Source organism: Artibeus jamaicensis, unplaced genomic scaffold, assembly GCF_021234435.1.
Source record: "Artibeus jamaicensis isolate MK-2021 breed Jamaican fruit bat unplaced genomic scaffold, CSHL_Jam_final scaffold_584, whole genome shotgun sequence".
NCBI classification, from domain to species: domain Eukaryota; kingdom Metazoa; phylum Chordata; class Mammalia; order Chiroptera; family Phyllostomidae; genus Artibeus; species Artibeus jamaicensis.
The window spans coordinates 8698841-8760003 of NW_026522048.1; the positions used below are offsets into that span (position 1 = coordinate 8698841).

Below are 61163 nucleotides of genomic sequence, written 5' to 3' on the forward strand. Positions count from 1 at the left end.
TGAGCCAATACCAGTCAGGGCAGCATATCCTGCAATACTGGTTGGACACTGATGAGCTCCCTTAGCTCTTTCTTGTCTGTGAAGCTCTTTATCTGTCCTCTGATTCTAAATGATAGCTTTGCTGGGTAAGGTAATCTTGGTTGTAGGTCCTTGCTTTTCATCACTTTGACTATTTCTTGATAACCACTTCCACACTGCAATGTTTCTGTTAAGAAATGAGCTGAGTGTCTTATGGGTGCTCCCCATAAGTAGTAGGTAAGTAATTGCTTTTATCTTATTGCTCCTAAAATTCTGTCTTTGCCTTTAGTCTTTGGCTTTTTAATTATGATATTTCTTAGGGTGGGCCTCTTTGGGTTTACTTTGTTTGGGACTCTGCGCTTCCTGGACATGTATGTCTATTTTCTTTACCAGCTTGGGGATGTTTTCCAGTATTATTTTTTCAAAGAGGTTTTCAGCTCTGCACACTCTTTTCTCCTTCCCAGCAGCCCATGATGTGAATAGTTGTATGCTTGAAGTTGTCCCAGAGTCTTCTTAAACTGTCTTCATGTTTTTGGATTCTGTTTTCTTCTTTGCTGTAGTGATTGTGTGTTTTCTGCTATCTTCTCTTCCAAATCACTGACTCAGTTCCCTGTGAGGAACCGTATTTTGACACGCTCTGCAGGCATGGTTGGAGACAGAAGAGACTGCTTCCAGCTCAGGATCACACAGGACAGGAGGACAGGGGAGCAGTGCTTTAGATGCCAAATGGACAATAATGGCATCATCTCTAAGGAAAAAGTCTGAATCCACAAGAGTTTAATGGAGATCCTGAAATCCTGATGCCTGGCCCTCTGGACTTGTGGGATTGATCCCCAGCTTTTTCTAGAAAGGCCAGAATATGGGACCTTTCCTGCACTTGGATTCTTCCCCTACCCAACATTCTCATTAATGTTCATATCCCTCTAAGGAAATTAGGTGTGGGCAAGCTAAGTGCTTGGAGTTTGCCAGGAAGGTGGCAGGAAGTGATTTAGAACTTCAGGGCAAAGTACAGCAGTTGTCAGCTTCAGTGGCTGGTGGTCTGTCATCACCCGGAGCCCACTGAAGAGTCTCACTGGGCTTGGAGTCAGCAGGTCTGAGCCCCTCACCTGCTTTGTTTCTCTGTGCTCTCTGTGACCTCACCTGGAAGATGAGGGGTCATAGTGGCAGTCACTAACACGCCTTCCTGTCTTGTCTTGTAATGGTTTGTAACCTCACAGGTGTCAAGGGCTTTATTAAAGCTTATCAAGTTGCTGAGCCAGCATGACTACCTCTCCCAGCTAGAGGGAAACTCCGTCATCAACTACATTGCCCAGCTCAGCGAGCCTGACCCCACAGTGAGCAGGGGCTGGGCAGAGAGGGGAAGGAGGATGGGGGCAGGTCTCAGGGGAGGGAAGAAGTGAAAAGCAGGGTTGGAAGCATAAAGACAAGAAGAGGGTAGCCTAGAAACTCTGAAGGGATTTTAGCCTCTAAAACCCTGAGCAGTGAGCCAGGAGAAGCCTTGAACCCAGAGACTTAGCTATCATTAGCTCCAGGTTTAATTTTTCACTTTTCTTATTCCAGAATGAAGAGGATATTCGCATCATCTGTTTAGAAATTCTAGAAATGGTACAAACATCTAGGATCAAACTGACCTCTCCTTTTCCTCTTTCCCTGGCGCCCAGATCACTATCCTGGCCCTCAGACCACAATCTACATGATCCTCCCCACCTCTATCCAATCCCTTGTGCTGTCTCTTCCACCCTCTCCACCTCAGTTTGGTTCCACTCCAGTGCCTGGGTGCCCCTGAGAAGTAGTCACTGCAACAAAAGAGGGCCACGGGGTGGTGGAACTGGAAGCCTGAGCTTCAGTCCTGCCCAGCCAGTTTCTAGCTGTAAAATCTTGAGTATTTTGTTGTCTTAGCTCCAGTGTCTTCTTTTGTAAAAGAGGGGGTGATTATGTTCCCTGCCTGTAATGAGCAACCTCTAGGGATTCCTGGAGGCTCATATGAGCTGATTTGCTTCAGGGAAGAGTAAAGGGCTGTGGGAAGAAAAGAACATAACATTTACTCTCCCTCCCAGTAAGCTCTGCCTCCTGACCATCAGCATGTGTCTGTCCCTGGAAGGTTCCCCAGTGAAGTTGATTACAAGTCATACATTCTGAATTTCAAGAAGCCCCCATCTATCTAATCAAGTCCTGCATAGTGTAATTCTAATCCATACCTTGGCTTTATTTTTACCAGTATGGAGAGGGAAGGAGGGAGGGAAGAAGGGAGGAAGACATGAAGGGCGATGGAGAAAGAATAGAGTGAAAATATGAATGTTAATAGGTTAGGGGGGATGTGTAATAGGCTCAAATGCCCCTCCAGGAAAAAAAAGACAAGGTCATGGAGTTGGAGAACTTACAACTGGGATTGATTTGCGGCCTGGCATTGATATTCTTGCCACATCTTTTCCCAGATACCCTTGTCCAGACTGATCACTTTGGCATGTTACCCCAGTGACATCTCAGTCATCGTGCCCCTGAATAAGGCAGCCACGAGAAATGCTCTTCAGGTCCTCTCCTTGGGCGAGCTTCCCAACCTTAGCAACTTTTACCTCATGCGTAAGTACAACAGCAGTGCCACTTGGGGACAGGTGCTCACTGTGGAAATTCAGGCTGTTGTGAGCATGGAGGGCTGGAGTGGGAGGCTGGCTGAGACACTGCAGGGGTGGTGGGTGCAGGGAAGAGGATCCAGATTTACAGGCGAAGCTATAGGTCCCAAGCCTGGGTCATGATGGGAGGAGTAAGGCAAAGGGTTAAAGCAACAGCTTAAGGCCATTGGGCCCTATGGATGAAAGGGGACACCTCTGGAAGACACAGTTCCTTCTTGCCATTTTTTTTTTTTCATTTTAAAACACTAGAGTTGAGATGTGTGAGCATTGTCAGTCACAAAATAATGAACAGGCAGACATTCCTGACCCTTAGTTCTTCTTTTGCCTTGAGTCTGAGCCATATTCTGGGCTTACTCCATCTCTGACCTCTAATCCTATAGGGAGTCAGGGGTGGAGTTCAGGTGTCTGATCAGCACATTACTTGGTATGTGTATGTTTTGTATGTATTTCATAGGCCAAAATGTAATAGTTTGCTGTTAGGCTGAGTCAAAATATCACAAGCCCCCATGGCATTGACACTGAGGTTCCCTCTCCACTTTGCTCTTCCTCCTCCTCTGAAGTACTGATGGGGAACTGCCAGTGGAGTCTGGAGGCTGAGCATCCTAGAGCAAGTACTGACTCTGTTCTCTTCTTTTATCTTCTCTTTAACTTAGCCATCGAGTTCATCTTACCACATAGACTCCTCACTCAATTTGTGGTAAGTGATGCCGGGATTAATAATACATCTCTGTCCATCCATTCTTCCATCTACCCATCCACTCATCCGTCCATACAATCATTCCACAAAGAGTTGAGTACTGGTCTATTTCAGGCATCATGCTGGATGTGGACTAACTAGATAAGACCTAGGATCATGGGGGCCAATGCCCTTGGAGGAGGGAACTTGGAGCATAGTGTTTGGGTCTGGAGGTGGGGAAGGAGTAGGAGAGGAGAAAGGCCCAGCCTGTCTCTTATGTGGCCTTATCGTGAGCTACTGTCTGGTGAAGTTGGACAAGTCCATATGCCTTTCTGAATCTCTATTTTGAGTTTCTCTATTTTCCCAGACATAATGTGCTAGACAATTTGAACACTTGGAGTTATAAAGGTAGCCTTACCCTTGAGCTGTACAGTCTTAGTGGGAAAACAAGTTTGGGAATAACCATTTATAATCCAGGGTGATCAATGTACTAGTAGACAAATAGACAGGGTGCAATGGGGTCTTCAAAGGACAATGAGCTGGCGTGGGGTCGAGAAGTCAGGACCCCACAGAAGAGGTGATGTATGAAAATCATTGTGGAGGATGTAAGATTGAACAGGTGGAAAAGAAAGCTCCAGCTCTACCATTCTGTTGGTTTGTTCTAATTTACTTAGTACTCTTCCTTTCAAGTCTTTGTCCTGCTTGCTTTTCTTGCACCTCAGCTGTATTCCCAGAAGCCTTATAGGCTAAAGGAGCTGGGTACAAGTTCTCTAAGGCTACTTCACGCCCTGCAACCTGTTATCCATTCCAATGTGGACCAGCTGTGGAACCAGGAGATCCCACAGATGTTGAAGATACTGGAAGGTAAGGGATTGATGAAGAGCAGGGAGGAATGGAGCAGGGACATTGGATGCAGAGTTTCAAGGTGCAGGATGGACCTTCCTTGAAGTAATGGAAACTGAGATCCCCCACTCTGTCCCTCTGAGATGCTGTTGGACACATCTGCTCATTTGGGTGATGCTTGGTACTGAGCAGATACGCAGTCCAGAGTTCTATGGCTTCAGAGTTCCCAGAATGACTCCTGCCCCTTCTTATGGGCAAAGGATCAGAGGAGAGCATGAGTTTTGGAAATGGACAGACCAGTTTTGTTTCCTTGCTCTGACACTGGCCGCCTCTGTCTGACCTTTGGAAAGTCATTCACGTTTGGGAGCCCTGTGAAGTGGGAAAGCAGGTATCCTGTAGGTTCAGTGCTGCAGGGTCTTTGAGTGTTTTTCCCTGTGGCTGGGGCCTTATGGTTGGGTGGATCCCATGCTCTTTCCTGTGTTAGATCACTCTGAGGAGACCCTGAGTCAGAAGGAATGGGAGGAGAGGCTGCTCCAGGTAAGCAGTCCCCAAGAGGCACCTTCACCACTCTTGCCTCCTTTCCCCTCTTCAGGATCCTGAAGGAGGAGAGCCTCATGCCCCCTAGAGATGGAGGCTCAGGGAAGCTCTTTTTGTGGTCCCTTGCCTCCTGGACCCTGCCTCAGTCCCTGACTCTATCCTAATCCTCGACTCACCTTCCACACTCTCAGGACCCTATATCAGGAGAGCAAGGGAAAGGGCCCTAGCTGTGTGTCCTTGGGCCAGTTACCTAGCCTTTGCCTGCCTCAGGTTGTTCATCTGTAAAATGCAAGTTCCTCTCTTCCCCCAGAATTAAATAGGATGACATCAGAGCAGGCCTTGTAAATTGCAAAAGGCCTCACACATGTGACTGGTGTTACCATCACTGTCAAATGTTATCATTCTCCAGTCCTGACAGGTCCCACCATGTAGTTCACCCCACATATACAGACCATGTACATGTACATGATCCCTGTCTCTTTTTCCACATCTACAGACCATGACCCCTGTCTCTTGCTTCTTCTTGACCCTGCTTCTGTGGGGCAGAGAAGCACTGCCACTGTTATTTGTGGTCCTTGTCCCTTCCTCTTCCTCAGTTTTTAAGTCAATCTTTAGTGGCCATCGATGATGACAACTGGCTGCAGCAGCTCACCAGACTCCTCTTGAAGATGATAACTTCCTTCAGTGATGATGAAGACAGAGACAAGAAGGTGTGTTTGGGTGTGTGGTGGTTGCAAGAGAAAAGGTTGGGGTGGAGGCTGCTGGTGGAGGAGCCTGGTGGTCACGCAGGGGGCTGTAGAAATGTGCGTCGAGCATAGGCTGTGGGGGAAGAGCAATCTGGTGTGCCTGTGTCCTGGGAATTGATGGGTGCAGAGGACCAGGAGCTGGTGGTTCCACTGGCACTTCAGAATTATCAAAGTGCCTTCCATTTGCTCAGTGTCTAAGGCTTTTTCAAGAGCTTAGCCCTCTGCTGTCTTAATCCCACCTCCCAGTTTTCTGTAACAGAACAGAGCTGGTACTTGGGTGCAGTGGAAAGATCACTGATGTTAAAGTCAGATTTATTCAAGTCAATCCAAGTAATAGTTGAGGGCACACCGTAGACCAGGGACTGTGCTTTGTGTTGGGGATAGAGAGCTGAGGAAGAAGTAGAGGCTCCCTTACTCACAGAGCACAAGGTCTGTGGTGGTGAAGGCCTGGGGTCCTGCCCTGGCTTTTCTGTGTGCTCCTGGGTTATAGCATCCATGAGGGTTCAGTGGCCTCACTTGGGAAGCAGCAGAAGTAGCTTGGGCATCACAGGAGAGTGAGTGAGGATTGAACAAGGGAAGCTGTGAAGGTGGTGCTTTATTAGCTCAAAAGCCTAACAATCTGGTAGCTGTCATCACCCCTACATTGCAGATAAAGAAACACAATCCAAGAAAGAGTTAAAGTCTTAAGCAAATTGTCGGTAATATCGGCACCTGAATCCAGGTCTCCTGATTTTGATCCTCATTTTCTTGTCATTGAGCAATACTTTTGAGCTCTAGGGGGTTCCAGGAAAGAGGCTTTATTTCCAAGACTATTTGCTCTCTAAGTATTAACACATATTTATGTTTCCATGACAGCAGCTGGGGATGGGGGAGGGGAAAGGAGAGGAATGGTGGAAAGAAAGGGAAAGGACTAGTCAAAGCACATGTATGAGTGACCCACGGACATGGGCAATGGAGTGGGGACTGAATGTGGGAGTGGGGACAAAGTGGGAACAATTGGGACCACTGTAATGGAATAAACAAGAGTAAGAAAAAGATACTCGGTGGTTTTCAATCCTTCAAGCTCCTGTTCAGTTTACACTGGGACATATGAAGCAATTTCACTGGCGGGTAAAGACTGTGAGGCCCCCTGTTGTCAGTGTAATTGGAATGTGCAAATGTCTAAGTTACAGTTTGTTTTGATATCTCAAGAAAACCACCAGACAAATATTTATGAAGTATCTAGTGTATGTGCATCTTCGTGGTTGGTAGGGATACAAAACAAACCAAGCAGGAATTCTGATCTTATGAAGTTATTAACAGGTGTACTAAATACCTGCAGCAGAGCAGACACTGGACTGGGCACAGGGTCTTCATATGTAAAAGACCAGACCCTGCCTGCCTTCAGGGAACCACTGCCTGCCTGAGTGAATGGACAAGGAAACGGGCAGTCATTCTAAGTGTTGTGTTGGGGTGGGAAAATGCACTGTGTGCTTGGGAGCACAGAGGAGGCCTGCGGGGGCTGGACGGAGAAGCTTTCTGAGTGTTCCGCCGTGTAGGTTTGCTCAAGTAGTTTGGGATTTTAGCACTGAAAGTTGGGTACCAGGGGGGAACTGCCTTCATCCTAGGCAAATAGGAAGGTGAGTCTCCTGCAGAGGAGTGAGTGTGTCTGGGAAGATGAGTAGTGATTTGCTAGCTACACAGAAAAATAGGTGCCTTAGGTCAGGTGAGGATTCTTATCAAGTGAATTAGCACGGAAGTAGAGGGGGGAGGAGAGGGCAAGCAAGGCTGTGGCCTGATCCCCTGGGAGCCCTGGATGGACACTGCCCTGCAGAGTCTCTCCTGCCTGGAGACAAGAGAGGGGCTTTTGTAGCCAGCCCCCCACTTTACTCTGTCACTGGCTCCAGGTTTCCAAGGCTGGTTGGTCAGGGCAGGGACAGGAGACAAAACAATGCAGTAAGCAATGAAGCAATGTAGCTCCCAGGACCCTAGGGCAAGGAGGTCCCCTCTACCAACACCCCCCTCACCTTAGGGCAGGTCTCTCCCTGAAGGCTGCAGGTTGTAGCTGCTCACAAAAGTGCCTGCAGCCAGCTGAAGGGAAGGAACCCTAAGGTCTGAAGGACACACCATGAGCATCCGCCAGAGGGGGAAAGATGCCCATAGAGAGGCTGTTTGGGAGTGCATTAAGATACTCACTGCCCAGCTGTAGGTCCTGTTTACCTGCGGTGTCTGGCACTCTTACCACTGGGGGCAGAGCAATGAACTTGATAGACACTGCTCCTGAGCTTGATTCTCACCTGAGACGTGGTGAGCTGGATGGAGGTCAGGGAAGGCTCACTGAAGTGAGGTCCTACAGATGGGAATGAGACATTTTGAAGAGCTCAGGGGAGAAGGTTCTAGACAGAGAAATAAGAAGTGCAGAGACCCTGAGGTAGGGAGTGCGTGAGTCCACAGTGACTGGCATTACAAGGTTGGCTGGGCAAGGTGCAGTGAGCAAGGACAAAGGCCACTGAAATTCAGAGGAGGGAGAGAGAAGGACTACCTGAGTACCTTTCCAATTATGCAATTTTGATTTTAAACTTATGCAAATTTAAGGAACTGTCTTTTATTTCCTAGGTGGAAGGGGGAAGTATGTGCAGGAGGGAAGGTTTGTGAAGGATGATCCCTAAGATGCTAAGAAATTAAAAATGCAGCTTTCTTTTCCCTTTCTCCCCTGCTCTGTAGGATTGCTACCTTGTCCAGATGCCTCAGAGAGCCAGAGGGCCGAGTGGAGGATGGGGCTGTGGGTGAAGGTGGTGGCTAGTCTTTAAAATGCCTGCCTTAATCTTATTCCAAGCTATGCATGACCCTGTCTCCTACCTCTCTTAGGCTTTCCTGTATAAATTCTTTGGCTTCTCCCTGCAAACTTCAAGGAATGAGGAAGTGATTAAGATGATGCTGTCCTCCATCCTCCAGACTTCCCAGGAGGAGCTGCAGGAGAGGGAGGTGAGACAGAGTGCAGTGGCAAAGGGGGAGCATTTTCAGTTTGAGAGGCAGGCTGGCAAGGTGGCTAGGGGCTCGAAGTTGGCAAAGCAGACCACCTGGGTTGGAAACCCAGCCCTGTCACCTATTAGCTGTGTGCACTTGTGCAAGTTACTGAACCTCTCTGTGCCTCAATTTCCTCTTCTAGAAGATGGGGCTATGGTACTTGAAGGAGACTTCTTAAAAAGTTTTTTTTTTTAAATTTTGAAATCATTTCATACTTAAAGAAAAGTTGCAAAAACAAAAGCCAAAGAACTCCTGTTTATTCTTCTCCCAAGAAATTCTCTCTGCAAAGTTGTAATGTCTTTTCATGTTTGTTTTATCATCTCCCATATAAATTATGTCATTTATTTATTTATAAGTTATTGTTATTGTATCTTCTGAACCTGAAATGGATGCTGCAGCCATGGTGCTCATTTACCCCTAAATACCTTGGTGTACATTATCTAAAAATAAGAATTTTCTCTTATATGAACACAGTACAGTAACCAAAATTAGAAAATTATTGTTGCTCCAGCACTATTATCTTGTTTATAGATCCAAATTGAAAATCATCAATTGTCCCAAGAATGTGTTCTAGAGGAAAAACACAAAACAAAACAAAACAAAACAAAAACCATTCTTTTCTGTGGTCCAGAGTCTTAATTCAGAATCAAACACCACATTCGGTTGTCACTTTCTGTATTTTTCTTTAATCTGAAACAAGTTCCTCATCTGTATTTTTCATGACCTTGACACTTTAAAGATTTTATTTCTTTATTTTAAGAGAGAGAGAGGAGAAAGGAGGTAGAAAGAGAGGGAAAAGAACATCAAAATGTGAGAAGAATATTGATTGGTTGCCTCTTGCATAAATCCTGACTAGTGTCCCAACTCACAACCGAGGCATGTGCCCTGAATGGAATCGAGCCTGGGATAATTTGCTCTGTGGGACACACCCAACCCACAGAGCCACACCAGTCATGGCCACGATCTGGACATTTTAAAAATGTACAGACCATTAATTTTGCATAATATGCCTAGGTTTTGGTTTGTTTCTTATTTCCTCATGATTAGATACAGATTGTGCATTTTGGGTGGAATCCCACAGAAGCGATGTGTGTTATAGGATGGTTTTGGGGACAGAGTATAAAAGCACTGGGAAGAACATCTGGCACCCAAGCACTCTCCATGTGTTGATGAGTTGTGCATTGGTGTCCACACTCTGAGGCCTTCCCTTTGCAAGGCCCTTCCCCTGCCAGATTCTCAGAGCACCCATCACCATCGTGGGCAGCACAGTGACTCTCCAAGCCCAAGGTGCAAACAGTATCAACAGGGAAATGACACATACAGGAAGGAGAGAGCTAACTACACAGAATGGCCTACTAAAGGCTACGTGAACTGCTGCAGAGGCATAGTGGCCGTGGGGGCTGCCTGGGACTTGGGCTGGTTGAGGCCAGTTTCAAAGAAGGAGGGAGGCAGTCATCCCCACTTGACATGACACTATGGGTCAAGACTCTGGATCAGGAGCTTTTGGGGTCCCATCTAGAGAGCAGTCAGGCGTCTAGCAGGACTGGAATGCAGAGTTCTTTGACAGGGAAGTAAAAGTGAACTGTGCTAGCACCTGGGGACAGACCGCATACAGAAGAGAAAGACAAGAGGGAGAGGGCATCCAGGATGGTTCCTGGGTGTCTGGCATCTCGGTGGGGAAAGAAGAAGAGTACCCTTCGCTGAGACTGGGAACCCAGGACAAATGAGTGAGGAGGACAATGCAGTCAGTTTTTGACCAGGAAGGGTTGGGGGTGCCAGGTGGAGATGTCCAGTAGCCATGTAGATTTGGAACTCTGATATGGGCTGGGTGTCTAGATTTGGGAAACATGTCTTCCCCCCTCTGCAAAACGGCGTCCCTCAAAGCATTAGTGTGAGGATCCATGACATGACATGTATAAAGGTGGGTTCCAGAATATTAAAGACTAATATTCTGATGATGTCAATTAGGATGATGATAATGATAATGATGATGACCAGGATGAGTGGAAACCATGGCTAAGGGGGGATGTAGGAAGAGGGACAGAATAGAATAAACATCCTTCTTTTTTAAAACTAATTTATTTTTATTGTATATTTTCCATTACCATCTAGTCTCCTTATACCCCCACCCCCACAATCACCACACTGTTGTCCATGAGTCCTTGTTTCCTTTTGTTCAACCCTCCACCCACTAACTGTCAGCCTGCTCTCTATCTATGAGTCTGTCTCTATGTTGCCTGTTAGTTAAGTTTGTTCTTTAGATTCCACGTATGTGTAAAATCACTTGGTATTTGTCTTGCTCTGGCTTAGTTCACTTAGCGTATTGTTGTCAAGATACATCCATACTGTTGCAAGGGGAGAAATTTTCTTCTTTTTATGGCTGCGTAGTATTCCATTATGTAAATGTCCCATCGTTGTTTTATCCACTCATCCACTGATGGACCTTTGGGCTGTTTCTATATCTTGCTGATTGTCAATAATGCTGCAGTGAACATACAGGTGCTTACGTTCTACTGAGGTAGTGTTTTGGGTTTCTTCGGATATATTCCCAGAAGTGCGATCGCTGGGTCAAAAGGCAGGTTCATTTTAAATTTTTTAAGGTGTCTCCATACTACTTTCCACAGTGGCTGCACCAGTCTGCATTTGCACCAACAGTGCCAAAGGGCTCCCCTTTCTCCACATCCTCACCAGAACTTGTTGTTTGTTGATATATTGATGATGGCCATTTTGACAAGTGTGAGATGATATCTCATTGTGATTTTAATTTGTGTTTCTCTGATGATGAGTGAACTTGAGCATCTTTTCATATGTGTATTGGCCATCTGTAGATCTTCTTTGGAAAAGGGTCTATTCAGGTCCTTAGCCCATTTTTCAATTGAGTTGTAGAAATTTTTGATGTTGAGTTCTGTAAGTTCTTCATAAATTAGATATTAGCCTCTCATCAGATGTATTGGCAAATATGTTCTCCTGTCCTGTGGGTTTTCTTTTTATTTTGTTGATGTTTTCCTTTGGTATGCAGAAAAATTCTAGTTTGATATAGTCCCATTTGTTTATTTTTTCTTTTGTTTCCAGTGCTGGGGGAGATATATGTGATAAAATATTGCTATGAGCTATGTCTGAGATTTTGCTACCTATATTATCTTCTAGGATTTTTATGGTTTGCTCTCTAATGTTTAAGTCTTTAATCCATTTTTAATTTATTGTTGTGTGTGGTGTAAGAAGGTGGTCTAGTTTCATTTTTATACATGTGTCTGTCCAGTTTTCTCAACATCATTTATTAAATGAACTATCTTTAGCTTATTGTATGCGCTTAGTTCCTCTGCTGAATATTACTTGACTCTAAATGTGTGGGTTTATTTCTGGGCTCTGTATTGTTCCATTGATCTGTGTGTCTGTTTTTATGCCAGTACCAGACTGTTTTGATTACTGTGGCCTTGTAGTATGGTTTGATATTAGGCAGCGTGATTCCTCCAACTTTGTTCTTCTGTCTCAGGATTGCTGTTGCTATGCATGACCTATATGTAGAACCCCCCTTTGATACTCCACTAGTCCCTCCTTTTTAACCAGGTAAAGATTTCCCTTCATCTACTTGGAGTAAGAGTCTATAAGTCCCACTAAAATCTCACTCCCTCTTGAGGATCTGTGTCCTGGAGTCTTTCAATGTCTCGAGGTCCTCCACTCTGCCTTCCCTTGCTACAGGTTCTAATGGTGGCCCTTGCAGTATGAATAAGCCAGTTGGAAAACAGATGGCACTTGTATGTCTGTGTTGACCATTTCTTTGGGTCTGTGGCCAGGCCTCCTCATTGGATAAGCTCTCAGGAGAAGCTCAGCTGACACTGCAGTCAAAGAGGCCTGTTATGAGACAGAGGGATTTAAGTTAAAATCTTCTCCTGGAGGGAACCAGAGAGTCCCCAAGCCCTGGTGCTTTTGGCTCAGTCTAGTTATTGATTCCCAGATCCCCTTCTAGTTCCAACTTTCAGGTCCACTGGCATGGACAACATTTCCGCTCGGTTGTGGTGCAATACCTCCCATACAACTCATCCAGGGACCCACGTGTTCCTCTCTCTCCAACCGAGACAGGCTTCCCATTTCACTGGCCTATTTCAGTGAATAGAGTTAAGACTGTTTCGTTCTCTTCCTAGAAATCTGGGCATTGTCTGTGTCTTCTCTCTCTTCCGTCCCCTCTATGATTAGCTACCCAATCCTGTCAATAAAGTGCCTGAGATTTGTTCTTCCCTCTCTGTTCCCTCATCAGAACAAACATTCTCTGAATTCCCAGGACATATAAAGGTATCCTCAATTGCGTAGTATTGGATTTGATAATACCAGCTTTTTTTTAAACCTGTGAGTCTGATTTCTTTTTATTCATTGTCTTCTTGAATTAGTTCTTGCAAAGATATTTTGTTCTCCATCTGGATTTTAAACAGTGCAACTCTAGGCAACCGAATTTCTCTTCATTTTTTTTCTCTCCTCTCCTCTCCCTTCCTCTCTCTAAATCTTGCTTCCGGGGGGCATAGCAGGTGCTTGGCTCACCCTAAGCTGTGGCATGGGGTTGAGGCTCTCCCTGTTACAGGGCATTGCCGTGGCGCTCAGTGTTGTATCCAGGAAACATCTGAAGATAGTCCTGGAAGAAGTTGGACTATATAGTGCTGTCCTCACTGACAAGGCCTCATCGCTCATCCTGAAATTTATGAAGGTGATACCATTCCCAGATGGCTCTGCCCACCTCCTTCATAGAGTCTTCAAAGGCATCCCCATCACCCCAGCCTCCCACTTCTCTGAGGCTTTGTGATGCACCTATAAGGGCTTCTCTTTCCCTCCGACCAAATGTGGGAAAGGTCCTCCCACCCTCTACCCCTTTCTCTTGCTCCCTCCTGTCCACACTTTAGGCCCTGGTCTCAGCAGCTGCATGCCCTCTTTCCCCAACTGTCATCACTCCACTGCCCCATCTTCCCTCCCACACCCTCTGGGACACCTTTTCCTTGTTGAACCTCTGTTTCCCCATCAGGCAAGGAGGGTAAGGTAGGGAGGAGCCAAGATTTCCTTTTCCCCCTACAGGAACATCAGCAGAGGAAATGGGCGATGGTGTGCAGTACTATTTATTTAAGCTACAGGAAAATTATTGAGGAGAACAACACAATCATCTTCCTGTACTTAGACGACATCCTGGCCTTGGTCCTCCAACACTACCACAACTGCGTTGTGGAGAAGGTACTTCCTGGTCACTCTGCTTCTCCAGCATCTCTTCTCTGCCATCTCTTTGCCTACCCTCCAGAAAAAATGCCTGGCCTTCAACGAGACTTGGGGAGTAGGGCTAGTACAGTTACTTCTCCCACATTTCAATCCTTCACTTAATCCCACTGGAGACTCTAACTGACCAAGGAAGAGACCTCAGGAATTTGGACTCTGTTAAAAAGTGTCTCCTTCCCTGCTGGCATGCTATGTAACATGCCTTTCAGCTCTTCACTGTCTTCCCCCATAAAGGGATGAGTAAAGCTAAAATTTTCTGATTGTCATAGGAAGAAGCATTCACGGGAGATAGAAGGAGCCCCATACTATTCTCCTGCCTTTGCTGTTTGTCCACAGCTTGGCTCCCTAGGGATGGAGAAGAAGCCCTTTCTGTTCCCACTAGATGTCCTTTGGAAGAACTTATCCATGGGAAAGACAATATCTTGAGAGACAAGGAAGCTAGATCTCACCTAATTTAGGAGTTCTCTGAGGGGGACTCAGGAAGAGGGGTGGTGAGTGGGCTGGCCCCATGCCCCACAGGGAAGATAAAGAGTGTCAGGCTGAGGAAGACTACAGAAGGCTTAGCTCCTCATCCCCCAGTCTTGCTGTGGGTAGTGTGTCCTGGTTCCTGGGTCATGCTCACCTTGGAAGTCTCTGAGCTTCCTGGTTCCTTCAGGATAAGAACCTGCAGCAGGATTACCTGGATGCCCTGACCATCTTGACAAACATCCTGAGCAGCCAGCAGCCCTTGGCCTGTGGATTCAGTTTCTCCCAGAAACCATCCTTAGTAAAACTCATGGTGGTAAGTACTTCTCAGAAGGATGGAGGTGGAAATGCAGAGAGGAGGGAGCACAGGTGTCATGGGAATCACTGGTAGTGCTCCTAGGCTGGGGGAAGGTGTGGTTGAGAGTCAGGAAAAGGTGCTTTCCTCAGAGTCTTTCGAAGTCCCTAGAAATTCTAGATTCTACCTTCTGATGAGCACAGCCTGGAGGAGGGGGACACAGAGGCAGACAGGAAAAACATGTTTGCCACCCTTTTTGGGCTGTGTGTGTGTATGTGTGCGTGTGTGTGTAATAGGACCTGATCAGCGAAGAGCCATTGGACTCCATCTCCAGCCCCATTAGACAGAAGGCGATGAACATCATCGCTGACTTCAGGTAACAACATGCCATACACTCTGTCTTCTCTTTCTCTGCCCTGGTTCTAGTTCAGCTCTTTATTCCCTAGTCCATCCCCACTGCTTATTTCCTGTCTCTGCTTGTAGTAGCAATTTACTGGATAATGTCTTCCACTTTTTTGCCAGGATTCTTTGGATGGGGTTCTCAGAGCGCCTGGCAGAGACAGCCTGGAGATAGGACTTGCTGTCACTTCTTCCCAGGCTTCCCTTTACTTTCAGGGCTGCCCCAACTAGGCACGTCCATCTCCATCACTGATGCTTATTCTCTGAAAACCTCTGGGGAACCAGAGAGTAATATATCCTCCCTAATTAGCAGTGCCCTTTCCTGAGAGAGGCATGCCTCATCTCTTCCCCTTAGTTCCCTTTTGCCACCTTCCTGGCTCCTTTCACCTTTTCTTACTGTTTCCTCCCTTTCCTCTTATTACTCTTTCTTCTGATATGTATCTTCCTCTTCCTTGCTCCCACCTACCCCTCATCTTTAGCATCCATTTCTTTCCCTTCCTCAGCAGTTATTACCGACCACCATTGTCCAGTTACATTTCTTTTCTCTGTTCCTTAGGCTGCTGGGGCCCCTTTTAGAGGCAGAACAAGGAGCAGAGCTGCTCCAACTGTGCTTCAATAGTGTGTTCTGCCTGCCACCCCCAGACATGTTGCAGAAGGACGCATCTAGTCCCGAGGAGGCCCAGGCCAATTTGGTAAGTAACTCTTTAATGTTTGTCTCCTTTACTTTAGTTTTTTATTTATTTTATTTTATTGATTGTGGTATTATACCTGTCCTGATTTTGCCTCTTGTCCCCTCCACCCGGCACCACCCACTCCCTCAGGCATTGTTCATGTCCGTGGGTCCTGTGAATAAGTTCTTTGGCTACTCTCTTCTCCTCACTGTACTTTGCATCCCTTTGGCTACTCTGGAATGACCAATTTGCACTTAATGCCCTCACCTCTCCATTCATGCCCCATACCCCTAACCCACCCCACAACCATCAAATTGGGCTCTGTACCTATGACTGTGCCTCTGTGCTACTTGGTTGCTTAGTTTCTTGCAACTGAATTTGCTTGATTTTCTTCAAGATCAGTAAGTAGGTCTGTTCACCTTGGGCCTTCTTTTCATCAGATGTGTGGTGATCCTCCCTTTTTCCTTCATATTTATTCATGTTATGAAGGAAGGACTGGTACATACAGAAAGGGCTGAAGTGGGAAGTATCCTGTGGTTGTGTCCCCATGGTGCTCTCCTCACTGTAAATCTGGTTAGGGTGAGGAGGGTATTTTGACAGGATTTCCCTGTGTGTTGGGCAGACTGGGAATTCCAAGTGCCCAGTGAGAACAGGTCTACCCTGAGGTGGATTTCTTTTGAGTCCTTCATTCTAGGGAAGGCTGCCTTTCTTTCTGTTTCCCCCTGCTTTTCAGTTTTAGTGGTCTGGATCTATGACCAATGTTGCTTTGGTTCTCCCAGTAGGCCTACCTTTAGGCCTGCAACTTGGCAGATTACCTACTCTCCTTATAAGGTTTTGGGCGAGGCCACTCAGTTCACTAAAGGCTGAGAGGGAGAAATCCACTCTCCTAACTTTGGTGAATCAGTTACCAGCGAACAGCCAGGTCTGTCCTCTTTCCCCTGGAGCCAGACACCTCTGAGTCAGGGCCCACACTGGGAGCAGATTCCCAGATGAACTCAGGTGGGGAGTGGGGATGGAGCAGCCAGGGGTAGTAGCTATGTTGTCAGGGATCTCCCAGTCTACAAGGACAAAATTCCCAGCAGGCAGACGTCTGTGCTCTGGTGTAAACAACTGAGGAATCTATTGAAGTGAGTGATGGGTGAATAGTGCTTGGAATGTAGGGGGCTGTTCTGGAGCAGGCTTTCTCAAGGAAGGCTTCCTAGAGAGTCAGAGTACTGAGCAGGGTGTCTAGAAGAAGGACTGGGCCTGAGAGCTTGGCAGTTGTTTGAGTCTCTTTTTTCCCCTCAGGATCTATTTAACGGGACCATGGGATCCCTCCAGAGGCTCACAGAGGCAGTTGTGGCTGAGATGCCCACACGGATGGAGGACTGCTTGGAGGTCAGTGGGAAGAAGCCCCTGGAAGTCGACATATTGGTTGGTTCCTAGGGCTGCTGTAATGAAGTACCACAATTGAGGGACTTCACACACCTTGCTGTCACAGTCATAAAGGATAAGAGTCCAAAATCAAGGTATCAGCAGGGTTGGTTCCTACTGAAGGTTCTGAAGAAGAGTCCGTTCCAGGTGTCTCTCCTAGCTTCTGGTTATTCCTAGCAACCTGTGGGGCATCTCTTGGTCTGGACACATATCACAGCAATCTGTGTCTCCATTTATTTCCGCAGGGCATTCTCCCCTCTGTGTGTGTGCGTGTGCGTGTGCGTGTGTGTGTGTGTGTGTGTTTTCTCTGTTTAACAGGAACAGCAGTCATCAGGTCAGGAACCACCTGAACCCAGTATGAACTCACCTTAACTTGAATCAGCTACAATGACCCTATTTCTAGACAAGGTCACATTCTGAGGTGCTGGGTGGACATAAATTGCAGGGGGCCACTACTAACTCAGTACTGTTGGAAACAGATGAGAACAGTCTAGGGACAAACCAAGAAGGAGAACTGCTGATGAAGCTGGGGTACAGAGCTCTTAGGGAAAGATTAATGAGGGCTGGGATCCAAATAAAGTAGGTCTTGTCTTCAGAGAAGAAAATGTCCTCCTTCCTTCTTCCCCATCAACCATTCCCCTGACCATCTCCTCTCTCAGCGCCCTTCTGCTACTTTATAGCACTGAATAGTTAAAAGCAGGAGCTCTGGACTTCCATACACTACAGTACCAGATTCTGGCTTTCCTGCTTGCTGTGTGGTTTGGGGGAGTTATTTCATTTGTCTTTGCCTCAGTTTCCCCCCTGGAAAATGGAATGACAGTACCTAGTTAATACCATCGTTCTGATAATGGAATGAGATGTTTACAAAGTGCTTGGCTTAAAGAAGTGAGGTACAGGTTCAAATAATTTGTCCATTAAAAAAATTGTGTGCCTTTTTATTGACAACTTTCCCATCGTTAATGTCATTACGTTACTTTGGTCTTCTCCTGAAAATTTTATTCCCCAATTCTCATGGAAAGTTAAAGATTTCCTTGCAGTTCCTGTTGCTGTTAGAATGTAGATCACTGAGGACTATAGTCAGAGAGTTGCATACACAAGTTACATCTTGAAATAATTCTTTTCTGTGAGTTCATATTATCAAATTGATATACTTTACACTGTTTGTGTTAAATTTTATGATTTTCTTCCTTTTATTTAATTGAACAGCTTGATGATGTAGAGATTTACATAATTAAAAACTTACAATAAAACTAGGTGCCCTTTTACTCAGCGAATTCTTGCTTGCATACCAATCTTCTTAACCTTTTTACCACTCACCCTCTGTAGATAAGCTTTTCATTCACTTCTGGTTTGTGCTTCCCTTTTTACTCAGTCAAAATAAACAAATCTCTGTTTATGGTATATTCTTATCTCTCTCTCTTTTTTTTTATGCTGTAGGTAGCACATTCTTTCTAGTACCCTGGACCTTGCTTTTTCATTTGTGTCAGTTCACAAATACATTCCTTTTTTGTATGATCTCACACATTGTGTGCATGTCTTATCGTTTCTTCATCCGTCCCCTATAGATGGACACTGGACTATTTGTAATCATTTTGCTGCCAGTTTTCTCCTGAACTTTTGAATTTGAAAAGATCGTAGATTCTCAAGGGGTTGCAAAAACAGTATAGTACTTAGAGCCCTTGAATGGCACACTGTCAAAACCAGGGCACTCACGTGGGCGCACTGTTGTAAGACAACAGGCTTTGTTCCGTTTCCACCACTGTTTACATGTGCTCATTTGTGTGCATCCTATGCGGTTTGATCTTTTTTGTAGAATTATGTACACACCCATCATCACCATTGTGATTTGGATGTTCCCTCACCGAGAGAAGTTTTCTTGTGCTACTGCTTTATAATCACATCTCCTCCCCACCTTGCCTCTATTCCCTGGCAGCCACCAACCTGTTCTCTGTCTCTGTAATTGGGTCCTTCTGAGGTTGTTATATACATGGAATCATCTAGTATGTTAGGTTTCATGAGCTCGACTTCTTTCTGTAAGCTTAATGGTCACAAGTCCTTTTACAGATCTGTACTTTGCCCATGTTTTCATCCAATCTGTAGTTTGTCTTTTTGTTCAAACTATGAGAGAAAGTTTACTTAGAAAATGACCGATGTAGAAGTGAGTCATAGAAGTATTAATTTTACTGATCTTTTAAAAGAACCAACTTTTTGTTTGTTTTCTCTATTTAGTCTCTTCATATTTTTCTGTTTTTGTATTCAAATTCTATCAACTTTTGCTATTATTTGTAGTATCTTCTTTCTTTGGACTTACTTTACTTTTTCTACTTTTCCTTAAGTGGAAACTTAGATTATTGACTTAAGACCTTTCTTCTTCTCTAAGAGAAATATTTGGTGGTACAAATTTCCCTTTAGGCATGAGGTTAGCTGATTCCATACATGTTGATATGCTGCATTTTCATTCTTTAGTTCCAAGTACACTAAAATTTCTCTTGAATTTTCCCTTTGGGCAATAAATTATTTACAAGTGTGTGGTTTAATTTCTAGAAGTTTGAAGAATTTTCTTTCAGTTCTCTTTTAGTTTTTGGTTTCTAATCTAATTGTATTATGGTCTCTTTTCCTTCACTTGAGAGTATGCTTATCTCATCTTTTCAATGATTGCAATTTTTTAAATTTGTTAAGGTTTTATTTAATGAGGCAAGATATGGCCTATTTGCTCTTGTGGGACACATGGTGCTAAAATGCCCCCTGATGGTGTTGTTCAGGTCTGCAGTCTCTTTGCTGGTTTTCTGTTTCCTAATATATTGCTCACTGAGAGAGGATTGTTGAGATCTCCAAGCCTACTGAGGATTTACCTGTTTTTCCTTTCAGTTCTGTCAGCTTTCACTTCATATGTGTTGAAGCTGTGTTAAGTGCATACGTGCTAGGATCTTCGTGGTAAACGGTTCTTTTGTCCTTGTGAAATACCCTCTTTAGTAATTTTCTTTGCTATGAAGTCATATTTCTCTATTGTAAATAGTCACTATATCTGTTTTAAAATTTGTATTTGCAAGACACTTCCTCGTTCATCTTTTTATTTTTGACATACTAATATTGTGGTATTTGAAGTGAATTTTTTGCAGATAGCAGACAGTTGGTCATTAAAGAAATCTATTTGGTAGGCTCTTTTTTATTTTTTTTAAATGTATTTTATTGATAATGCCATTACACTTGTCCCATTTCCCCCCTTCATTCCCCTCCACCCTGCACACCCTCTCCCCCCTACATTCCCTCCCTTTAGTTCATATCCAGGTGTCATAAGTTCTTTAGCTTCTACATTTCCCACACTACTCTTGCCTTCCCCTGTTTATTTTTTCCCCACCATCTATGCTACTTATTCTCTGAACCTTCTCCCCACTCTCTTCCTCCCACTCCCCTGCTGCTAACCCTCCATGTGATCTCCATTTCTGTGGTTCAGTTCCTGTTCTAGTTGTTTGCTTAGTTTGCTTTAGCTTTAGGTGTGATTGTTAATAACTGTGAGTTTGCTGTCCATTTACTGTTCATATTTTTTATCTTCTTTTTCTTAGCTAAGTCCCTTTAACATTTCATATAATAAGGGCTTGGTGATGATGAACTCCTTGAACTTCATCTTATCTGAGAAGCACTTTATTTGCCCTTCCGTTATAAATGAAAGCTTTGCTAGATAGAGCAATCTTGGATGTAGGTCCTTGCATTTCATGACTTGGAATACTTCTTTCCAGTTCCTTCTTGCCTGTAAGGTCTCTTTTGAGAAATCTGCTGATAGTCTGATGGGAACTCCTTTGTAGGTGACTGTCCCCTTATCTCTTGCTGCTTCTAGGATTCTCTCCTTCATTTTAATCTTGGCTAATATAATTATGATGTGCCTTGGTGTGTTCCTCCTTGGGTCCACCTTTTTTGGGACTCTGAGCTGCCTGGACTTCCCGAAAGTCTATTTCCTTTGACAGATTGGGGAAGTTCCCTTTTATTATTTGTTCAAATAAGTTTTCCACTTGTTGCTCTTCCTCTTCTCCTTTTGGTACCCCTATAACTTGGATGTTGGAACATTTAAAGATGTCCTTGAGGTTCCTAAGCCTCTCCTCATTTTTTTTTGAATTCTCGTTTCTTCATTCTTTTCTGTTTGTTTGCTTCTTTCTTCCTTCTGGTCCACTCCATTGATTTGAGTCCCAGTTTTCTTTCCATCACTATTGGTTCCCTGTGCATTTTCCTTCATTTCACTCAGTGTAACCTTCATTTTTTCATCTAATTTTGTGACCAAAATCAACCAGTTCTCTGAGCATCCTGATCACCAATGTTTTGAACTGTGCATCTGATGGGTTAGCTCTCTCTGGGTCGATTAAAAGTATTGGCTCTGGGGTTTGAATTGTTCTCTTGTTTGAGCCATAATGTTTTGATCTGGTTGAGCCTGTTATGATGGTAGGCTTATTTTTAAAAGTGGTTTCTGACTATTTGTCTTTTAATTGGTGTGTTCAGATCACTAACATTTTCTAAATGAACATCAATTTCATTTACAAAGCATTAAAGCTTAGCAAGAAGTACCTGAGGCTAAGTTTCCTCTGGCACAGAACTACAGGATGTTAAACACAAAAGAGGGTATGATGAAAGGGAAGAAGATGCTTATGTTGTACAAACTGAGTAAATCAAACTGCAGTGGACAGTGGTTTAATGAGCTAAAAAAAATTCCAAAAGCAGAAATAATTATTAGGAGCTGCCATCAGGAACCTTTATAACACATCATTTGCACATTATTGCAGAGTTACAGAACAGAGAGACATAGAACAGAAGTAATGTTTTGCTCTTCTTCTGTATAAAAAGTAGATTGGTTGGATGTGTACAGTGGGTTTTGAGATCCTCTGAAATTCAGAGTAAAGAAACCGTGTGTGCAGAGGGTTTCCTAGCTGACTGAGGAGAGAGCTTTTAGCTGACCAGAAGTGCTTCGCCTGTGTCATCATTTTCACAGTGTGTTCAAAGGAGAGTGTGAGCACTGCTTATTGTGAAATTGCTGTCAGCTGGTGGGTGCTCCTGGAGGAGGCTGAGCAAATTGGTTAGTTTATGCAGTTTGGGATAGAAATCAAAGGAGAAGCCATCAGTGAGAGCCTCTTTCTCTTCTTCTATCTTTTAGAACCAAAACATTCAGTAGTTGAACTCTTCCTGAGTCTATATCTATATATTTTTAAAATATTTTATTTATTTTTTTGAGAGAGAGGGGAAGGGAAGGAGAAAGAGTGGGAGAGAAACATCAATGTGTGGTTGCCTCTCATGTGTCCCCTGCAGGGGACCTGGCCTACAACCCAGGCATGTACCCTGACTGGGAATCAAACTGGCGACCCTTTGCTTCACAGACCCGTGCTCACTCCACTGAGCTACACCAGCCAGGGCAGGCTTTTTCTTTATTGGCTCTCACAGTAATGAATTATTTCCAAGTAATCTCCAAAAGCAATAAGAGACAGTTATTTTTTCTAGTATCAATTTTTACTTTATTTTATTTTTATTTCTAAGTATATTTTAATGATTATGCCATTATAGTTGTCCCAATGTTTTTTCTCCCCTTTATCCCCACACCACCTTGTACCACCCCACCTCCAGCATTCTGCTTTCTTTGTTCATGTCCGTAGGTTGTACATAGAAGTTCTTTGGCTTCTCTGTTTCTTTTATTATTCTTTACCTCCTCCCCCATCTATTTTATACCTACCAACTATGCTTCTTATTCCCTGTACTTCTCCCCAAATTATTTTCCTCCCCCTTTCCACTGAAAACCCTCCATGTGATCTCCATTTCCCTGGTTCTGTTCCTGTTCTAGTTGTTTGTTTAGTTTTTGTTTTTTAAGTTCAGTTCTTGATAGTTGTGAGTTTGTTGTCATTTCACTGTGCATAGTTTTTATCTATTTCTTAGATAAGTCCCTTTATCATTTCATATAATAAGGGCTTAGTGATGATGAACTCCTTTAACTTGACCTATCCAGGAAGCACTTTATCTGCCCTCCTATTCTAAATGGGAGCTTTGCTGGATAGAGTCATCTTAGGTCTAAGTCCTTGCTTTTCATGACTTCACATACTTCTTTCCAGCCCCTTCTTGCCTGTAAAGTTTCTTGTGAGAAATCAGCTGATAGTCTTATAGGCACTCCTTTGCAAGTAACTGTCTCCTTTCCTCTTGCTGCTTTTAAGATCCTCTCCTGGTCTTTAATCTTGGCTAATGTAATTATGATGTGCCTTGGTGTGTTTCTCCATGGATGCCATTTCTTTGGGACTGTCTGGGCTTCCTGGACTTCTTGGAAGTCTGTATATTCCCTCATTATTTGTTCAAATCAACTTTTAAATTCTTCCTCTTGGTCGTCTTTTTCTGGCATTCCTATGATTTACATGTTAGAGGACTTAGAGTTGTCCCAAATGTTCCTTTTAAAAAAAAAATCTTGTTTTTTCTTTTTTTTCTGGATGGATGTTTATTTCTTCTTTTTTTTCCAAATTGTTGATGTGAGTCCCAGTTTCCTACTCTCCACTGTTGACTTCCTATATATTTTGTTTTATTTCACTTTGGGTAGATATTATTTCTTCCTTCATTTTGCAACTGATCTCAATCAGTTCTGTGAGCATCCTGATTACCAATGTTTTGAACTCTGTATCAGATAGGTTGTCTATCTCCTCGTCACTTAGCTCTTTTTCTGGAATTTTGCTCTGTTCCTTCATTTGGGCCATATTTCTTTGTCTTGTTGCACCAGATATGTTGTAAGGAGGCAGAGCCTTAGGTATTGCCAGTGCAGGGTAACTCATGTACCTGTGATGTGGTGCTATATTTGAGGGAGGGGTGTGAGAGGGAACAATGTGGCTTTTTGGGCTCTCAGTCAGCCTTCAGTCATGTTCCCCACTACCCACAAGCAAATCGATCCCTTCTGGTACTACTTCCCAGGTGGGTGGGTTTGTGTACATTCTAGGACCTTGTGGGCCTCCCCAACAAACTCTCCTGTGGGGATGGGAGTTTCTTCTGCCACCACAATACCCACAAGTTTTTACAGCCAGAGATTTTGAGGCTTTATTTTCCCACACTGTAACCCTGGTTTGTGTGGTCTGTCTCGCTCCCCAGTTGTTCCTCCTGGATTGTCCTCATGTGAATGTGGGACCACCAAGTCCACCAGCTGCTGCCTTGTCATTAGTTCTCCCTGCCCCAGCTACCCATCTCTGCCCCTCCTACCCATCTGAATGAATGTTCTTTCTTTAACTCCTTGGTTGTCAGACTTCCACACAGTTCTATTCTCTGGCAATTCTGGTTGTTTTTGTTTTTAAATTTCTTGTTGTCCTGCTTTTTTTTGGTTGTGCAAGGAGGCAAAGTTTATCTACCTATGCCTCCAACTTGGTAGGAAGTCTTGTAGTATCCTTTGAGTTTATAATGAATTTTTAAAACCTTTATGTGTTTTAATTAAATATAACTATTATTGTATTGATGTCTATGTTGTCTTACATTCCATGAGTGGCAGACTTTGAGTTGGCTCCTGAATCCCTCCAAGATGACTTCATTAACCTTCAATAGCTTCCTTGCTCTCCAGTGTAATATCTTGTGTCCTTCCTATCTCAGTCCTGGAATCACTGTTTCTCCAAAGATCTCTCACTCCCCTCCATAGGAAATGGTATTTACAAAACACAATCTCATTGCTGAAGTATTTCATCATAGTCTGACTGCAAGGAAGACTTGTAAAACTGCTACTAAAATCCTCATCTCTTATGAAATGCTTTTTCTGGTCAGTGCAGCCTCAGTGTTGTCTTGAGTTGGTTGTGAATTTTTCACCTGCTGCTCTTCTTGTTTTTTTTTTTTTTCATTATAGATTGTTATCTGTCTAGGAATACCAGGGTATAGGGACCCACTGAAGTGAGTAGAGTGGGTCTATTTTGAGAGCCAGTGCTTTAACCTAAAGGAAGGGATAGGAATTGAGGAGATTTCTAGCACCAAGATGAGGGGAAATTTGGGGCTGGGAAATGAAGGGGCCTCTGGTGCCAGACCCACATAACCTGCCTCTTTGCAGAAGAGGCCCTGCTGTCAGAAGTCTTACCCTGATACTTCGCTGAATCTAGGTTCAAAAGTACCTCTCTGTCCTCTGGGATGCAGCTGAATAGGTCTCTCCTTGTATCCTCTTCTCCCTCCAGCTTTTGGACCCATGGCTTAATTCCCAGAAGGACAGTGAGCGGGAACGGGCCATGCAGTGTGCAGCCCATGTACTTGAATTTGTTGCAATGATGGATAACTTCACGGTGAGTGAGAGCCTGCCCTGGAGCCTGGGCCTCATACCCAGTCTGGTTGCACTTATTCCTGCGTTTATCCAAAACTTCATCACATGCATTACCAAGTCTCAGTCACTCATGCTCATCCTCCTTCGCCCTGATCCCATCATGTTTTCCCTTGTGCATCCCATCTTGTTCTCTCCTTCTTCCCTACTGACATCTTCTACTTAGTCTTTTTCTCCATCCACCTACTTTATTTCATTCCACTTGTTTCATTTTGATGCTATTTGTCTGAATGAGCAGTTACCAAACGCTCACCTTGTGCCAGGCACTGTGCTAGGTGCTATAGCAAACGCACAGATGACTGAGACACTTCTCTGACTCTATGGATATTACAGTCCAGTATGGGGAGACGCATGCACAGCATGAACTTAAACAGAAGGTGATAATGAATATATAAACCAAATGCTGTGGGAATGAAACTTCAAAACAAACATTACAAATGAGGGCGGTAAGGAAAACTTCATAGAGGAGGAGGTATTTGAGCAAGGCCTGACAGGTGATGTGGTACCAAAAGACAAAGAAGGGATACAGAGCAAGGTCATTTCAAAACTATGATCTGTGAAGTTCTTTATGGGCACAATTCACCTGTCTAATGCCATTCCCACCGACCTCACCTAGTCTCTCACCTTTCATGTCTCTGGCACATGCATTCCCTCCTGTCAGTTCTTTTCCTGTGAGAACTCAGCCTAAAGGAAGGGCTAGGATAACTTCCAGCTTCCTTCCCTAGATGCAGATGGAGATCACCCAGCTGGGGCACTGGGTAAAGCTGCTGGCCATGTGCTGCCAGGACCCTGTGGACACCATCTGCTCTTTGTCATCCCAGGCTGCCTACAGCCTCAACTGTATCCTCTCAAGAAAGAAGCGTAAGGGGAAGCTTCTTCTATCACCCTCTCTAAAGCCTCCCACTTGGGCTGGCCATCCCCTCACACTCTGTCCCAGAAGAGTAAAACCCAAGAAGTTAATTGAACACCTTATTTCCATTTACAGATCTGCCCCCAAACATCTACAGTTAATCTCTTGGGCCAAAATACACACAGAGGAAATAGTTCTTTTGAATTAGTTTCTCCTCCTCCTGCAGAGCGCCATACTTTTACTCAATTTTACCTCTGATCTGAGACAGGCAGCTTCGGGGTCCTTTGACCTGAACTCCCACCATTCCTGTTCTCAATGTCCATTCCTCTACTCCCAGCTCCACAGGACACACATAGTCTACAGCTGACCTAGGGCAGCAGGAGTTTGTTCTAGAAGGTGGGAAAGTGGGGAGCCTAAGATGCTTTCTCAGTATCTTAGGAGTGTGGTCGGGTGTTTTGGTTTCAGAGATGGAAGAGCAAAATCTGGCCTTCCAGCAAGAAGAGGACAAGAATAAATGGGATTTATCTCCTAGAAATGCCAATGATGTTGGAAAGGTGAGTGGGCAGGACTAGAGACAAAGTGAGGAGAGCCTGAGGCTGTCATTGACCTGCTATTAGAGACTCCTGGGTGGGACTTTTTGATCCCTTCTCATTTCCCATTCCATTACTAGATGGGACCTTTCCCTTTTGGGAAAATTTTCCTACCACATGCTACTATTTTTCTCTTTGGGCATTACGGGTCCTAATCCTTGTTGACCTGTCTCCCCAGAAGCCTTCGCTTCATGCTAATGATGCTTTGTGAGCAATGTGTAGATGCCACCTGTGCCTCAAGAAGATGTCACTCAGCCCCTGAACCCCTGCCCTCCTGTCCCCATGCTCTGCCTCTGTAGCCACTGACCTCTGAGCCCCACTCTGCCTCTGAGGTCAGTGTTTGCTCACTTCTATCCCTAAAGACTCTCATCAGTGAAAGAGTCTTCTGGATCTAGGTATCCAGCACAAGCCTGAGACAAAAAGCACATCATCTTCCCAGGAGAAGCCCTCCCTATCCAAGAGGAAGGGCACAGGCTGTCTCAGACAGGGGACCCCTGAGTCCAGCCTGATCCCACCCTTTTGCAGGCATTTGCACAGTTCTTCACCCAGCCTCAGCTCACCAGCCTGGTTCTCACAGCTGTGGAGGAACTGAGCAGCAGCAGGACCCAGTTATCTCTGGCTTCAGCCCAGTTGATGAGCGCTGTCATCCAAGAGCGAGGCAAAGATCTGGGGAAGGTAATGTGGTGCTGCGGCAAGGCTTTGCCCTACAGTCAGGAGCCCTGGGCTCTTCCCCTGGCTCTGTCACCAAGCAGCTGGAAGGCCTTGGCCAAGTCCCTCTGTTCAGCTGGCTTTAATTCATTAACCCCTAAAATCTAGGCTTGTGTTACATTTTCTCTGTGGTCACAGGGAGCCCTAACATTGCAATTCTGAGCTTGTAACTGCAGTGTTTCCCACCTGGGTGGCTGATTACTCAGGTAATGACAACCATCTGCAGTAGTGTAAGCATTTTTGGGGGATTCACCCCGATTCCCTGGAGTGTCAGCGGGCCTAGACCTCTGTGAAAGGAAAGGCTGTGGACTGCAAACAAGCAAGCTCATGGAATATGTGACCTTTGCATAAATTTATTAGACCAACATATAAAATGAGAAGGTTTAGCATTTAAGAATCTACATTGGCTACTTCATTTAAAAAAAAGAAACAACCAACTCTGGATGTGAAAGCCCTGTGGTCCTTCCACATCCAGTACCGCTTTGCTTGTGGTTTCATGAGTATACGTTGAACTCAGCTGAAAGGGAAAGCCCTGAGATGTCAGAACCATAGGTTCTGCCTTCCCTCTGGAGCATCTTGTGTCTCCTGAGAAACCTGGAGCTCTTGTCTGGACTCCAGGGCTGTGGACAGGCATTGACTACAGTGGTTCCTGGCATGGGCTTCTGGAATTTTTTTAGGGCCCCTGCTTCTCTGGCCTCTGGTACCCCAGAACTCTGCCTTGAGAAGTGTCACTGACAGGATTGCAACCTTGAGCTTGAGGAGCTGGTAGACAGGGAATAGGAGGGAAGGAAGTAAAGAAGGAACAACTGAGGTTCTTCTGGCTCTACTGTGTAGGTTGAAGAGATTGTGGAGGGCATCCTGGAACAGCTCAAATCCAAGTTGGAGCCCAGCACAAAGGAGGAGACTCTTCGGGCCATGTGCTTGCTGGCAGGCAACCACATCCACATCATGGTGCCTCTGCTGCTCAACAAGCCCCTCCCTTGGGATAGGTATCTCTTCCAAGGCCCTGGAGCACATCCTCCATCCCCATGAACCCTCCCCTGCTCCACCCCAAGTCCATGACAAAAATCTCTGCACCAGCACGCTTTTTCCTGATGCCCGTCAAACTTCATGTTCCCTGGCCAAGTCTTCTTGGGTTCTCCTTCCTCTGGCACCTGAGAACTGGCCTTTCATAGGCCTCAGACCAGACTAGTCCTAGGAACATGGTCCCCGGAGGCCCTGACATAGCTGTCTCTGGGTCTTGCAGAACCATTCTAGCCCTGTGGAAGGTTTTTGGGACTTGGCGAGAGACCACATTCAGCATCCTGCAGCTCCTCACAGGCATTTTGGAACAGCGCCACCAAGGACAAGAGAAAGAGGTGGTGTCCCAGAGTGTGTTGGTCAATATGAGGGAGGAGAGGGGGCTGAGGAATCACTGGGACTTGGGAGCAGCTCTGAAGATCAAAGGGCACCTGCAGGGTCGGGGCAGGTGTCAGGGAAGAGCAACAAAGAGAGTTTTAACACTGGTCTTCCTAATACTATATGCACCTGGTGTGTGTGAATATGGATGTCCAGGAACTGCATGATACAGAAAGAGCGAATTTCAGCCCCATTTCATGGACATGGAAACTGATGTTCAGAGTTAATCAGCGTTTTCTATCTCTTAGTTTGGTGGTACAAGGTCATTTCCCTGGAGCCTGGCTGTGGGGATGGGGGATGGAGGAGGTTTGGTTACCTGACATTGGATTGCACAAATTATGCCCCAAATTATAATTTAGAAGAAAATTTAGAGTTTCCTCCCCTTTGTTTGTATGTTGGTGAATGAAGAGAGAGCAGATTACACGTGCATGGCTCCTCATTTTCCCAGAGATGAGCTGTTGGCTTTTCATGTTTTGGTGTCCTTTGGGCAGTAAGAAGTGGGGACAGGGCTGGACTCAGTGTATGGGACCTTAGGACCACTTTGTCTGCACCAGGCCTAGTCAGTTCTGCTTCCCTCCTTCCCATGTGTTTTCCCCAGGCGGCCTGTGCCTTGTATGAGATGCTGTCTGAGTCCCCGTGCCAGGACTCCATTCACGAACTCTTCCCACGGCTCTTGCTGGCTGTGCTGTGTCATCTCCACTGGGTGGTTGACAGATATCCTTCCCTGGAGGTTGTCTACACAGAGAACCAGAGCCCAGAGAAGGAGAGAAAGGTCTTCAACCCAGTTGGGTAAGCCTAAGCCCATGTGATGGGGGAATGGGACTGGTCAACTCCAGTTGCCCTGGGCAACTGGATGCTGATCCCCTAGGGATGCTAAGAAGGAGATGCTGTGGCTTCCACACTGATATTCTACATATTTATCAGTGTGGGTACTGCAGCATCACATGCTGGAATGTTCTCATGTATTTTCAAGCTTCTCTTTCCTTCTTTTCTTTCATGTGCTGTTCTCCTGATTCACTCAGTGGTTCACATCTATGTTCATAACTGTGCATGAGAAAAGTTTCAATTAGATGGAGAATGACAGGGCAAGACCTGAGTCATTCTCTACATGCGGTTATGGCCTTTTGAATCTGGGTGACCTCTGGCTGAGCTTTGTCACTTGCTGTACCTTCTTGTGCAACTCACTACTGCAGTTTTCTGCAGTAAAGTGGAGGTTGGGCTCCTAAATAAGTGGTTGTCTTAGTTCTTTCTAACGCTTCAGAGTATTTGATTCAAGTGCAGCCTTACATAAAAAGTAAAAACAAATAAAAGGAGTCAGAAGAGACATTCTGCTTGGGTGGCTGTGGAGGTGAAGACATATCCTAACCTTCCTATGCCTTGGACAGCAGAGTGTGAACACCATGGCTCTCCAATACTTCTGTCACCTCTTCTGTAAGACTCTGTGGTTAAGTGAGCACTGAGGTTGAAGGGCTGAGTAGGTGAGCCACCGGAGATGGGTTTCAGAGAGCTGGGGATTATCGGAGCAGGGAAGCAGAACCCACCTAGCTATCAGGGTAGGGAATTGTCTCCTGGCTTGCCAGCCCAAGGATGCAAACTAGGGCATAACACCTTATCCATCTGTCTCTTTCTTTTCCAAACCCATGATGACTGGCCTTCAGTTCTGCCTTGGAGTTGTTGAAGCTTCTGCTGACAGCTGCATTTGGTGGAGTGATGACCAGCACAGAAGATCAGAAATGCTGGGAACTTCTATGCAACCCTGTATCATACTACTTAGGGGCCATAGAATTAACAAGGTGGGGACCAATTCCCCAGCAAGCCTCATACCACTCTTCCCCCCTACTCCCAGTATTCCAGGGCCCAGCACTCAAATACAGCAGCCTTTATCCTTCCCTTCTTCATCCCAACCTCAGCACTCACATTTCCCCTGTTCTGTGCACAATGCACCTTTGCCCCATCCCCTCTCCCCACTACCCACCCCCCATCCAGCAACTCTTGAATTTCCCTCTCCAACCCCAGTGGCATTGTGAAGAACTGTGAGCCAGCCATTCTGCAGCAGATTCTGAACCATGTCAAGAACCTCCTCTGCAGCCTGGATAATCATCAGAAGATCCTGGCCAGGAGCATCTATGCAGAGGTGAAAGCCTGAGGAGAGGACCCCAGCCCCTGACATTCATTTCCTGCAGCTGAGGAACATTTAACCAAAATGTTAAATAACATGCCCCAGCAACCAGAAAGAATAAAACTGAGCCATCTAAAGTGGGGTTTCTCTGTCTGTAGCTCAAGCAGCCTGGTTAAAAAAGTCAGGGAAAGCCTGGGCAGGAGATCAGCAGCTCTAGTCCCCCAACGTCATCCTTGGATCCCAGCATCTGGCCTGAAATGCAGACTTTATGAGCATCATCTTCCCCGGCCTTAGTCTCTACACCATTTGTACAGATCTGAATCTGTTTGCAACTTATTACAGCCCTGCCTGCATGGGGGGGCCTGAGGAAGGGCTGAGGGAGATTGGGGTACCCAGTTTTTTTCTCCATCCACAGCTGTAATCTCCTTGTTCCCACAGCTCCTCTGTCATGAATCAGTGACTGAGACTCTGGGGCAGGACGTTGTAGACAATCTGTCCAGTTGGATCATGGAGCCCGACCTCGTCATCAAGGAAATTGGTCTTCGTGGGATCAGTAATTTAGCACTGCACCCAGGAAAAGTAAGAATGGGGAAACTCAGTGGGAACCAAGTGTAAGTCTTTGAACCATTTAATGTACTTCCCTTGGGTCTCTTAGTTACTCAGGGCTTAGTTCATTCCCCACCCCTCAGTCTAGGGCAGCAAAGCATCCAGTCTAGAGACTTACACAGCCTGGCCATCAGGCCTCCCACACACCCTGAGCACCAGGCTTCCAGGTCCTTGGCATATTCAGCCCCTGGATCCCCTGTGTCTATTTCTCTTAGGCACCATCTCTTTTCTCACATAAATTCTTGTCCCTGAAGTGTTGCATGATCTGTGGTGATCTGTGCCTTCTTCCAAATAGTCAGAAACTTTGAAGAGCCTGGTTCCCTTCTTGGAAGAACTCCTGAGGAATGAAGAGTGGCGAGTGAGGGTACAGGCGGTGAAGGCCCTACAGAACATCCCCCACCATGGGAAGAGAAAGGACATCAAGCTGGTCTTGGGTAGCATCACCAAGCAACTGCCTGCACTCGTCAGTGATGTATGGGCCTAAGTACCTGGGAGTAGTTGGGAACAATAGGGGCTGAAGCTGCAGATGAACTGTTCAAGCAGAATTAAAGATTCTGGGGCAGGGATATGGGACTGGGGTGGAAGGCTGAAATCACTGAGGGGCAGAAAAAAGGAGATGTGGTTACTTGAAGCAGTGCATTGGACAGGCCCCAAATTTATCTGCTATTACATACAGATGTGCCCAGCACACACTCATCCACTCCTCTCTTGTCACTAGTTCTCTGAGGGAGCCACTAAAGGAAGAAAAGTGATACTGATACAGAATTGGTTGTGACTCCCAGGATCTTCTCATGCAGACTTGAAGAGTGTGGAGAGAGCTCACGACTTCTAGCCTCCTTCCAAACACAGGGACCCTAGAACGCTAGGAGCCTGGTCTCAAGAACCCAGAGGTTCAGAAACCTGAACTTCCCAGACCAGTACCTGCTCTCTCATCATCTTATCCTCCTTACAGAACATAGAACTTCTGAGCTGATGGGATTTGCATGAGAGATGCTTGCTCACAGCGCTGCTCTTCTGGCATCCATAACTTTTTAGTTTTTGAACCTTGGATTTAAATTATTTTTGTGTCCCTTTCCTCATCTCTAAGAACCTGGACCCTCACTCCATGATAGCAGGGTCAACATCTGATTCATCTATATCTCAGCTACTTCTAAAGTACAACACATATAATTGACTTAACGAAGCCTAAAAATAATCTTTTCCCTTCATGCAAGGAATGAAAGGAGCTTAGAGTGCTTTAACTCTGATTACACCCTCCCATTTTATATGTTATTATTGTCTAATATTTTACTTTCACATTCTTTTATAATTCCCAAATTTGGTCTTTAACAGCATCAGCATTATTGGTATTTTATACAGTCAACACTTATTCAGATTTACCTCTATGTTTACATATGCCTTGTTGGACCTTTCCTTCTCATAGCTTTTGCCTCCCTTCTAGATTACCTTTTCTTTCTTTTTTGTTTTTTTAATTTATTTTTTTATTGATTATGGCATTACAGTTGTTCTATTCCCCCTTCATTCCCCTCTACCCTACCCCCCATCCCACCCATTGCCCCCCCCTCTTTAGTTTATGACCATGTGTCTCAAGTTCTTTAGATTCTGTATTTCCCATACTATTCTTGTCCCCTCATCTATTTTCTATCTACTGTCTATGCTACTTATTTTCTGTACCTTCTCCCCCCTTCTCCTTCTCCCACTCCCCTGTTGCTAACCTTCCTTGAGATCTATGGTTCATTTCTATGGTTCACTCCTGATCTAGCCGTCCTTTTAGTTTGTTTTTGTTTTAGGTGTGGTTGTTAATAACTGTGAGTTTGCTGTCCTTTCACTGTTCATGTTTTTTTAACTTCTTTTTTTTAGGTTAGTCCCTTTAACATTTCATATAATAAGGGCTTGGTGATGATGAACTCCTTGAATTTGATCTTATCTGAGAAGCACTTTATCTGTCCTTCCATTCTAAATGAAAGTTTTGCTGGATAGAGCAATCTTGGATGTAGGTCTTTGGATTTCATGACTTGGAATACCTCTTTCCAGCCCCTTCTTGCCTGTAAGGTCTCTTTTGAGATTAAGAGGGTAGAGGGAGGAGCACTAATAAGAGTTGGGAGTTGGAGCAATGGGAAAAAAGTAGGTAAAATTTACCTCATGAATTAAAAAAAGAATGAACAATGAGGAATGGAGTATGAGAAGGGACATATATAATATTAGGTTTAAATAGAAATTAACACTGAAATGGAGAACAAGGGGACAGTGACCAGAGGGGAGAGGGAAGGGAATTTAAGGGGAAAAAAGGGGAGGGATTTGGAGGAGCAAATAGGAAGGGCACAGGGACAAAAACTAAGGGGGTTGGAAATGGGAGGGAGGTGGTGAGCACGGGGCCAGGGAAGCTGGGATGGGAGAAATAGACAAAAAACTGTACTTGAAAAATAACTAAATAAAATTTTTGAAAAAGAACTTTTCCCCAAGCTACAAAAAAATAAATAAATAAATAAGAAGACATTAAAATAATATAAAATAAAGTGAGAGAAAAAAGGAAGAAAAAATAGTGAATAATTAATAAAAACATAGGAACCAAACTGGAGAGAAAGATCCACCACCGTACTATCAACCACATATGTGGAAAAATTAATATAGGTGGTATGGGAATAAGAGAGAAAAATAGAAAAGTCTAAGTGATGTTTAGAGGAATGGGAAGTATTTTTAAAATGATAGAGGGAGAGGCAGTACTAAGAGTGAGGAGCAAACACCAAGCTAAAGAAAAAGAAAAGAAAATTTGGGATGTAAGGAAAAAGAGAAAAAGGAGAATAAAAAAATACAAGGTCAGGGAGAAAGACAAGAAAAAGAAAAAACAGGCTAAGGAGGAAAAACTAAAATTTAACACACAAAAAAAGACTGGGAGAGGGTACCAGTAAAATTTAATATATGGAATACAGCATTAGTAAAGCTCTAGAGGTAAAATTGAAAAGACAATGCAACAACAACTACCCTACCCACAGCCAACTAGCAAAGATGGTTAAAGGTGGAGAGAGAACATAGGTATTTTAAGAGCAGGGCTGTGTAATGAACCTTGACAAGAAAATCGGTTTTGTGTGTCTGGCTGGCGGAGAAATAGTAAGAGTGCAGAATAGAAACAAGTTGTAGTGAGAAAGGAAACAAAATTTGAAATGAAAATATTGCAAGGGAAAAGGAAGGTAAAATGGGCCCAAATATGAGCATTAAAATTCATTATAGTATAAAATCTAGTGACTTAACATATACAGACTTGCTGGACAAAAAAGGAATGTCAAAAAGCTATTTGGGAAAGATAATATCACAAATCACGAAAAAGACTACAGTGGCTTTCATCTCAGTATCCTCTTATATGTCCCATTGTTTTTTCTTTCTGGGTCTGCCTCTGGTGATGTCAGATGTTGACCCCGTCTGACCTTAGGCAGCCTGTTCAATGCTTCCAGTGTCTGCTGTGCCTGGCTGTCTCCTTCACTTGTTAATGTGGTCACTCTGCACTCAGCAGTCAGATTTAAGCACCTGAGGGCTGAGCTGAATCCCTCCTGGGGTGGAGGCTATTGTTTCCCCTCAGGCTGCTGCTGCTGCTCCAAGGGGAGAGGTCTGCCTGAGCAGATGGCTGCTGCATATGGGGGTTGGCTCAGCATCGGGATCCTGGTAGCTACTCTCAGTTCTCTCCCCAAGTCCTCCATCCCTAGTCTCTCCTCAAGTCTCTCTAGTCCACTCTGCCCCTGCTTTGCCAGGGACCTACTGCCTCTGGCTGTCTCCCTCAGTTGTTAATCTGGTCACTCTGCACTCAGCTGTCAGGCTTAAGCACCACAGGCCCAGGGCAGATACTCTCCTGGGATCTGGGCTATCATAGGGGCTCAGGAGTGGTCTGCCTGAGAACAATGGCTACTGCTCTCTGGGGAATGACTCAGTGCACAGAACCTGGCATCTACTTTCTCAGTTCTCTCTTCCAAGCTTCAGTCCTTAATCTCTTCTCAGGCATCACCAGCCCACTCTGCCTGTGCCTTTGCCAGAGCCCAGGGTAAGTGGCTGGTAGTGCAAATTTGTGTGTTGGCCCTTTAAATGGCTCCTGGGTTTCCAGCTCCCCGCCCCCTCTGCAGCCCTGCCACTTTTTGCTGCTGGTTGTTATCTGTGTATTTTGGGACTCTAGTGCTCTAGGATGGGAATTCTAGGTTTTAGACCCCACTCTTGTCAGGGGGATTCAGCCAGCTGCTAAATTATCCCTCCTGTGCTGCCGACCTATGGGTGCCCAGCCAGCCCTCTTGAGTCTGTACCACACTCCTTCCCAAACGGGTTGTGCGAAAGCTGATTCTTCGATCTATATGAAGTTATGGGGCTTCTCTCTGGCTATTGCTCAGGTGTTTGTTCTGGGTGGTTTCTCCACACTTGAGTTGTAGTTCCAGATTGGCCCTGGGGGGAGGTCAGTGTGACTTCCATTCAGTCCTCCACTGTCTTCCATCCCATATATCTATTTTCACTTGTCTTAAGGTCTCTTTTGATTCTTCCTTGATCTCATTGTTAACCCATTCAATGTTTAGTGACCTGTTATTCAGGCTATGTGTGTCTGTGTGTTTCTCAGTTTTTTCTTGTAGTTGATTTCTAGTTTCATACCATTGTGGTCAGAGAAGATGCTTGACTTATGTTCAGCCTTCTTAAATGTACTGAGAGTGGTTTTGTGTCGTAATATGTGGTTTATCCTGGAAAATGTTTCATGTGCACTTGAAAAAATGTACAGTCTGCTGCTTTGGGGTGAAATGCTGTGACAATATTAATTGTCAATGGTGTTTAAAAATTTTCCACTATTACTCTATTAATGTCTATCTGTCCTTTATGTTCACCAAGATTTGCCTTACATAGTTAGGTGCCCCTATGGTGCACACATGAGTGTTTATAAGAGTTATGTCCTCTTGTTGGATTGATCCCTTTATCATTATGTAATGGTTTTTCTTTGTCTCTTTATTGTAGCCTTTGTTTAAAGTCCATTTTGTCTGATAGAAGTGTTGCTACTTCAGCTTTTTGTTTGACTCCACTTGCGTGAAACCTCTTTTCCATCTCTTTCAGTCTGTGTGTGTCTTTCCTTCTGAGGAGAGGCTGTTTTAGACAGCAGGTTTATGTGTCATCTTTTCTGATTCTTTCATCTAACCCGTACCTTTTGATTGGAGCACTTAATCCATTTACATTGAGAGTGTTTTCTTATAGGTATGTATTTATTGCCTTTTAATTTTTTCTAATTATGCTTTTTCCTTCCTTCTTCTGAAAGAAGTCTTTTTTAACACTTCTTCTAACACTAAATTGGTGGTAATGAGCTTTTTCTTGTCTGGGAAGCCTCTTATTTCTCCTTCAATTTTAAACGATAGCCTTGCTGGGTAGAGTAGTCTTGGTTTGTAGCTCCTAGATTTTCATCACTTTGAATATTTCTTGCCAGTCCCTTCTGGCCTGCAAAGTTTCTATTGATAAACCAGCTGACAATCATATGGGAGCTTCCTTGTAGATAACTCAGTGCTTTTCTCTTGCTGCTTCTAAGATTATCTCTTTGCACTGACTTGCTAAGAGGACACCTGGGTTTCTGGCAGGAGAATCCCTTCTCTCCCTAGTGGATAAAACCCCTGCCAATTTTGACAGCCCGATGTTAGGTGTGTTTCTCTTCCTGGCTCTGTTTCTCTGGGCTTGGGAGCTGCTAGAGGGTCGAGACCTCTCCCTCCTAAGAGTTTACCTTTATAGGTGAGCTATCCCTCTGCTTTCTCAAGTGCTGTGTGTGGGTGCAGGGGCCAGCCCTTTTAGCATCTCAGCCCTTGCTTTCAGTCTCAATGTGGCTTCTTCTGTAAATTGTTGGTTATAAGACTTCTAGTCAGCTAGTCTTTAACTGGTTATTCAAGTTGATGGTTTTGTAAATTAGTTGTAATTTCTGTTTGCCCCCGGAAGGAAGTGAGTGTAATTTCCCCCTACTCCACCACCATCTTAAATCCTGTTTTTGTTTTTGTTTTTTTCATTAAAGCACTACCATTGAATCACCTCTCAGTTTAGCTATAATGTGCCCTGTGCAAAAGATGATAAAGTGTATATTCCACTTGTTAAAATGTCTGTTTTTCAGATCCTACGAATTCAGACTGTCTAGTCCTCCCATGCCTGTTATTTAGTACTGTGCCTAGCTTATGATAGGTGCTCAATAAATATTTGTTCAATATAATATACTCGTGAAAGCGTACAAGGTGTGGATGTTTGTGACCATTATTAATATAGATTTAAACAATTATATCCAACTATAGATATATATATGTATTAATATATATAATTATTCCTCTATATGCAATTATTTATAGACTTAAAGCTAATATACATTTTTTAAAAGATTTTATTTATCTTTAGAGGGGAAAGGAAGGAGAGAGGGAGAGAAATATCAATGTATGGTTGCCTCTTGTGTGTCCCCTGCTGGGAACTGGCCTGCAACCCAGGCATGTGCCCTGACTGGGAATCGAACCGTGGTTGCTTGGTTCCCAGGCCCGCGCTCAATCCACTGAGCTATACCAGCCAGGGCCTAATATACATTTAAACAACTTTATTCACAGCATAAGTAGGATAATGTCTGTGTTTTGTTTTTAATTTGGCAGTCTTGAGGTAAATCCGCTAAGAGAATGCAGTTACACATTGTAAATATGGTTTGTGGCAGAATTGAAGTTATAATCTTGGTTTCCCTAGCACTGTGACTTAACAAACTGACTCATTAGCTCTGGGGGGCTAACGAGAATTCCTGAGACACACAAGTCCTGTTGCCTTTCCAGTATGCACACACAATGGCATCAGTGTCCTTTGGACATGAGGAATGACATGTGGGGAGTATGGAAGTCAGGTAAGGCAAGGCCAGAGGAAAACCAAAGTCTTTTCACCTCCATTTCCCTTTTCATGGCAGGAGAAGGACGAGGTGAGGATCTCAGCCACCTCTGCGCTGGGCCACATCCTAACTCAAGTCAGACAATTGAAGCCTGGATCTGCCCTCAGAAAACAGATGAACAGCTTGTTAGTCCCGCTGTTGCTCAGCTTGCAGGACAACAACACTGATGCAGTCAAGGTACTAGTGTCCTCTGTCCTGCCACGCTCAGGCTGATTCACCCCTTCCTGCTAGAGGATATAGCCCCTTCCCTTTAGTCCTCTTTCATGAGGCACGTCTGGGGTCTGCATTCACTGTCCACTTCTTTGGTCCCATCCTCTGGGCTGGATCTGAGCACTTTTACCCTCTCTCAGGTGCCATCACTCTTATCCTGATATGATTCTGCTCCCTGAAGCTGTTTATGTCTCTTCACATAAACAAGGCCCCATGTTTCACCTGATCCCAGCTACTAATCCCAACCAAAGCCCTAGGGGCCTACCTGCATAGTCTTCCACTTAGTCTATGGTCTGGCTCTGCGGGGTTATAGGAGTGAGGCTTTGAGGATTTCCTTGTTTCTGTCCCACAGGCCTGTAGAAGGGCCCTGACTGAATGGACCAAAGTGATGGGGTGGCGGCGACTGACAAGCATAGTCGAGGATACCAACTTCAGGGACCACTTCCACATGTTGGAAGAAACCTGCAAATACCTGGTGAGTGAGAGTCTCTGAGGAAGCCAGGTCACAGTATTCATATTAGGGACTCAGTGACAGGCTAAGTGAGTGAAGAGGAGAGAAGACATCATCTTTCCTTTCCTTGATTCTCATGATCATCAGCAAACTCTGACAACCCATGTTTGGGATGCCAGCCCCTGGTCCTCCATAGCATCCCAATCTTTGCCTTGAGAGTCTAAGGATGTCATGTAAAGGGAGTAGATGGCAGTGGGATAGAGGCTTCTGCTTAGAGGTGGCAGGAAAAGCTAGAGGCAGGAGTCCTCAGGGCTTTATATTAGTCATCAGGGTGCTGAAGATCTGTGGCTTCTGTGACTTCAGGAGTCTTTGTTGAAAAGTAAACATAGAAGAGCTAAGCAAGTTGGTTGGGGACTAACAAGAGTAATTCTAACATGATGAATTTGGGTTCCTTACATAGATAGAGCACTTTAGAGTTTACAAAGCACTTCCACATCCATTCTCCCATGGAAGCCTTGCAGTCAGGTAGGGATGGTCTGGCAGGTTTTATTTCAACTTTACAGATGAGAAACTGAAGCCAGTGTCAGGGCCAGTATTCAAACCTGGGTCTCCTGACTCCACATCAGTCATTTCCTCCCCTCTCATGTTGGTATTGGGGAGAATTCTCTTTATGAACTTTCTGCTGAGTCTGCTCTTTGGCTGGGGTGGGAGTGTCTGAGTGTGCAGGTTCCAATGATTTAAGCTGACTGAAGACAGAAAACAATGCTGCTTCTGGACAGGGTGAGAGAGGCATGGCTGCAAGCAGGTCTTTAGTAGAGTCCCTTCCCCAGTCATCACCAATCCTCTTTAACTCCGCAGGTGAGCACACGCAAAACTCAGTTCTTGGGGGACTTACTTCTCCAGAGCTTTGAGTTTTTGAAGAGCTGTCAGCCCTTCCTACGGGCAGCTGCTGTCACCCTCATAGGTAAGGTGGTCCCTCCTGTCAGTTCCTCCCTCCTCTGCAGCAGGAAAGCCCTCCTTGACTTTTTGCTAAAGGGTGAAGCCTGAACCATGGTATGATGAAGCTGGTCACATCCTTTTCCAGCTCTGACCTGTTTAGGGAGGTTGACCTTGAACTGTGTGTCAGAAAAGCCTGGGAAACTCTCTGCCATAATCCTGGCTGTGTGTGCATCTACCCATGAGGCATGCTGCTTTGTGAGAAATATATATATATATATATATATATATATACACATACACATACACATACACATACACACTTGGCAGGGGAAAACTGTCGCTTCAGCTTAAAACCCATTGATTTTCCCAAATAGTTTTGTTTTAAACTGTTTCACAGTGACAATATGCATCAATTTAGAAAGCATAAAATATTCAGATGGGCTGAAAGAAGACAATAAATAATGCTAGAACTTCCATTGTTTGGATTTGACCACTACTAGCATCCTCGAATTTTTTTAAAACAAAATATGCAACACACACAGCACTTTTAAAAACGTACAAACTTTGGGCCCTGGCAGAGTGGCTAAGTTGGTTGGAGCATTGTCTTGTGCACCAGAAGTTTGCAGGTTTGATTCCCAGTCAGGGCACATACCTGAGTTGTGGCTTTAATCTCAGGTCATGCTGCACACAAGGCAACCAATTGGTGTTCCTTATGCTGATGTCTGTCTGTCTCTCTCATTCTCTCAGATCAATAAACAAAGATTTCAGTGAGGATTCAAAAAACACAAACATTGCTACACACCTGTATCATGAACGCATGCATTACTCTTCAACTGAGTAATTTTAATTCTATTGCATAGATGCATTTATGAAACCAGCCCTTATTTTTGAATATTGGGACTGTGTCATCTTTTGTTTTCATAGGCAGGGACATAGTGGTTGACTGTCTGCATGTCATCGTGATAATTTTGTTAAGATAAATTTCTTAAAAGTGAAATTGCTGGGCCCAAAAGGTGTACACAATTCTAAGGACTTTGGTCCTTATCGACAAACTGCATTGTACAAAGTTAGATCATTTGTTATTGTCATCAGTTCTGTATGTGAGCATCCATTTCTCCAGACATTTGCCCACCCTGGGTGGTATGTTTTAAAAATTATTACTGGTTTGATGGGTAAAAACAAGAAGCTTGTTGTTTTGATGAATACTTTTCCTTATCAGCAGCAAGGTTAAATATTTTTTGCAGTACATATAGGCAATATGCATTTTATTTGTGCACATGAGTTGACTGTGCCCTCAACTCTCTATGGATGTGGGAATTCCCTGAAGGTTAACATCCTTGGCTCATGCTCCACTTGTCACCTGCTGACAATATTTTGCCTGGGTCACAAGTGTTCTTTCTCTAGGACACTGACATGTAAGGAGCAAGGCATCTCTTAGATACATTCCTTGCTAAAACTGGTTTACAGGTTTCCTTGTTCACTAGTGAGCCTGGGGCAAGGGCATGGCCCAAAGACCCGGGAACTCTGGAAGGACTTTATATCTCTTCTGTCCTTAGCATCAGTCGTTTTGAAGATTAACCTGAACTACATACATGAAGAAGATGTGCAGCTCATACAAAACTGTGAGTCTGGGTCTTTTTCTGTGGTTCTGGGTTACACCAGGAGGTGGGGCAAGAGAGGAAGGAGGAAGGGAGACTACCTTAAGGATCTGTGTTACTATTTTAAGTCAAGTTTCTTTTTACCAATATTATTTATATATACATACAAATATTTATATTATTATTTACCAATATTATTTCATATGCAAATATTATATATGAGGACTTCAGTGGACAGAAGTAAGAGGAAGGAAACAAATGATCCATCACTGGACTCATTGGATAAAAACCCTGCTAACAGAACGTTCCAGTCACTGCACCTTTATCACAGGCTCCAGGTGCTGACTGCAGTGCTGTGTGAGGCAGACAAGGTTGCTGCTTCCTGAAATACTTGCAGTGTTGTGTTCTTTTAACTGCATTAAAATGCTTTAAAACTAATCTAAATGTAGGATAAATTCATGAGTATAGTCTCATTACAAAAAAAAAGAGATTGATAAGTATATAAGCTGTGTAGTCCTATATTGTTCTGCTGCTTGCACATAGAATAAATATATGGTTTATATATGTGTGGTATAAAATATTACATGTATGTATATAAATGGTCTCTGCAACTTGCTTTTTGTCCCACTTAGTTGCTGCATACAGATCACCTTCAATCCCCTAACTCTTGATAGATGACTAAAGTTGTTTCCGAATTTTTGCTATTCAGACAAGCTACCATGAACACTCGTATATGCCCCCTTCTGCACAGGCTTAAGTGTTGCTTCAGACTGGATACAAAAGAGTAGACTTTCATCTTGCATATTGAGCTCAACAAAATTTAAAGTAAAACAACATTTTAATCTTCTCTTCTGTGTTGACATAAATTCCAGTCACTACCCCTCCCAACGTACAGGCTTTTGTTAGCCAATGTTTGAGTTCTCTTTTTCTAACCCATAATGTAGATGCTATGGTTATTTTCTTTTCTGAATGAGTCCAGTCTATTTACTAAGTGCAGTAAATAGACTCCTCCTATTCTACTGTGTGTGACCTTGGTCTCATTTCCTCCTGCTTCAATTTTGATAGTGTTCCATCAGTTTCCCTTATTTTGCATCTGATTTCCAATTTTCCATCGAAGTCCACTCTGTAAGAGCAAGTTCAAGTTCCTCCTTTCCTCAGCTACTCTGTTAATCTAATCTGGCCTTTATCAGCCCCCATTTTACACAAGCCTTTTAGATTCACAGAGTGTTACATGCTGACCATTCTTTCTGTACGCCTGACCATCCTAAGTACACCTTTTAGAAGTTCCTTTAGTGCTGCTGTCTTGGCAGTACACTCTCTTGGTTTTTGTTTGTTTGTAATAATTTCTTGGTACCCTCATTCTTGCAAGATAGCCTTGCTAGTGACACAATTCTAGACCAATTATTGTCTCTCAGCACTTTGACTATATTCCACTATTCTTTTCTGGCTTTCTTTGTTGCTCATTAGAAGCCTTCTGTCTTTTGTAACACTTCTAGGTAATCTCTAGTTTTCCTTGGGCTGTTTAAGATTTTCCTTTTCTTTTTTAACAGTGTTCTTTCAAAGTACAGTGCAGAGCATTTGAGTACCCAAGGTGCCCAAACTTCACATTCAACAAGTAGAAACTCACGGCCAGCTTGTTTTTTCTATTTCCCTACCTACACCCTTCTCCCTGCCTGAACTATTCTGAATCAATTCTCAGAGTTCATATCGTTTCATTTATAAATATTTTAGTACATATTTATTTCTAAATCATACTCTTTTTAACAGTAAAACGTTGAAGAAATCATAATTGGGCCTGCTATGGAGTAGCATGCAAATTAGGCATGATTTTTTTTACATAAAAATGTCCCAGGAATTTGTAGACCATTTGGGACCTAAGGCCACTCACCCAGACCCCTGAGGCTATCAGTGATTCTCTTCTGCCTCTACAGTTAGGGGTACTCCAGAGAAGCATCTGCTAGTCCTAATATGCAAGCCTCCTAATTTCGGAAGCTGGGTCATTTGTCCAGGGTCACAGAAGAGATTTAATGGAAGAACTAGAACTGGAATTTCTAATTCAGTGATCTTTCTGCTAACCTGTGCTTCAATATTCTTTAATCTTGCCTGAGTTCTGAGAAAGAGGTAGGGAATGGGAGTGGGGGCTGTGGAGGAGAAGAACAGCATAGCAGCTATTCCTCCATCTATCAGAAGAGTTTTATCTCACCTTTAACACCCCTTTGTTCCCTTCCATCCCTGAACAGCCATACCTGTGTTGTGTATAGGACCTACTTCTGCTGACTCCCCCCCATTGCTCTGTTAGTTAATTTTGTTTCTTTGTTGTTTTTTAACTTACTGTTGTTCAGTTACAGTTGTCCTGCCTTTCTCCCCATTGCTCTCCCCTGCCCTGTCCCCACCTGCTCCCATAGTCAGTCCCCACCCCAGTGTCCATACCCATGTGTCTTCTATTTGTTTTCCATTGCTTGCTTCTTCCCCTTCTTCCACCCATCATCCCTGTCTCCCTCTCCCCTCTGGTCATGCCAGTTTGTTCTTTACTTTGAAGTTTCTGGCTCTATTTTGCTTTCTTGCTTGTTTTGTTGATCAGGTTGACTTATTGGTGATATCATATGGTATTTGTCTTTTGTCACCTGTCTAACTCCCCTTAGCATAATGCTCTCCAGTACCACCCATGGTGCTTCGAAAAGTAGGAGTTCCTTCTTTCTGCTCTGTAGTGTTCCATTGTGTAAATGAGTTCTTTGGTCCACTCATTTACTGACAGGCACATAGGCTGATTCCAGCATTTGGTTATTGTAAATTTTGTTCTGATGAACATTGGGATGCACAGGTTCTTTTGGATTGGTGATTCAGGATTCTTAGGGTACAGTCCCAGCAAAGGGATCACTGGATCAAAAGGCAGTTCCATTTTTAGTTTTCTGAGCAAATTCCATACTGTTTTCCACAGTGGCTGCACCAGCCTGCATTCCCACCAACAATGCACTAGGATTCCCTTTTCTCCACAACCTCACCAGCACTTGTTGATTTGTAATGATGGCCATTCTCACCAGTGTGAAGGGGTATCTCATTGTGGTTGTATTTGCATCTCTCTGATGGCTGGTGATGTTGAGCATTTTTTCATGTGTTTATGGACCCTCTGTATGTCCTCCTTGGAGAAGTATCTGTTTAGGTCCTTAGCTCATTTTTAAATTGGATTGTTTGTGTTCCTGTTACAGAACAGAGGTCCAAAGGGGGTGGCAATATTTGGCCCTACCACGGATGCCAAAAACTGTTACAGAACAACAGGGCCCACCCTATACTCAAGGACGGTATACTAATACTGTCTGGACCACCTAGTGGGCTTGTCTGTCTGCCAGAGGAAAGACATCTCTCAATGCCAGAGATTTGTGAAAAGGAAAGGAAAGGTTTATTTAAAGCTATGCAGACTTAAAGTAGTGACCCAATGTCCTCATTAAAATGTCAAAGTCCTTTAGGACAACCACAGACACCCACCGTGCTTCCTTCTCCCCCTGCCCTAATTCGGGGCATCCTAACTCAGGAAGAGAAGCACACATCCGTCTTTCAGGCTGCTGGCACTGCCAGCTGTGTGGCCGTCCAGGCAGGATCTCTAATTACTCCAAAGTCATGTGGCACCTTCTCATGGTCCACTGGCAAGAGTCTTTCACCCTTCTTCCAGGCAATGTCTCTCCTGCTTCCCAGGTCCCGCAGCCAAAGGGAGCATCCCACAGCCACATGGTCCTCTTCTACCACAGCTGCAGGGGTCTGCACTCTGGTCAAAACCTCATGGTTCTTGCCTTCACATGGCTGTGGAGAGGGTAAGGTAAGGTCACCACTCTGGCAAAGCTGAGTGGTGTTTCTCTGCAAAAGCTGTATGGTGTTTCTCTCTACCCCCAGCTACGGGGTTCCCCACTCTGTCCAAAAGCATGTGGCTCTCTCTCTGCACGGCCACGGCCGCACAGTTCCCTCTCCTCTTCTCATATGGCTGGGGGAGTCCCCACTCTGGCAAAGCTGCATGGTACTCCTTAAATGGCTGCTGTGTCTGGGTTTTAAATCCCCATGCCAGTCCTCCTTTGCAGACCCATTTCTGACTCCTCCTACAATCGGCTACACTTGCCAGCATTCCTGTATGATTCCAAGTTTACTGGGCTGCCATCGTGAGTCTGGGCAGGCGTGGCCCCATGTCGTGGAGCCAGTCATCTCCAAGCTCTCATGCAGGCACTGTAACTCAGGGGACCTGCACCCAGTTACATCTTGGGTGGAAGTCACTTCCATCCCTCTGGCTCCGAGCATGGCCACAGCTATTGAACATATCTACGAAACCAGCTAAAGGTTATAGATATGCTAAATGACCATTCTACAGGTTATCTGCAAAGCCTTTGCTGTACAAAACAGCTCTCCATGGCCCTGCTTCATTTGTTTCTTCCACCAACTGAAACCAGTGGGGGATAAGGGTGAGGACATCTTAAAATTTCCTGGACAACTTGAGTTCTGGACCCCATTCCAAATCTCTTTTGGGGGCCCCCCCTCTTGGCTGCGCCCTGTTACATTCCTGGTGAGAGGAGTCATGTGAGTTCTTTATTTTGGAGATCAAACCCTAGTCCAATGTAACATTGGCAAATACATTTTCCTGTACAGTTGGCTCCCTTTCCATTTTTGTTGATGTTTTCTTTACCTGTGCAGAAGCTTTGTACTTTGATGTAGTCTCATTTCCTTTCTTCTTTCCTTTATATCCCTTGTCCTAGGAGACGTATTGGTGAAAATATTGCTGCGTGGGATATCTGAGATTTTCCTGCCTATGGTTTCTTCTAGGATTTTTATGATGTCATGCCTTATGTTTAAGTCTTTGATCCATCTTGAATTTATTTTGGTGTATGGTGTAAGTTGGAGGTCTAGTTTCACTTTTTGCATGAAGCTATCCAGTTTTCCCAACACCATTTGTTGAAAAGGCTATTTTTACTCCATTGTATGTTCCTTCCCCTTTGTTAAATATTAACTGACCATACTGACATGAGTTTTTGGGGGAGCTCTCTGTTCTGTTCTATTTTTCTGTGTCTTTTCTTTTTCTTTTTTTTACCATTCTTTGTTGGCTTATTATCATAATTGTTTTTAATATAATTATTTTTTATATTAATTGTTGTTCAAGTACAGTTTTCTGCCTTTTACTCTCTTAAACCAGTATCAAACTTTTGATTATAGTGGCCTTGTAATATACTTTGATGTCAGATATTGTGATCCCAACCACTTCTTTCTTTGAGAAAGAATGTTCTTCTTTCACAGAATTGCTGAGACTATTTGGGGTCATTTATGGTTTCGTATGTTTTTAAAATATGTCTTCTGTATCTGTAAAATTTGTCATTGGTATTTTGATAGGAATTGCATGAAAATTTGGTTTCTAATACTGAAAACCTACTTCATGCTATGCACTGGGATACTGCAGTGGCCAACACTGGTGACGTTGCCCTCATGTAGCTGACATTCCAGTGGGGAAGGAAGGAGTAAGCCCTCCACAAGTACAGACATGTTACATAAGCACTATGGAGAGCACTGTCTCCATAAGGCAAGAGAGCAGGAAGGGCCAGAGGAGGTCTGGGTGCCTCTTTGCTAGGGGACATTAATGAGGGAGTGAACCATATGACTATCTGAGGAAAAAGCACTTGACAGGTCTCAACAAATAGTCACTGAGTGATTTAATAGTAATCGTTTATTCACAGTGAATAATCACAAGCAAACTAATTACTCACTACTAAGGGTTTCATCAAAAACTTATGATAGAATGATGTGATTGGATATTATGTTGTATGTCGGGATATTTTATGGGAAGAAATAATGGTAATCCCATTTTTGTAAAACAATGTTTCTCGGTTAGATATTTCAGAAATACTACAAGGATAGGTATGAGAATATTAATGTTTATTCTGGGAGCAAGTGCTTTTACTTCCTTTTCAAAAAACAATTTGTATTTACACGTTTTCTAAAATAAAGCAATATTAATTTTGCAGTGATACAAGTCTTCTAAATGAAGTTATAGTATAATGTGGCATGCCAGGTGGGTGGAGAATAAGGGGGTTTGGTTAAACAGTCCTCGGAGAGTGAGAATCTGAGTCACCTCCTTTCTGGTTTCAGCTATTGAAAGTCTGAGGAATGACCCTCAGGATGACATACAGGACGGTGTCAGCGCTATTGCGGCACACATCAACAATTCAAATCACCAAGCTACAAGAAAGAAGAACCTCTTTAAAAAAAAAAAAAAAAGGTGGCTCCCAGGCCTCCTAAGGTCCATATGCCAAGGGAGGGTAAAATACTGCAGTTAGGAGCCATAGAACTCCCCCTCCTGGACATGCGGGTGGCACACCAATCAGTGCCCTGATCACGCGCCCGCCATGCACCCCCCGCCCAATCGCAGGCTAGAGCACGCTTTGAAGCCACCTATCCACTGCACTTCCTCCACTGCCCTCCTAATAAAATTTGCAGGTTGATCAGAATCTTTTGTCTTGCTGCCATTCTTCGCGCCTCTTGTCCCCCCAACTCATTTGTTCTAGGTAGGTGGTCGAGCCCCAGTTGATTGCTCCGCGGGCCGGAGCAAGTGGCGCCCAACGTGGGGGCCTGATAGCCGCCGGAACAAAGCGCTGTCCCCGCCAGTGACTTCCCCCGCACAGATTGGATCGCGGCGACTACTCGACCGCGAGACAGATCCAGGAGCCCCTCCCCTCGACGGCGAACTCGGCCAGGTAAGGCCCCCAATCATGGGACAAGCATGTTCACAAAGTGATATTTTTATAAGTCAATTAAAGCAAACTCTCAAGGTGCGAGGAACTCGAGTTAAGAAAAAGGATTTAGTTTTATTTTTTGACTTTATATTCAAAATGTGCCCCTGGTTCCCCCAAGAGGGGACGATTGACCCGCAGTGTTGGAACTGGGTCGGAGATTACCTTAATGACTATTATCGAGTCTCTGGCCCCCAGACTGTCCCTATTACCATCTTCAGTTATTTTAATCTTATTAAAGAAATCTTAGTCACTCATGGGCATTCTCTGGATGTCCAGAGCCTCTGTAAAGAGGGAAAAGAAGTTCTAAAAAATCAATTCCGGTTCCCCTCGAGGGCCCCTTCAGCCCAAAATCTCTGTAAAGAGGGACAAGAAATTTCAAAAAATCAATCTCAGCCCCCTTCGAGGGCCCCCTCAATTTGCCCCTCAATTTCTATTAACATAGAGGAAGAGATTAAAAAAAAAAACCCCTAACCCTTCCCGTAATTCCTCAAATAACCATGTCGACAAATTAAACCCAGCAGAAGAGGCCGAACTCGAAAAAGAGGCAGCTTCTTACAATAACCTTGACTGGCCTCCTCTTTCTCCTGCCCCCTTACTTAAAGATCTCCCAGCTTTTCGGCCGCCCCCCTATGCACCCTCAAACCTACCGCCCGTGGCCACCCGTATTCTGGCCCCCATTCTAAACAACCCCGAGCCACCAACAATCCACCAAAAACCCCTTCTCCAAAAAATCTCCATTCAAGAAGCCTTAATTCTCATTCGAGAAATCAAGGCCGTGGCTAAAAAATTCACTGATTTAACCATATCCACCCCCCACTGAATTACTAGCTTTCCCCAAACTGCGGGGAGTAGACCTAGATACCCAGACTGCTGACATTTTAATAGCCACACATCAAGCTCTTAACATATCTAACCCTCACCTAGCCAAGGATTGCTGGTTATGTATGAGCCTAGGCACCCCCATGCCTTTAGCTATTCCTGTCAATATATCCACCCTTAATAAATCACAGCTACAATGTAACCCTAGTTTACCTTTTAGAGTCCAACCTACAATATTTCCACCCTCCCCGTGCTTACAAGGCATAGCTCAAAATAATAGCTTTGACATTCCCGTCGGCTTTATAGAATTTACTAGTTGTAGCAGCATAACCAATTATAGTAACCCCCTTTGCCCAGGTCATGGACAAATATTCGTTTGTGGAAATAACCTGGCCTTTTCAGCCTTGCCCGCTAACTGGACCAGGCTATGTGTCTTGGCTACCTTACTACCAGATATAGATGTTCTCCCTGGAGACGAGCCTGTCCCATCCCCCTTCATCCGTTACAGGTATATCGGGGGACCCCTGTTGACTGCCTTGCGGGCCGAGGCAACTGGCGCCCAACGTGGGGCCCCGCTGATCGCCTGTGCGGACCGCTGTCCCCTTCGATCGCAGCGTTTCGCCCGGCTCACCACGACTACTCGACCGTGCGCCGGCATTCCCTGACGACCCCCGTTCCCCGACAGCGGCATTTCAAAGGTAAGACCCAGCCATGGGACAGGCATGCTCACAACATGACTTGTTCGTTGCTCAATTAAAAGAGTCTCTCAAGGTGCGCAAGATAAGAGTTCGTAAAAAAGATTTGAATTCCTTTTTCACTTTCGTTTTTAAAATCTGCCCATGGTTTCCTCAGGAGGGTAGCATTGACTCCCGCGTCTGGCGCCGTGTAGGCGACTGTCTAAATGACACACTATCACCAGCTAGAAATGAATGAACCTGGCGCTGACTTGCAGCGTTTTCTCCGAGAATGTCCCCGCGCATAAACTCCCTTTTACACCCCCACCTCCTACGGGAACAGTATAACTCTTGGCATTATACTTTACATATGAATTGTAATGGATACCGCTAGGTGCAGAGCAAAGCATCGCAAGGAGAAGCTACCCCGAAGGTGGCCCTGCCATGTCTCCTGAGGGGCAAGTCTGCTTGCATAGAAGTCAGCGCCCCAACCCTCTCCTCCGAAAAGGGCGCTTCAGAGCTCAGGACGAGCTCCGGAGGAGCCAGACCTCTGCCTCCCCTAGCCGGTTAATGTCCACTCCTCACCTTAAAAATAAAAATAAGGGAGGAGATGTTGGGGGCTGGGATAAGCCTGAAACAGGCTGATACAATCCGACCTGAAGGTTGCGCCTGAATAACAGGATGCTGCGGTTAGGAGCCATAGAACTCCCCCTCCTGGACATGCGGGTGGCACACCAATCAGTGCCCTGATCACGCGCCCGCCATGCACCCCCCGCCTAATCGCAGGCTAGGGCACGCTTTGAAGCCACCTATCCACTGCACTTCCTCCACTGCCCTCCTCTATATAACTCCCTCCATTTTGAAATAAAATTTGCAGCTTGATCAGAATCTTTTGTCTTGCTGCCATTCTTCGCACCTCTTGTCCCCCCAACTCATTTGTTCTAGGTAGGTGGTCGAGCCCCAGTTGATTGCTCCGCGGGCCGGAGCAAAATACCCTATGGTCCTAAAAAGTCCAAAAGGCCCCTTAGAATCAGGACCTGTCTACCTTTCCCAGTTTGTTACCCTGATGTCAGCTCTTGACTCCACTGGAGTCTCTCCCACCTTTTGTCTGACTGGATGGCAACCCAAATAGGTACTTCTTCTTTTAAATATATAGTATGTTCCTTTTATTTATCTCCCCTAGGTTACTGATTGTTGGCAATAAGCATACCATTTATAAATAAAATTTGTTTTAACCTAAAACAAGGTGGCTTCCACCCTAGTTTGGGGCGGGGGGGCTAGGGAATAAACCTGAGTGACGGCAACTGCTGTGGACACATTTCCTTGAATCTTCAGGCAAAGTGTCAAAGGACAAATGGGAGGAGTAGGGTGGTTGAATCACACAGCACCTAACTTTCCATCTTTTCTCCCCACCTCTGCAAAGCTTGCACAGAATCTCCAGGCCTCCTGACACATTTCCATGGAATAATCAGGTTTTGGTTTAGAGTCCGAAAGGCGGGCATACAGCGAAACAGCACTAACCCTAACCCTCTGTCACTCAAATAGGCACATCGGATTGCCACGAAATGACAGTATTGTTGAGATGACTTTGAATCCATTTTATTTTTAAAACTCATTCTAAAACTAGATTTGAACCCTGGATGCCTCTACCGCAGAACAGTTATTACTGACCAGTTCTTTATACTGTACGACTCCATGCTCTGTGCCTCACTTCCCTCTGCTGCAGTTTCATCTACAAAATGGTATTAACTCTAATACCCCCTGTGGTATTGTCCACCAATATCCATTCTCCCATTTTCCTTTTCTAAAAACTTCTCAGAGTCACCATTTTCTGGTGACTCTGGTGGGATGACCTCAGTACTCTTCAGAAAGTCTGAGTATTTGGTAGGTGACTCATTAGCATGGTAATTCTGAGCTTATAATTGCAGTGTCTCCCATCAGGGTGGCCTATTCCTCAGTTAATGACAACCGTGTGCAGGAGTGTCAGCTTTGTTCAGGATGGCCCTCATTGCTGTGGATATCAGGTAGCATAAACGTCGGTGAAAGGTGCGGCTGGGATTGTAAACAAACAAGCTCGCAGAATATCTACTGGTAACTCATGGAGCCAAAATGACCTTCCGGAATGTCCCGCTGAAATCTGTCCAGACTTCGTTCGGCACCCTTCAGGACACTATTGGCATAAATGTGAGAGCAAGAGATGTCCCTCCCTCCACACTGATCTCTCGAGTCTTTGTGCTACAAAGCACCTTGCATGAAATTACAATGAAGAAAGAATACAGAGCAGAGCAGAGCAGTGCAGCATAATGGTGCTGGGCCCACAACAAAATTTATCAGGCAATCTGACTAAGTGGATCAAAAAGCCTGACCTCATTCTGAAAGAAATCTGGCTGCATGGGATCAGTAACCTGGCACTGCAACTCAGGAAAAGTAAGAATGGGGGGACCCAGAGGGTACTGAGAATCAGTCTCAGAGCCATAAGTGTCACTTGCCTTGGGTCTCTTAGTTCCCCAAGGCTTAGTTTATTTCCCATACCTTCACTCTTGGGCAGTATAACTTTCAGTCTGTAGACGTACATGACCTGGATATCGGGCCTCCCAAAGTCCTTTAGAACCAGCCTTCCACATAACCTAGTGGCAATGTATCCCAGGGGGCAATGTAACCAAGAGGATCAAGGAGCCCAATCTTGAAGTACCATGGCTCAGTCCCTCCCTCAGCTGCTTTAATTCACTCACCCCGAAAACATAGGCTTATGCTAAATTTTCTCTGTGGTCCCACAGAGCCCAAGCATTGTAATTCTGAGCTCTAAACTGCAGCGCCTTCCTTCTGTGTGGCCGATGCCTCGGGTAATGACAACCATGTGCAGGAGGGCAGGCACTGTTCAGGATGCACCCTGATTGTCTGGGCTGTCAGGGGGCATAGACACTTGTGAAAGGTGAGGCTGAGGTTGCAAACAAGCAAGCTCACGGAATATCTACCAATCATCTCTTGACCCATAATGTCTCTCTGCAATGACCCTTTAGACCAATCCAGAATTAAGCTGACTCCCTTCTATACAGTAAGGAGCACAGTGTAAAAGCAAGAGACATCCCTCACTCCACAGAGAGCCATGCTAGTACTTTGCCCTACAAATTATCTTGTATGAAATTGTAAGAAGAAAACACTCTGAACAGAATGATGCAGCAGAAGGGTGCAGGGCGCATGACCCAGAGTGGAAGGACAGAAGGAAGAAGCCATTACTCATTCTATAGGGCAAGACTTTGCAGGAAATCTAATTAAGTAGATCAAAGAGCCCTATGTCATCATGAAGAGAATCGGGCTCAGTGGTTTCAGTAACCTGGCACTGCTACCCAAAAAATCACTAGTGAGGGGACCTAACAGGAATCAAGGGTCAGTGTCCATTTCATGTGCCTCCCTTGGGTCTCTTAGTTACCCAGGGCTTAGCTCTGTGTTCATAAGCTGAATGTAAGAGTCCTTGACTGCAGAGCATCGCATGTGAATTGATGTATCTTCTGGGAAAGGAAACAAAGACTGATAGAGGGTAAGCAACTTGTCCAAGTTCACTGCTAACCTACAGCAAGGCCAGAACTGAAATACAGGTTGTAAGACCTGGCCCTGGGTCTGGCAAAAGAGCATCCTACTGAGTTACCTCTCTCAGCACCAATGAGGAGAAGAGAAACTTGGGGATCAGCAGACTTGCTGTGCCAAAGATTGCTGCACCCCAGCTGAGTCTCATAAACCCACAAAAGTGAGAGAGAAAGGAACTTCAGGAATCATGCAGTTTAGTCTCACAGGTAACAGCTAAAGAAACTCTGTCTTAGAGAAGAAAAGTGAGTTGCTCAAGGTCACACAGCTAATCAGTGGTGCTGTGAACTGCTCTGCCTGGTCTCAGGAGTTGTGACAGCTAAGGATGAGTGAGCAACCTCCAGAATGTGAGCCACAAGGAGACTTTACACTTGTACTAACCAGGTCTAACAAATACTTTTCTGTGACTTCACTGGCTTCTACTATTTCATCCCCAAAGTTATAGTACTTTTTGATGCTTGTTGCCACCAGGGGACAGTTGATCCCCACCCACCCAACCCGGGGTTTTAATTCCTTTGCATGCCCTCTTCTTGGCTTCTATCTGACCCTGGCAGCAGCTCTTCAAAGACACTCATTATGATATTGAAACAGATAGAGGGATGAGAATGAAGGACAAGCCTCGAGTGCCTTCTCGGTTTGAAACTTAGACTGCGCTTGAGAGCACTTTGTGCTCTAAGAGAAGAGGGAGGTGGTATCAAAGGAAAGAGTTTCTGCCCAAACAGGTCAGGGCAGGGCCATTGGCAGCTTCAGTTAGTTCTACTGGACAGGCCAGTGGCAGTTGGCAGTTGGCAGTTAGTTCTGAACCTGAGCTGAGGATGCTGGGATGGATTTTCAAGTGGTCTTTAAATAATGAGCCTAGTTGGTGCTCAGGGGAGAATAGCAGGGAGAAGGAATATTCAAAAGTAATGCCATCACCTCTTCCTGGTTTTGGGCTTCCATATGCTTCCCAAACACTTTAGCCAAAATGCTAAGCAACCGAACTTTCCATCTCTTCCCCGGTTTTTTACAGTAGAGGTTCTTGCTGATAAAGCAGTAACTGACAAGTGGGAAAGATAAAGGGTTATAAAAACTGTCCTAGCTATTCCACAAAAAGCTTTGTTGGAATTTGGTTATGATCTCTGAATCTTAGCTAGGTGTGTAGGCAAGGGTCAGTGACCTTGCTAACTTATTGGCTCAAGAACTGGTAGAGGAGTTATGTATAAATGCTTGATGCTTCTTGGATGGATAAACAAACAACTAAATGAAATTTTATCTGACAGTAAAAAAAAAATTGCCTTTACCAGCACAAAAGTGAAGAAAGCCCGCACATCCTCAGGCCACACACGCTGGAAAAACGCCAGTGTGTCAGCCCCAGCGAAAAGCAGGCAACATGAAGCAAGTCCTAAACAACCCTTGACAGGGAATTTCCCTCCTCCTTTTGTTGCTCTTGCTTCCACTGTGGAGCTAAAAATCCCATCATGGTCAGTCATCAAAAGAGCAACAGTAGACTGGAGTTATGTGAGTTCTTTTTATATTTTGTAGATCAAAATATATAGATTTTTGGTCTCCATGAGCTTGCTGCCGTTGACTCAGTAATGTCACCTGGAGAGCTGTGTGCCAGATTGGGTCTAGATCTGTGAAGTGGGACTTTACTCATTACTGCCTTAGTCTCCTCATGTACAAAACAAGGGGTGGCACTAGATGCTCCCTAAAGCACCTTTAAGTTTCTTTTTTATTTTATTTTTTTTTTTACATTAGGCAGTACTTGATTAGATAGATGGGGGCTTCTTGAAATTCAGAATATATGACTTATAATGAGCTTCACTGGGGAACCTTCCAGGGACAGACACATGCTGATGGTCAGGAGGCAGAGCTACTGGGAGGGAGAGTAAATGTTATGTTCTTTTCTTCACACAGCCCTTTACTCTTCCCTGAAGCAAATCAGCTCATATGAGCCTCCAGGAATCCCTAGAGGTTGCTCATTACAGGCATGGAACATAATCACCCCCTCTTTTATAAAAGAAGACACTGGAGCTAAGACAACAAAATACTCAAGATTTTACAGCTAGAAACTGGCTGAGCAGGACTGAAGCTCAGGCTTCCAGTTCCACCACCCCGTGGCCCTCTTTTGTTGCAGTGACTACTTCTCAGGGGCACCCAGGCACTGGAGTGGAACCAAACTGAGGTGGAGAGGGTGGAAGAGACAGCACAAGGGATTGGATAGAGGTGGGGAGGGTCATGTAGATTGCGGTCTGAGGGCCAGGATAGTGATCTGGGCGCCAGGGAAGGAGGAAAAGGAGAGGTCAGTTTGATCCTAGATGTTTGTACCATTTCTAGAATGTCTGAACAGATGATGCGAAATACCCTCTTCATTCTGGAATAAGAAAGGGAAAGAATTAAATCTGAAGCTAATGCTAAGTCTCTGGGTTCAAGGCTTCTCCTGGCTCACTGCTCAGGGTTTTAGAGGCTAAAGGCCCTTCAGAGTTGCTAGGCTACCCTCTTCTTGTCTTTATGCTTCCAACCCTGCTTTTCACTTCTTCCCTCCCCTGAGACCTGCCCCCATCCTCCTTCCCCTCTCTGCCCAGCCCCTGCTCACTGTGCGGTCAGGCTCACTGAACTGGGCAATGTAGTTGATGACAGAGATTCCCTCTAGCTGGGAGAGGTAGTCATGCTGGCTCAGCAACTTGATAAGCTTTAATAAAGCCCTTGACACCTGTGAGGTTACAAACCATTACAAGACAAGACAGGAAGGCGTGTTAGTGACTGCCACTATGACCCCTCATCTTCCAGGTGAGGTCACAGAGAGCACAGAGAAACAAAGCAGGTGAGGGGCTCAGATGTCCTGACTCCAAGCCCAGTGAGACTCTTCAGTGGGCTCCGGGTGATGACAGACCACCAGCCACTGAAGCTGACAACTGCTGTACTTTGCCCTGAAGTTCTAAATCACTTCCTGCCACCTTCCTGGCAAACTCCAAGCACTTAGCTTGTCCACACCTAATTTCCTTAGAGGGATATGAACATTCATGAGAATGTTGGGTAGGGGAAGAATCCAAGTGCAGGAAAGGTCCCATATTCTGGCCTTTCTAGAAAAAGCTGGGGATCAATCCCACAAGTCCAGAGGGCCAGGCCTCAGGATTTCAGGATCTCCATTAAACTCTTAAGGATTCAGACTTTTTCATTAGAGATGATGCCATTATTGTCCATTTGGCACCTAAAGCACTGCTCCCCTGTCCCCCTGTCCTGTGTGATCCTGAGCTGGAAGCAGTCTCTGCTGTCTCCAACCATGCCTGCAGAGCGTGTCAAAATATGGTTCCTCACAGGAAATTGAGTCAGTGATTTGGAAGGTAGATAGCAGAAAACACACAATCACTACAGCCAAGAAGAAAACAGAATCCAAAAACATGAAGATAGTTTAAGAAGACTCTGGGACAACTTCAAGCATACAACTATTCACATCATGGGCTGCTGGGAAGGAGAAAAGAGTGTGAGCAGTTGAAAACCTCTTTGAAAAAAAAATACTGGAAAACATCCCCAAGCTGGTAAAGAAAATAGACATACATGTCCAGGAAGGGCAGAGCCCCAAAAAAATGAACCCAAAGAGGCCCACACTAAGAAATATCATAATTAAAAAGCCAAAGACTAAAGGCAAAGACAGAATTTTAGGAGCAATAAGATAAAAGCAATTACTTACCTACTACTTATGGGGAGCACCCATAAGACACTCAGCTCATTTCTTAACAGAAACATTGCAGTGTAGAAGTGGTTATCAAGAAATAGTCAAAGTGATGAAAAGCAAGGACATACAACTAAGATTACCTTATCCAGCAAAGCTATCATTTAGAATCATAGGACAGATAAAGAGCTTCACAGATAAGAAAGACCTAAAGGAGTTCATCAATATCAAACCAGTATTGCAAGAAATGCTGACCTGATTGGTATGGCTCAGTAATTGGAGTGTCTTCCTGTAACATGAAACGTCACTGGTTCACTTGCAGTTAGGGCACCTGGCTAGGTGGTGGGTTTGGTCCCCAGTCAGGGCATGTATGAGAGAGAACTGATTGATGTTTCCACATCAATGTTTCTCTCCCTCTCTCACTCCCTCCTTACCCCTTTCTAAAATCAATAAACATGTCCTCGGGTGAGGGTTAAAAAATGTTAGAGCGTTTTCTTTAAGAATTAGAGGAACGAAAGAAGATGTAAAATATGAATAATAATGTCAGGTCCAGACTGAGGCATAGATAAACATGGCTTGCCGCCACATTCAACTTCCAACTAAAATATGGAACCAGCATTGGTCAGAACCATGAGAAATCAACTTGAATGGAAGTTTGACAACTACAGAATTAAAGGACCCACATCCATCCAGACTGATAGGAGGGGCACAGACATGGAATGGGCTGAACCCTCATCCACATTTGGTGGATATGAGTTCAGGAGGGATATCAAAGGAGCAAGGAGTCCCAGCCCAACAACCAGGCTCCCCAGGCCAGAGTCGCAGAGACAGAAAGATAAGTTCCCATCACTTCTGGCTGCAAAAAAAGCAGCAGCCCCTGCATCACAAAAAGAAACTCCTACAGTCCCAAGCAGGTGACCTTAGAGAACCCACACAGAAACTTCCTCAAACTCACTCCCTCTGACCTCCTGCACCAGGGTGCCCCTTAAAAAGGCAATAGTGGCATACAGGTTGGAATTGTTGTGTCCGGCGTTAAAGCAGTAACTAGGAGTCAGCTTTCTCCCAGACAGAAGAGCTGGCAGAGGACATTCTCCCCTTTCTGACCCTCACCTGACAGAGCCACAGAGCCACCAGCTGGTGCCATTGTTGAGGACCCACCCAGAAGATCCCCTGAGACTGTATCCCACACAACTCACAGGCTCACCCAAACTGTTAACAATGATGATTCCATATGAATGGCTGGTCTGGACCCATGCTTCACGACTTCCTAAATCCTATCAAACAAGCAACATTGGGCCTCAATAGCCCCCAACCCCTGTACTTCTTGTTCAGTGGCCCCAGGCTCAGCACTAGCAGCAGCCAGCATAGATTCACAGCTTGGCTTTGCCTGGACATCTCCAAGAGCAGCACAAGTAGCAGCCATCTCAGATTGCTTTATAGCTCAGGCAGGGTTGCTCTGGGTAGAACACAGTGTGAGATTATCTTGGACTAAATCACCCAGGAAACCACAGAGCCTGTGAACACCATCAACAGTTATAGACCATGTCAGACCACCCCTCTCATGCCCCTGCACAGTTCATCCTCCAGAGAGCAGAGGTTGGTAGTCAATGGTCTCAGCCAGTCCTTGTTGCTGACTGGCCTGCGTAAAGCCCTCCCATTGACATGCCAACAGCAATCAGGCCCAACTACACCAGGAGGGTATACTCAGCCCACATGAAGAGTATAGGTGAAGTACTCAGCTTGAAATACAGGGGAGTCTAGGCCATTGGACCCTATAGGACACCTACTACATGAGGCCACACTACCAAGACAGGGAGTCGTGGCAGCTCTACTTAATACCTAGAAACAAACACAGGGAGGCTGCCAAAACGAGCAGGCCAAGAAACATGGCCCAAATGAAAGAGCAAATGAGAACTCCAGAAAAAGAACTAAACAAAATGCAGAAAAGCAATCTATCAGATGTAGAGTTCAAAACACTACTTATAAGGATGTTCAGGGAATTTAGCGAGGACCTCAAGAGCATAAAAATCAATCTCATCAGAAATGAAGGATACACTAATTGAAATAAAGAACAATCTACAAGGATACAACAGTAGAGCAGATGAAGCCTAGAATCAAGCCAATGATTTGGAACATGAAGTACCAAAAACAATCAAAGAGAAAAACAAGAAGAAAAAAAGACCTAAAGGAAAAAAATGAGAACAGCCCTGGCTGGCATAACTCAGTGGATTGAGTGCGGGCCTCCAAACCACATGATCGTGGTTCAATTCCCAGTCAGGGCACATGCCTGGTTTGCAGGCCAGTTCTCAGCAGGGAATGCACGAGAGGCAACCATACATTGATATTTCTCTCCTTCTCTCCTTCCCTGTAAAAGATGAATAAATAAAAAATTTTTAAAAAATGACAACAGTCTAGCAGCCTTTGGGACAACTTGAAGAGGTCTAACATTTGTATCATAGGGCTGCCAGAAAGAGAAGAGGAAGAGGAAGAAATGAGAAATCTCTTTGAAAAATAATGGAAGAAAACTTCCCTAATTTAGTGAAGGAAATAGACATATAAGTCCAGGAAGCACAGAAAGTCCCAAACAAGATGGATGCAAAGAGGCCCACTCCAAGACACATCATAATTAAAATGACAAAGGTTAAACATAGAGAGAATCTTACAAGCAGGAAGAGAAAAGCAGTTAGTTGCCTAGAGTGGGGTTCCCATAAAACTGTCAGCTGATTACTCATAAGAAACTTTGTAGGCTAGAATGAATTGGGAAGAAATATTCAAAGTCATGAAAAGCAAAGACCTACAACCAAGATTGCTCCACCCAGCAAAAGTATCATTTAGAATTGAAGGGCAGATATGCAGCTTCCCAGACCAGAAAATCTAAAAGGATTTGACCATCACCAATATGTTACCCTATGTAATGTTGAAGGGACTCTTTGAAGAAAAAGAAGATCAACACTATGATTAATAAAATGGCAATAATACATATCTATCAACAACTGAACCTAAAACAATAAACAAATTTTTAAAGTAAAACTTAAAAAAATCTGGGGCTACGTTACCACAGGTTTCTCCCAGCCAATGACTGAGTATGGCAGGTCCACTGAGGCAGGCCTACTCAGGCAAGATGTGGGACTCTTCTGACGGGTGACACTGGCCCAGTGACTCCCTGTTGGCGTTGCTGAAACTCTCTTAGAACTGCACTATAATCTAAGACTTGGCTCTCTTCTTCCCTCCTCACCATTCTTCCTTCCTTCCCCTTCTCCTTATCAAGGGTCTGGCCTGCTACTCACTCTGATGACTCTCCCAGCTTCCTCTGGCTCCTTCCCTGATTTTACTTGTAGGTGTTCCTCCAATAAGCCTCCTATACCTCAATTGCTTGTTGGTACCTGTTTCTTAGAAGACTAGACTAAACCACATGCTGAAGGCTCTGAGAAGTCCCACAGTTAAGAAATTTGTTTAATTGTAAACTACACATTTTCCATCCATTGTACTAAATAACACACCGTCTTTCTGTGGAAAACCCATTAGGAGTTGGGGGAACTTGGTTTGAGAAATGTCACTGAATTGGAAGGAGAGCCGAAACAACAATCAGAAAACTTGGGTTCTAGTTCTTGATCGTCCATGCATAAAAATATCTAATGTTTGTATACCATTTCTATCACAAGTAGAATTTTGATATGGCCCTCAAAATTCCAGGCCCCTGGTGTGCACCTACCTCTGCCTGGTTTTTCAATCAGGCACTAATCTAAGTGTTGATGGGAAGGGATTATTGTCCATGTAAGATCCAACACAGATTGACTTAAAAGTAGGGAGATTATCCAGGTGGGTTTGTCTTGAGCCCTTGAAATCTGAGTCTAGAAGTCAGTGAGAGGCAAGTCAGAGACTTTCAAAGAATGAGCTGAGTTCCAGTAAAACCTTAGTTAAAAAACGAGCTTCAGGCTGAATTTGGCCTTGGGCCGTACTTTGCCAACTCCAGAATGAACTACTCAATAAATAGAAAATGTGTGAAATAGTTAAATTTCCTTCTTACCCCCACCCCAATCACCTGGGAAATGTAGAAAGGTGTCACTTTTGTAGA

The 61163-nt window shown here is 44.6% G+C and overlaps 1 protein-coding gene across 1 annotated transcript; it reads left to right on the forward strand.

The window, feature by feature from the left end:
- Positions 1-4098: 4098 nt before the first annotated feature.
- Positions 4099-49614, forward strand: LOC119043819 (maestro heat-like repeat family member 5). Its single transcript, XM_053658797.1, has 26 exons — positions 4099-4188; positions 4652-4704; positions 5320-5414; positions 8298-8414; positions 13030-13152; positions 13515-13667; positions 14362-14487; positions 14763-14842; positions 15422-15557; positions 16824-16913; positions 25097-25201; positions 25962-26097; positions 26552-26640; positions 27202-27351; positions 28219-28373; positions 28631-28742; positions 29381-29571; positions 30441-30575; positions 30799-30916; positions 31340-31480; positions 31803-31979; positions 38424-38582; positions 38968-39090; positions 39925-40030; positions 41562-41627; positions 47718-49614. Exons 2-26 carry the CDS (start codon positions 4683-4685, stop codon positions 47903-47905), a joined length of 3093 nt encoding a protein of 1030 aa, XP_053514772.1. The 5' UTR covers positions 4099-4188; positions 4652-4682; the 3' UTR covers positions 47906-49614.
- The last annotated feature ends 11549 nt before the right edge of the window (positions 49615-61163 follow it).

Coding starts and splice junctions, on each gene's coding strand:
- LOC119043819 (XM_053658797.1), top strand. CDS start 4,683: ATGGGAGGAGAGGCTGCTCCAG. Junction 8,415..13,029: donor AGGAGCTGCAGGAGAGGGAG/GTGAGACAGAGT, acceptor TCCCTGTTACAG/GGCATTGCCGTGGCGCTCAG. Junction 29,572..30,440: donor AAGGTCTTCAACCCAGTTGG/GTAAGCCTAAGC, acceptor ACTGGCCTTCAG/TTCTGCCTTGGAGTTGTTGA.